At 38.0% G+C, this 51,464-nt stretch overlaps 2 protein-coding genes across 3 annotated transcripts; one reads left to right on the forward strand and one right to left on the reverse strand.

The window, feature by feature from the left end:
• Positions 1–361: 361 nt before the first annotated feature.
• LOC128229198 (uncharacterized) lies at positions 362–20,711 on the reverse strand. Its single transcript, XM_052940939.1, has 3 exons — positions 20,553–20,711; positions 19,089–19,192; positions 362–4,014 (listed from the first exon to the last, which is right to left on the reverse strand). The coding sequence occupies exons 1-3, from the start codon at positions 20,681–20,683 to the stop codon at positions 3,506–3,508; spliced, it is 744 nt and encodes a 247-aa protein (XP_052796899.1). The 5' UTR covers positions 20,684–20,711; the 3' UTR covers positions 362–3,505.
• A 1,040-nt stretch (positions 20,712–21,751) lies between these two features.
• LOC128228643 (uncharacterized) lies at positions 21,752–44,214 on the forward strand. 2 transcript variants are annotated; one of them, XM_052940064.1, is made up of 4 exons: positions 21,752–21,829; positions 42,596–42,802; positions 43,355–43,464; positions 43,831–44,214. In XM_052940064.1, exons 2-4 carry the CDS (start codon positions 42,606–42,608, stop codon positions 44,103–44,105), a joined length of 582 nt encoding a protein of 193 aa, XP_052796024.1. In that variant the 5' UTR covers positions 21,752–21,829; positions 42,596–42,605; the 3' UTR covers positions 44,106–44,214. The 2 variants fall into 2 exon arrangements, with proteins under 2 accessions (XP_052796024.1, XP_052796025.1); XM_052940065.1 differs by having other exon boundaries at positions 21,789–21,829; positions 42,613–42,802.
• Positions 44,215–51,464: the final 7,250 nt, after the last annotated feature.

Below are 51,464 nucleotides of genomic sequence, written 5' to 3' on the forward strand. Positions count from 1 at the left end.
TTTAATCGGACATTGAATTTAATTAATAATAATAATTAACTTATTTTATGTTTTACCTGCTTTTTTTGCTGTGTTTTACCATGTTCCATGCGTTTGTTATCTGATTGCCAAGTATAAATTCTATATAATTATCGTCTGCTTCTGTGTTCATGTCGGGAAGCCCTTACTAAGGGGTCACGTGACACTGTATGCGTAGCCTTATCGTAATCGGCGTGGTGTCAATTGTGAAGGGTAAATCGTGTTAATATTATCTGTAAAAAACGGATTATCCAAACTCAGAATATCGTCAATATGTCTTAAACAGAACAGAACAGAACAGAACAGAATGTTTATTCAACTTAAGCATATACAGCTCATCGTAAAAACACAAACATAAATACGCATATTCAATATTGCATGCATGAAAGAACAAAATGAATAAAGTATTATTGAAGTGATGAACAAGGGCAAGACTTAGATATTTTCTACATGTATTGTGTCTTTAAACTAAACAACTGAATTATCGGGATCATCAAGAAGGATTTCTTTGGTGCGTGTAAAAAGATCCACTAATCTTGGATAAAACCCATTTAGAGGTTTACGCTCTATCCATATTAAAAGAATATACAGCAAAACCTGTCTTTATAATTGTTTTGTAGTGTTATACCTACAAACTAACGCAGCAATCTTTAACAAGAAGGTTCAAGCATTTAGTTTCTGTTTTAGTTCAGTATTTGTCGGCTATATTGTATTCAAATCTCCTGTTTGTAATGACAGGAATTTAGTTTCTAAATTGTTCACCTTTTCGGATAATTGTACGCCTAAATCAACATTAAAATCTATATTTCCATCAATATTTAATACTTTCCCTTTTTAAAGCTTAAACTTCGGCAACAGTTGCAGATGATTCGATTTGATGTAAAATCGGATCTTCTATTTTACACCTTTGTCCACTAACAGTTTTAAGAAGTGTTCTTAATTGCTCTTCATTAGTTGATTCATCAACCTCTTGTTTTTTTAGAATCATTAGCTTTTACTTTGGTGTATTAAGTATTATATTGTAACGACCTACTCAGTCAAGGCAAACTTCCTTAAAGGTCAGGGAAGATGCTGAAACACAACGAACACCGAGTTGAACGTTTAACGGTTTATAGTGTATTCTTATATCCTAGAATCATAAACATCAAACACATGTGTAGTCATCAGACAACAGTTTAAGTTGGATGGGCTCTCGCGTTTTCTATATTCGGTAACAATTATCTTTCGTTAAAACAACTTGTTATTTATGTAAGGTCAAACTACTAGTAAGACCTTATCGAATTTACGTACGGTCAAACTACTAGACCTATCAGATTTACGGGTGTTTCCTAACCTAAACGAGCTATCCAACGTCAATGATCAAGCTCAGACATACGGGTGTAACCTAACCTAATCGAGCTATCTGAACTCAAATTTCGAACTGCTGATCACGAAAGGAACGCTGTTTATATGGAGAACAAGAGATGCCCACGTGATCCAAACTGACCAATGGCGACCGGACCGGTGAAACGTCCGACCAATCACCGGTGAAACGCTGACCAATCACCGAGGATTGGACCGGAGGATCGCCCTGACAGAACAGAAGGACCGGTAGGACGGTACTCACAATGCCCACCGGGCGGTCCGGCAGCCATGACAGTTTGTTTACATTATAAAAAATACAAATTCAAGACATAAAATCAACCAGTAACGAAGTGGCTCAAAATATAAATGATTATTATAGGACAAATATGAACAAATAATGTTTATCTAATTAAGAAGATGATGCAATATACTTATCAGTTCAAATACATTCAACACGTATATGTAAGGTGGGTGGAGAACCCCCTTTGTAAGTGCATAGCAACAGGAATAAAATGATAGGATGGAATTTAAACAGGTATGACCTCAGGTAAGTGCAAATTTATAAAAAAATATCGTAGTCTTAAATTATCTCTCAGTATTGTATATTAGTTCCACAGAAGGATGTCAAGTTAACATCCACGTGAGTTACTGTATAATGACAGGTTCATTACAATATTGAGCATCTAGCTGAGTTTAATCTTGTTTATAACTCATCTGTATCAATTAATTCGTCTGTTATTTGTTGCAGATGTTCTTTTAAAATTCCCATCCAGGTGGTAACTTGTTGTTGTTTTTGTCGTGTTTTTATTTTTAAGTAACTCCCTTTCAGTATCATTGTATGCTTTATCTAACCCTTATAATTAATTGTTTAAACTCATCTGTGCTTTTCGAATTAACAAATCTGTTAAATTGTATATTTGTTGCAAGTTTTTTAATATCATCATTTGTGTGATGTGTTTTAGCCGCAATCCTACCTGGTAACTTAACAATATTATACTATCGAATGTGCATACACACAAAGCTTTTGTTTACGCAATGACATGTTGTTGTTTTTTGATAACCAAGACTTTCTTTTTATTATTATTACTATTATTCATATCAAGATTACTATGTAAAAAAATACTTGGCCTGTTCCCTTGTGAAGAATACTTTTTCTTTTTAAGATAGTGTGAAAGTACAATGTCGTGTCTAAATATATGTCGTCTGCTTGCAGTTGTCTAGTAGTTTTGTAATTTTCCGGAAATGCTATTAAATAACCCCAAAGTTTTATATCATTCCAAAAAACAATAATGTTTAACTAACTTTCTTGATTTGTCTTTATAAAAAGTCATATTTTTTTTAATGCAGAGTTGTAAAGAACGTCTGATTGGTACAAATGCAACACTATTTATTACCTACCCTTGATAAGGTAATCAATAAGGCATTTAGATATACAGTCTTAAATCGATGCATGTCTTTCATAGAATGACCTTACATAACACAATACACAAGGCTTAATCTTAAATGTTGAATAAATGCAACGAAATAAAACAACCTGAACAATGAAAATGCAAAAAGTACAGTGTAAAATGTAAACATTCAAACGATGAATGGGCGGTTAACAAGAAATGCACACACACACACGTCTGGATTTATGGCAACGAATAGACTCCATGCTATGTTAGTTATAACCTATACGATTGTCCGATATTTGGAGATGTTCAAAATGATCATGTCCGTGAAGTTGTTAAGTGTGAAATCATAATAACATGACCATATAGTATACTTTTATTGGATGGCTTTCCGGCCAATAGTTTTTGCTCGAGGGCGGGGAAGGACAAGTGTTGCCCGTAATACGTGTAAACACCAAGTCGTTAACTCCATTGCTATATCCGGCATCTCTCTCTCTATATATATAAGCTCGAACAAATTGTACATAATCTGAAATAATTATACTTGTCCTAATTTATTACAATATATGTGACATCATTATTTAACATTATTATATGGCTTTTTATATAAATCACCGGTCAATAGTGTTAAAAGCGGTAAATAGTTCGGTAGCGGGTAAAGAGTTCCGAGTTTCCTTGTGGCCACACTAGTATGGAACTTTCTAATCGAGTTCTAGTGTGAATACGTTCTAATGTAGGAAACACTGATCTATCTAAGCCTCGCTACCCCAAAGCCCCGCAAGCCCGGGACACTGCATTTCACTACCGGTGTTACCCGAACCCACGTACGGCCAGGGTCGCTCTCCCCCCTGATGCGGTTTACTGGTCTCCTCGTCAGTCATAAACGCGAAATTCACATTAGCAACATCAATGTCGTTAACAGTTGAAGGGCGATTCACTTCCGGAGTGGCAGGAGGGTCCAATCGACCGTTAGATGTATTAACTTTCCCGTCCCCGGGTTGCTCGTGCGAGTCCCTCCCGGCATTTGTATAGTTTGGTATTTCATGTATGGATGGCCCGTTCTGTCGCCGCAATAACCCGAGCGGCTGCATGAGGCGGTTCCCACGCCTATGAACATCAAACAGGTCGTCGTAGGCGGGGCCGGTGGTCCCAGGGAGGGATGTTTGCGCAGTGGCGTGCCTCGCGGGTCGGCTGAATTCATTGGCGGTATGCTGTTCTAGATCGATGGTAATTATACAAAGCCCAGGTACGTGTCCTGCTCCTGAAAAGTAAGTGCCCTCTACGTAGTACTAAGCCTATATGACAAACATATATACGTTTAGTTGTCGATTGTGCTCAAATATGTGTATAGTACTTATAGTGTTTCGTTTGTACGACGGTATTTACAAATGGGCAAATTTACACAGGAGGCAGATATTTGCAAATAAACGCAAATACCCTTCCCTGGCGGGCCAAATCACCGCCATGTCTGGAGATAATCTAACCTCGTGGATATTCAATGTCATACGAGGACAATGATTTGCCCCCGGGGCTATTCTGATTTTGGAAGGGTTTAACAATAAACGATTGACAAATAAAACTATATAACGGAAGAAAATTGTTACTTATACTGCTTTATTTATTATGCTAAACTCTTACGAAATGTCTAGTGGTCTATATTATATTGTGTAAACTATCCACAAACTGAGCCAGCCTCTGTTTGTATCGACCTCTTCACCTGATTAAAATCAATAAGGGCTGACTCCTGATTTATTAAATTCAATGTATTGTTAAACTTGAGAAAAACTGCCTTCACATTGGACAAAATGTAATGTTTACCACTAAGTTTTTGTCTCATAAAATATTTTGTTTTCGAATATGGCAATCTAAAGCTGTCGCACTTCTATTTGAGCGGATAGTTTTGATGTGGACAACTTCAAATAAATCCTTGGTTCCTGGGACCAATAACAAATCCTACTCCCAGTTGGTTCTTATATTTTTAAGAATGAAATGGACATGAATACGCTCAACCTCTCTGGCAGTAGGACAATTTTGTTTATTTGAAATACACAGATTTCTCAATTATTTTCCTGAAACAACTGCAAAATAATATTATAAATCGCAAGTGAATAAGATATAAGGTATTGATACTATACGTTAGTAATATTAGCTTCATCGTGACTTTCCAACACAAACTATTGGCAATATTACGGCACTTATTCGAGACTGGTATATGAGGCAAATTGGGCGAAGTGTAGGGTATTTAGTTACTGAATTCCATTGAAGCTTATTGAAATGGCTTCACGCCAAAATGCCGGTGTAACATTAAATTTTGACCCCGTTGAAAAGTGACCGCATGGGTCTTTTTTCAACGGATTGTTGATCAATTTTCAACGTTAAAAAATGACCATGCCCGTTATTTAATGACCCCAGCCACGCATTAAAAAATGACCCCGTTGAAAACTGATCAGCTGTATGCAAGTCATATTTCAACGTTTAAAACATATCCCAACAAGCTTATGCAATACGCCTTTTACCATACAGTTGTAAGATAAACATGTCCCAATAGGCTTATGCAATACGCCTTTTACCATACAGTTGTAAGATAAACATTCCCAACAAGCTTATGCAATACGCCTTTTACCATACAGTTGTAAGATAAACATGTCCCAATAGGCTTATGCAATACGCCTTTTGCCATACAGTTGTAAGATAAACATGTCCCAATAGGCTTATGCAATACGCCTTTTACCATACAGTTGTAAGATAAACATGTCCCAATAGGCTTATGCAATACGCCTTTTACCATACAGTTGTAAGATAAACATGTCCCAACAAGCTTATGCAATACGCCTTTTACCATACAGTTGTAAGATAAACATGTCCCAATAGGCTTATGCAATACGCCTTTTACTATACAGTTGTAAGATAAACATGCCCCAATAGGCTTATGCAATACGCCTTTTACCATACAGTTGTAAGATAAACATATCCCAACAAGCTTATGCAATACGCCTTTTACCATACAGTTGTAAGATAAACATGCCCCAATAGGCTTATGCAATACGCCTTTTACCATACAGTTGTAAGATAAACATGTCCCAACAAGCTTATGCAATACGCCTTTTACCATACAGTTGTAAGATAAACATGTCCCAATAGGCTTATGCAATACGCCTTTTACCATACAGTTGTAAGATAAACATGTCCCAATAGGCTATTGCAATACGACTATTACCATACAGTTGTAAGATAAACATGTCCCAATAGGCTTATGCAATACGACTATTACCATACAGTTGTAAGATAAACATGTCCCAACAAGCTTATGCAATACGCCTTTTACCATACAGTTGTAAGATAAACATGTCCCAATAGGCTTATGCAATACGCCTTTTACCATACAGTTGTAAGATAAACATGTCCCAACAAGCTTATGCAATACGCCTTTTACCATACAGTTGTAAGATAAACATGTCCCAACAAGCTTATGCAATACGCCTTTTACCATACAGTTGTAAGATAAACATGTCCCAATAGGCTTATGCAATACGCCTTTTACCATACAGTTGTAAGATAAACATGTCCCAACAAGCTTATGCAATACGCCTTTTACCATACAGTTGTAAGATAAACATGTCCCAATAGGCTTATGCAATACGCCTTTTACCATACAGTTGTAAGATAAACATGTCCCAACAAGCTTATGCAATACGCCTTTTACCATACAGTTGTAAGATAAACATGTCCCAACAAGCTTATGCAATACGCCTTTTACCAAACAGTTGTAAGATAAACATGTCCCAACAAGCTTATGCAATACGCCTTTTACCATACAGTTGTAAGATAAACATGTCCCAACAAGCTTATGCAATACGCCTTTTACCATACAGTTGTAAGATAAACATTTCCAACAAGCTTATGCAATACGCCTTTTACCATACAGTTGTAAGATAAACATATCCCAACAAGCTTATGCAATACGCCTTTTACCATACAGTTGTAAGATAAACATGTCCCAATAGGCTTATGCAATACGCCTTTTACCATACAGTTGTAAGATAAACAATCCCAACAAGCTTATGCAATACGCCTTTTACCATACAGTTGTAAGATAAACATGTCCCAATAGGCTTATGCAATACGCCTTTTACCATACAGTTGTAAGATAAACATGTCCCAATAGGCTTATGCAATACGCCTTTTACCATACAGTTGTAAGATAAACATGTCCCAATAGGCTTATGCAATACGCCTTTTACCATACAGTTGTAAGATAAACATGTCCCAACAGGCTTATGCAATACGCCTTTTACCATACAGTTGTAAGATAAACATGCCCCAATAGGCTTATGCAATACGCCTTTTACCATACAGTTGTAAGATAAACATGTCCCAACAAGCTTATGCAATACGACTTTTACCATACAGTTGTAAGATAAACATGTCCCAATAGGCTTATGCAATACGACTATTACCATACAGTTGTAAGATAAACATGTCCCAACAGGCTTATGCAATACGCCTTTTACCATACTTGCATACGCCTTTTACCATACAGTTGTAAGATAAACATGTCCCAACAAGCTTATGCAATACGCCTTTTACCATACAGTTGTAAGATAAACATGTCCCAATAGGCTTATGCAATACGCCTTTTACCATACAGTTGTAAGATAAACATGTCCCAATAGGCTTATGCAATACGCCTTTTACCATACAGTTGTAGGATAAACATGTCCCAACAAGCTTATGCAATACGCCTTTTACCATACAGTTGTAAGATAAACATGTCCCAATAGGCTTATGCAATACGCCTTTTACCATACAGTTGTAAGATAAACATGTCCCAATAGGCTTATGCAATACGCCTTTTACCATACAGTTGTAAGATAAACATGTCCCAACAAGCTTATGCAATACGCCTTTTACCATACAGTTGTAAGATAAACATGTCCCAACAAGCTTATGCAATACGCCTTTTACCATACAGTTGTAAGATAAACATGTCCCAATAGACTTATGCAATACGCCTTTTACCATACAGTTGTAAGATAAACATGTCCCAACAAGCTTATGCAATACGCCTTTTACCATACAGTTGTAAGATAAACATGTCCCAATAGGCTTATGCAATACGCCTTTTACCATACAGTTGTAAGATAAACATGTCCCAACAAGCTTATGCAATACGCCTTTTACCATACAGTTGTAAGATAAACATGTCCCAATAGGCTTATGCAATACGCCTTTTACCATACAGTTGTAAGATAAACAATCCCAACAAGCTTATGCAATACGCCTTTTACCATACAGTTGTAAGATAAACATGTCCCAATAGGCTTATGCAATACGCCTTTTACCATACAGTTGTAAGATAAACATGTCCCAATAGGCTTATGCAATACGCCTTTTACCATACAGTTGTAAGATAAACATGTCCCAATAGGCTTATGCAATACGCCTTTTACCATACAGTTGTAAGATAAACATGTCCCAACAGGCTTATGCAATACGCCTTTTACCATACAGTTGTAAGATAAACATGCCCCAATAGGCTTATGCAATACGCATTTTACCATACAGTTGTAAGATAAACATGTCCCAACAAGCTTATGCAATACGACTTTTACCATACAGTTGTAAGATAAACATGTCCCAATAGGCTTATGCAATACGACTATTACCATACAGTTGTAAGATAAACATGTCCCAACAGGCTTATGCAATACGCCTTTTACCATACTTGCATACGCCTTTTACCATACAGTTGTAAGATAAACATGTCCCAATAGGCTTATGCAATACGCCTTTTACCATACAGTTGTAAGATAAACATGTCCCAATAGGCTTATGCAATACGCCTTTTACCATACAGTTGTAAGATAAACATGTCCCAATAGGCTTATGCAATACGCCTTTTACCATACAGTTGTAGGATAAACATGTCCCAACAAGCTTATGCAATACGCCTTTTACCATACAGTTGTAAGATAAACATGTCCCAACAAGCTTATGCAATACGCCTTTTACCATACAGTTGTAAGATAAACATGTCCCAATAGGCTTATGCAATACGCCTTTTACCATACAGTTGTAAGATAAACATGTCCCAACAAGCTTATGCAATACGCCTTTTACCATACAGTTGTAAGATAAACATGTCCCAACAAGCTTATGCAATACGCCTTTCACCATACAGTTGTAAGATAAACATGTCCCAATAGGCTTATGCAATACGCCTTTTACCATACAGTTGTAAGATAAACATGTTCCAATAGGCTTATGCAATACGCCTTTTACCATACCCTGGTACAGTTGTAAGATAAACATGTCCCAACAAGCTTATGCAATACGCCTTTTACCATACCCTGGTACATTTGTAAGATAAACATGTTTGCATCCTTTTCATATTTTTAAATGATTAAAGGGCTCGTTCACTGATTGCCAAATTGCATTTTTTAAGATTTTTTTTTTATATTATAAATTAACTTATGCAACGCATTAGTTATGTTAAAATATCGTTTGCTTTATGAATTTATTATTTTCATAATATATACATATATATATATATATATATATATATATATATATATATATATATATGTCAAACAGGATCATAAAGGGTAGTTTTATTGGTTAAAACTTAAAAAGAAAGTCAGCGCATGCGCTAAATCGAGCGCGCAACCACGCCGCTTCACTTTTGTCCAGGCAGTCGAACCGAAAGGTCAGTTTTTTAAGGGCTAGGATTGCTATTTAAGAAAAATTCCCTCCCTCCGACCCAATTGCCGCGCCTTTCTGCTTCTTAGCTCTTAATTAGTTGATATTAATGTTCATGAAAAGCGGCATGTGTTGCAGTTGTCTGCGCCCGTTTTGCATATCTGTTTTCAGCAGAGCTAAAACATCCATGGTCGTTTAAAGCCACCACGACGAACTTGCAAAGTCGCTGACCACTACGCAAACACATGTGCACATTCATCGCTCGTGGGACCCAAACCCTCATCGGATGGACAACTCGTGAAGCTCCTATTAAAATCGTGACATTCTGAGTTTGTTAAGTATTGAATGCTTATTAGTTGTGATTAGCTTTCGGCAGCACTTAAATTATGATGTTTTATTAAGCTATTTGAATTATGTAAATACAGACAGTATAAAATGCTAACTTGTGAGTTCCGACCATAGTAAACCTTGACGAAATTCACGTTCATAACTTAAGTTTATTTCATAATCAAACTTGTAAAGCTTATTAGGGGCTATTAAAAACTGCTGCTTTGCCCTTTGGGCGGTCGCCTGTAATACGCCAAGTTGGCAGGTGACCAGTTTGCTTCGTTCGCTGTTCATGCTTGTGAGTTCGTGCTTGTTTAAATAACATGGAGCCACGCCACTAAATCCAAACCTTGAATGTAAATAAAACAAAATAAAATTCTCACAAGTTATTTGTACTGTTGTTTTATAGTCATATAAGAAGGAAGGTTATGGTTATGGTTGAGTTGACCTTCGAGTAAGAGAAGCTAAGAGCTTCAATCGTTTTTGTAAGTTGAGGATTTATCGATAACTTGACGTCTTCTTCACAATTGTAGATACCGTTGGTGTAATTGCAAAATGCGTCTTTCGTTCGCTATGCTTTATTTATGAGTGTCTGTATTTGAATGATGGTGCAAATAAAGATGAAAATATAATTTCGTAATTAACTACGGATTAAGTCGCAACTACTCATAACAAGTCGCAAACACATCATAACGTACAGTACTCGTAAAGGCTAAATTTATCATAATAACTCAAAATATTTGATCGCAATTTGGTCGTAAACAACTCCTTAATATCTCATTAAAGTGGTCAAATCGTATGAATTTCCTGATGAAATAATTCATGGAGGTCATCTTGGGTCTTCAAAATAATGTACCTTCATTTGAAACCCTTCACTTTTCGTACGAGTTTTGTATTAAGATGTATAATTATAATGAAAGATGGTTGGGGGTTCGTTTAGTCATTATCAAGGTCATATCGCAATAGCCAACCGATGGACTGGATAGAAACGTCTCATCGGCCATCACAGTGATCAGCCTTTTCAAAATAAAAAAGTTACTCTTGCTCGAATTTGACCCCTAATCGACTACAGAAGTTGTGTTTCAGAAACCATTTGATAATATAAGTTGAAACATCATTTACAAGTCTTCCTAGACAACTGTTATATATTTAGTTTCCTCTAATAATATTAAATGAGTATATAGAAGAATAAATAGTGTGTGCAGTTTGATAAAATATTTGTTTCGACAACAGGTTTTGATTCATTTTCGAGACTTTCTGTTTTAAGCCAATTTGTGCGAAATCGAATCCACTCCCTTTCATAGCATGGCCTTGGGTGATAACAAGCTTATTTTGTAATTCGAACATGTGGCTTAGCCGTTTAGCATGCACATCAAATGTGTAAACAAGCTTTCCCTTCGATTTTAACAGATGACCTATATTTTTCAATGCTACCATGTTTCGCACAACGCCTATGACGACACATGCATTTTGAAAGTTGGTATCCAATATAATATTTAATAGATTATATATGGCTGCAAAAACCAGAATAGCAAATTCGCTCTTCAATGCGTAGTGACTGAAGAGCCCGTAATGGGATCTGACCAATTACGCCTTAGTCACTTTAAATTTATTATATTATAGTTTTGTTTACAAACACCACACCCCTTTCGTGGAGAACTATTCTTTATGGTCAATGTTTTATCCTGACGCTGTTTGACATAGAAATTATGAAAATTAAAAATGTAAAAAGCAAAAATATAATGCTGGCGGGGTTTGTGAACGAAACCCATTTATGTCGTTAATGAGGAGTTAATGCTGACATATTAAAAATGAAAGTTTCATGACTCTAGATCTTATACTTTTGTAGTTGTGAAGGACACAGATTAAAATGGTCTGGAGGGTAAATTTATATGCCCCTCTTAAGTGAGGAACATTTTATTACTCCTCTCTTATGCATGGAAAAGTACAGAAACGTCACCATGTGCCGTAAATGATGTAGTGGCGAGGGGTCGGGCCCTTGAAATTTGACAAGCCCTTCTTTATATATGTTCATGCCCCCCGCACTCTCAAATTTAAATTGAACCCCTTTCGATATAAAGGTTCCCTTATTGGACGCATTAGAGACCAAACATCCGTGGTAAACATGTTCTCACGTTCGTAAAAGAATAAAGAGACACTTTTGGTTGTCAATATTTCAGGATGAGTTTGACACCCCCCCCCCCGGCATTGTAGTCTGGATCCGCGCATGCTTAACGTTGAATAATGATGTTGTTGTCATAGCTTTTATTGACTTGCGTGAAATATACGAACGCCTCTATGCATACATATACTTTTTTCCACCTGTTAAAAATGACCCCATTTGTGATCAATATTTAACGACTGATCATTTTTCAACGATTTTTCAGTCAAAACTTAACGTTAAATTGTTAGCAGGGTCACTTTTCAACGGGGTCAAAATTTAATGTTACACCGGAGCTGCAATTTTTCCGGTTTGGGAATTTTTACATCATTAAAATTATATAGGCGAGCCGCATCTTATTGCAAATGCCGAATAAATATTCCAATGTGAAAATGGTGTTAGAGCATGTGATCAAAATGTCGAACAATGATTAGACATCTGACAGAGAAACAGAAATGCCAAACTTTCAGATATTGTTACTTCGGCATTTTGTAAAGGAAGTTCAAATGTGTGATCATGTTCCCAAGAAAATAACAAAAACGGTGCTACTGAAAACTTGGGATTTTGTAGCTTCTGTGTTTGGAAGAGAGGACATCGAATTAAAGAGTGTATCATTTCAAAATTTAAAGGTTCATTACTGAACGTTATGACAATTTGACCATGTTAGCACGTTCATCTGGTTGTGAGCAAGCTTGCTTCTCTCTCTTGACACTCGATAAAGCACACGTACTGAACTGGGCGCATTGTTAATAGGCATGTGGTCACCAAAGTGGACTTCCACGTTGTGTGCTCTGCAAGTGGTGGAATACCACATATTGTGCTCTGCAAATAGTGGAATACCACGCTGTGTGCTCTGCAAGTGGTGGAATACCACGTTGTGTGCTCTGCAAGTGGTGGAATATCACGAGTTGTGCTCTGCAAGTGGTTGAGTACCACGTTGTGTGCTCTGCAAGTGGTGGAATACCACGTTGTGTGCTCTGCAAGTGGTGGAATACCACGGTTTGTGCTCTGCAAGTGGTGGAATACCACGTTGTGTGCTCTGCAAGTGGTGGAATACCACGGTTTGTGCTCTGCAAGTGGTGGAATACCACGTTGTGTGCTCTGCAAGTGGTGGAATACCACGGTTTGTGCTCTGCAAGTGGTGGAATACCACTTTGTGTGCTCTGCAAGTGGTGGAATACCACGTTGTGTGCTCTGCAAGTGGTGGAATACCACGTTGTGTGCTCTGCAAGTGGTGGAATATCACGAGTTGTGCTCTGCAAGTGGTGGAATATCACGTTGTGTGCTCTGCAAGTGGTGTAATACCACGTTGTGTGCTTTGCAAGTGGTGGAATATCACGAGTTGTGCTCTGCAAGTGGTGGAATACCACGTTGTGTGCTCTGCAAGTGGTGGAATACCACGTTGTGTGCTTTGCAAGTGGTGGAATATTACGAGTTGTGCTCTGCAAGTGGTGGAATACCACGTTGTGTGCTCTGCAAGTGGTGGAATACCACGTTGTGTGCCCTCAAATGGTGAAATACCACGTTGTGTGCTGTAAAAATGGTGGAGTACCGCGCTGTGTTCTGTGCAAATGGTGGAATATCATGAGTTGTGTGCTGTGCAGTTGGTGGAATACCACGTTGTGTGCTCTGCAAATGGTGGAATATCACGTTGTGTGCTGTGCAAGTGGTGGAATACCACGGTGTGTGCTGTGCAAATGGCGAAATATTGAAATTAACAATGACGTCAAAATACCTTTCGTTATATCTACATAAAGGAGTAGGCAAATATAAATATTTATAAATAGCCAAATATCACACACACACATCTATGGCTATCTCAGCCAACTATCACTAAAAGGCCCCTAGCTCTGTCTATCTAAGGCAGCTATAACTAAAGAGCCTCTAACCCTGTCTATCTTAAGCCAACTATCACTAAAGGGCCTCTAGCCCAGTCTTCAAACCCAACTATCACTAAAGGGCCTCTAGCCCAGTCTTCAAACCCAACTATCACTAAAGGGCCTCTAGCCCAGTCTTCGAACCCAACTATCACTATAGGGCCTCTAGCCCTGTGTCTAAGCCAACTATCACTGAAGGGCCTCTAGCCCTGTGTCTAAGCCAACTATCACTAGAGGGTCTCAAGCCCTGTCTAACTAAGCCAACTATCACTAAAGGGCCTCTAGCTCGGTCTGTCTAAGCCAACTATCACTAAAGGGCCCTAGCCATGGCTTCCTAAGCCAACTATCACTAAAGAGCCTCTAGCTCTGACTGTCTAAGCGAACTATCACTAACGGGCCTCCAGCCCTGTCTATTTTAGCATGCTATCACTAAAGTGCATTCAGCCCTCCTTATCTAGGCCAACTATCAATGATGAGCCTCAAGTCATGTCTATTTAAGCAAACTATCGATAGAGGGCCTCAAACCCTGTATTACTAAGCCAACTATCCCTTAAGGGCATCTAGCACTGTCTAAATAAGCCAACTGTCACTAGAGGGTCTCAAGCCCTGTTTATCTTAGCCAACCTTCAATAAAAGGCCTAAAGCCCTGTCTATTTTAGCCTACTATCACAAGAAAGGCATCTAAATCTGTTTATCTAAGCCAACCAACACTTAAGGGCCTCCAGCCCTGTCTATCTAAGCTAACTATTACTAAAGGGCCTCAAGTCCTGTCTATCTATGCCAACTATCACGTAAGGGCCTCTAGCCCTGTCTATTTAATCCAGCCACCACTTAAAATAATCAGACCCTGTCTACCATAGCCAACTATCACTTGAGAGCCTCATACCTTCGCTTTCTAAGTGAACTATCACTAAAGGGCTTCTAGCCGTCTGCCTGAGCCAACTAACACTTAAGGGCCTTTACCACTGTCTAAAAAAGCCAGGCCTTAGGTATGTTTATCTTAGCCAAGTTTCAATAAAAGGCCTTTAGCCTACTATCACTTGAAATGCATCTAGACCTGTTTATCTAAGCCAACCATAACTTAAGGGCCTCCAGTCATGCCTGTATAAGCCAACTATCACAAAAGGGCCCGTAGCCCTGTCTATCTAAGCCAACTATCACTTAAGTGCCTCTAGCCCTGTCTATCTAAGCCAACTATCACTTAAGGGCATCCAGCCCTGTCTATCTAAGTCAACCACCACTTAAAGACATCAAACCCTATCTATCACAGCCAACTATCACTAGAGACTCTCAAACCTTTGCTTTCTAAGCGAACTATTTCTAATGGGCCTCTAGCAATGGCTACCAATGACAACTATCACTAAAGGGCCTCTAGCCCTTACTGTCTAAGCAAACTATCACTTAAGGGCCTCAAGCCCTGTCTATCTTAGCCAGCTATCACTAAAGGGCCTCTATTTCTGTCTGTTTAAGCCAACTATCACTAGAGGGCCTCAAGCCCTGTCTGTCTAAGCCAACTATCACTAGAGGGCCTCAAGCCCTGTCTGTCTTAGCCAACTATCACTAGAGGGCCTCAAGCCCTGTCTATCTAAGCCAACTATCACTAGAGGGCCTCAAGCCCTGTCTGTCTAAGCCAACTATCACTAGAGGGCCTCAAGCCCTGTCTATCTAAGCCAACTATCACTAGAGGGCCTCAAGCCCTGTCTATCTAAGCCAACTATCACTAGAGGGCCTCAAGCCCTGTCTGTCTAAGCCAACTATCACTAGAGGGCCTCAAGCCCTGTCTATCTAAGCCAACTATCACTAAAGGACCAATCGCACTGTTTAATAAAGCCAGCTGTCACTAAAGGGCCTCTAGTCCTGTCTATCTAAGCCAATTATATCCCTAAAGGGCCTCTAGCCCAGTCCGTCTAAGCCAGCAATCACTAAAAGGCATCCAATCCTGTCTATCTAAGCCAACTTTCACTAAAGGGCCTCTAGCCCTGTCTGTCTTAGTTTCTATCACTAAACGGCCTCTAGCCCTGACTGTTTAAGCCAGCAATCACTAAAGAGCCTATCTAAGGCAGCTATCACTAAAAGGCATCTATATCTGTTTATCTAAGCAAGCTTCCACCTTAGTGCTTCTAGCCATGGCTATCACAGCTTAGTATCACTAGAGAGCCTCAAGCCCTCTCTATCTTAGCCCACTTTCCTTTCAGGGCCTCTAGCTATGGCTATCTAAGCCAACTACCACTAAAGGGTCTCCAGCCCTGTCTATCTAAGCAAACTATCACCAAAGGGCCTCTAGCCCTGTCTATCTAAGCCAACTATCACTAAAGGGCCTCCAGCCCTGTCTATCTAAGCAAACTATCACCAAAGAGCCTCTAGACCTGTTTATCTAAGCATCTAGATCTAGAATCCTGTCTATCTAAGCCTCTAAAGGGCCTCTAGCACTGTCTATTAAAGCCAACTGTCACTAGAGGGCACAAGGTCTGTCTATTTAAGCCAACTATCAATACAGGGCCTCAAACCTGTCTATCTAAGCCAACTATCACTGAAGGGCCTCTAACACTGTCTAATAAAGCCAACTGTCACTAGGTGGCCTCAGGCCCTGATTATCTTAGCCAAAAGTCAATAAAAGGCCTAAAGCCATGTCTATTTTAGCCTACTATCACTAGAAAGGCATCTAGATCTGTTAACTAAACCAACCAAAACTTATATGGGCCTCAAACCCTGTCTATCACAACCAAATATCACTAGAGAGCCTCAAATATTCGCTTTCTAAGCGAACTATCACTAAAGGGCCTCTAGCCATGGCTACCTAAGCCAACTCACACTTAGGGCATCCAACCCTGTCAACCACCACTTTAAGGCATCAACCCCTGTCTATTACAGCCAACTATCACTTGAGAGCCTCAAATATTCGCTTACGGAGCGAACTATCACTAAAGGGCCTCTAGCCATGGCTACCTAAGCCAACTCACACTTAGGGCATCCAACCCTGTCTATCTAAGCCAACCACCACTTTAAGGCATCAACCCCTGTCTATTACAGCCAACTATCACTAGAGAGCCTCAAATATTCGCTTACGGAGCGAACTATCACTAAAGGGCCTCTAGCCATGGCTACCTAAGCCAACTCACACTTAGGGCATCCAACCCTGTCTATCTAAGCCAACCACCACTTTAAGGCATCAACCCCTGTCTATTACAGCCAACTATCACTTGAGAGCCTCAAACCTTCGCTTACGGAGCGAACTATCACTAAAGGGCCTCTAGGCATGGTTACCTAAGCCAACTCACACTTAGGGCATCCAACCCTGTCTATCTAAGCCAACCACCACTTTAAGGCATCGACCCCTGTCTATTACAGCCAACTATCACTTGAGAGCCTCAAACCTTCGCTTACGTGGCGAACTATCACTAAAGGGCCTCTAGCCATGGCTACCTAAGCCAACTCACACTTAGGGCATCCAACCCTGTCTATCTAAGCCAACCACCACTTTAAGGCATCAACCCCTGTCTATTACAGCCAACTATCACTAGAGAGCCTCAAACCTTCGCTTACGGAGCGAACTATCACTAAAGGGCCTCTAGCCATGGCTACCTAAGTCAACTATCACTAGAGGACCTCAAGCCCTGTCTATCTAAGCCAACTATCACTATACGGCCTGAAGCCGTTTCTGTTAAAGCCAATTATCACTATCAGTGCCTCTTGCCCTGTTTATCTAAGCCAGCTTCGACTTAAGTGCCTCTAGCACTGTCTCTTTAAGCCAACTATCACTTGGGGGCCTCAAGGTTTGAAAATGAATATCCTGACATATTTACGTCTTTTTCTTTACACATACATACCGTATTTCCCTTTACAGAAATTATTGCTGCTTTCCGATATTAATTGTGACGTCAAATTGCGTACATGAAACTCGTGCTTTTTTTAATAAACTTCGTGAACTAAAGGACAACCTTGTCCATCCTCGCTGTGTCCGTTTGTATTGTGATAATCTGATAATTAACTAATATTGTTTTTTGAAACAGTAGATGAAAAACTAAAATGTACTAAATTGTTAACTAAATATATTAATGTTGTCGCTGCCAAATATAAACTTCAAATGGCGAACCACGCCTTTAATCTTCTAATTTACCATAGCAAAAAAACGTGCATTCCCGCCAACCGTCTAACTACTGAAGCAGACGACAAATCGTCATTTTTTGAAACGATTTTTTTTTAATTTATCTTTACATTGACACAACACTTATTAAAATCCGCTAATAGATTAAATCATTTTGCGAATAAATTTTTTACAAGCTCGCGAGAAAGAACACTGAAATGACTTCCACATCTCTTTTTCGGCTTGTTTCCATTTCGTCACCCGATGAACCAATGCAATCGCGCGCGCGCTGGGAAGCTACTATTCAAATATCCGAGTGTAAAGGAAGTACATAACCCGCTGATGCCAAGCGTGCGCCGAATAAAATAGCGTATGCAGCTTGAAAACTTTTTTGAAGGTGTCATTTGAAGTGAGAACTGATTTATTTTGATTTTAAATATTGCCACAATACAAGGTTTCCATGTCGTACAACAGACGACGGTTTTCAACAAGGAGTGTAATTGCGTGATGACAATAAAAAGAAGTTGCAGTACTTTTTATCTTTGCCCGCAAGCAAGAAAAGGATTTCAAGCATGGCCAAATATTTGGAATTTCTTATCTGGGTTGGGAGTATAATGCTGTCTGGATAATGATGTTTACATATGAATTTTTGGAGCCAAATTTTAGTCATCAAAATATGATATTTACGGGTCTTGGATTGGCTTGGTTCTTCACTTCTCTCATTTATAGCTACCAGTATCAGGTATGTATGTTTCTATTGCATAATTGATGATTTTTCAAAAGTAGTTCTTAAAGTTGATATAATCACACCTTAGTTTGCAGCTGTTGTTATTTCACTGATATTGTTTCCATAGTTCATCGAAAAGCATGAGGGAAGTTGAAATAACTTGTTTTCATAATCGTTGTACAACAAATAAGTACTGGTAGGTTGCAACGAAGGTAAATGATCACTACAAATTAAAGTTTACAGCAGAAGAACATGTTCAAGTTCAACATATAAATGTCCTTGCGACATATAAAATATAAACATACATAAAACTCATAAACGATTCAAGTGCCATATCATAAATTTGGCATAGATATAGTAAAAGAAACAAGTAAACTACCAGATTAGAACAAGTATATACAGTATCCATGCAAACGATGGATACAAGTCCCCCATTGGCCTTAGTAGAAAAGACACCTACTTCTACGTCTGTTTTTGACGGCCTTGCAGCAGCGACAGATCAGGTAATATATGATGACGAGCGCGATGAAGCCGCCCACCATCGCGCCAAATATCCACATGATCCTTAAAGGATGAACTATAACATTGGAGCACGACATCAGTACATATGTTACAGTAGCAGAATAAAATGTTAATTCATCTTAATTATATGTATTAGCATAATTTTACTTTAGTATTTTCTATGTAATTCTTATAAAATTAAAACCTGTGTGTTACTTTAGAAAGCCATAACAAAATGCATGTATGATATAAATGTATTTTTTTTAATTAAATACTCTTCATTCATTTACCACATTAAGTTAACCAGCTCTTAAAATTATTATTCAGAGGTTTAGACATTATTTTACAAATAGTTGATGCAGTAGTAAGCCTTATTCAGTTATTATAGTCACTAGATAATTTTCTTATAAAGCTGTTTGTAGGGTTTATTCCTGTGGTATGCCCCGATCCAGGCATACCGTATGTTCGGAAATACTATAGGAATAATACACAAACAAAAACTAATTGTTAAGCTTTTTATCATGTTGTGTTTGAAACCTACACAAGTTTATACTCCCGTGATCAATACTTATTATATCTCATGCAATATGCTAATTTAAAACCTTATTCGCGGTGCTGTACCTAAAATGGAAGTTCATGTCTGCTTTATATATTTATAATTATTGAATCCCACTTAATTTTTAAAGTCTGCGTCATTCCTCTGTGACTGTTTAATTATATAGGTCAGACACCACTAAACAATTTTCCTAACTCCGACTCCCACCCCCGAAACCTAATAATAATAATAAAATGCACTCAAATGCAACATTTCGGACTAGAAAATGTATAGAATTCTAGGGGAGGACCTGATTTATACGAAAGGTAGTCAATAGTCTGTGATGGTATAACAAGGCTTTGATTCACTGTCATGTGTTAATTAAAAGAAAAAAGTAGTGTACCAATGAGGAGGCGTGTTCAAATTGGTGTTATTTATCCTACAACACCCCTACACTGTGTCTTATCATGTCTGTTTTATATATATTTGATGACTGTATGTCACTTACTGTTTGTTGTCTGCGTCATTCTCCTCCGACTGGAAAATCCAATCTACTTGAATTATATTAATTGATAGTAAGCCACTTACTTTTTGTTGTCGGTGTCATTCTGCTCCGATTGTTTCTGTGTACAACACTCATGCACTGTGTTGAATCATATCTACTTTATTCATATTAGCTGACTGTTATTTCACTTACTGATTGTTTTCTGCTTCATTCTCCTCCGACTGGAAGATCCATTTTTAACTTAAATTATATTAATTGACAGTAAGCCACTTACTTTTTGTTATCGGCGTCATTCTCCTCCGACTGTTTTTGTGTACAACACTCATGCACTGTGTTGAATCATATCTACTTTATACATATTAGCTGACTGTAATGTCACTTACTGTTTGTATTCTGCTTCATTCTGCTCCGCATGATTCTGTGTACAGCATCCATGCGTACAGCATCCAAACTCGCACTCGGTAGTGTTGATAAAAGTGTATTTGCAGTAAACCATCTTCTTGTTGCCCAGCATAAGTATCGTGATTATATGTCCTTGTTTAACGTTTCCAGATCCATCCCATATTGTTGATTTGCCTTTAACAGAAAACCTTACCATTGATAACGGACTGAATAGATGTTTTGTGTACCTCTTATTAATTACTAGGATCACGATTTCAAAATCGCTAGATAAAATAAGGGGTAAAGACCTCTTTGATAGCGGCTGATAAGCGGAAGAGTTAGGCCTAAAAAGAATATATAATGTTACCGCTCACACGACCGAAAACATTGCTCGAACCTAAATATTCTTATTGCTGATATTTTTTTATATTTTGTACAATACAGCTAGGAACAAAACTACTTTGTTTCAACAACGTATTAGTCTAATTGTTTCACGCTCGCCTGCACAACACCTTTTTAAGTATGATGTAAATAGTCGTGCTTTTCTTCGCCATACAAATAATTAATCTCATGACAATATATCGCATGGTATGACTTGCTTCCTGTTCGTTCTGCTCTCACTCATAAGATAAACCATTTGACTTGATTTGAAGATGTTGTCTGCACTATAGATGTGTCTAGGAAATCAGATTTTAAATTATTTCTATGGCCCTATTTCGATTCTGGTTTTAAGATGAAATCTGCTCGAAATTGAGCAAATTACGTTAAAAATGCTCGTTTTGCTTTATTTTGACATATATATAACAGCAGGGAGATCGTGTTCGTTTATATTTACTTCTAATATCTATCTTTGAACGACAGAATTGCTACAATCGGAAACAAGTTTTGAAACGTTGGTGACGCCGTTCCAGAGCCATAATAATACTTTAACTGTGCAAATGTTTACTACAATTCGAAGCAGTTTTAGTGTTGCATTTCAAGAATAGTCCAGAATGAAATGACATTGAATCATTCTAAGCAGCATTTCTTTTATTCTTCTGAAATAGTCATGACAATTTATGTTTAAAATTAATTCCTAATAAACATTCACATATACATTTTACAATGATAAGTTCTATAAAAATTCTTGAAAATAGAATGATAAAAAAATAGTTATATACTAACCGAGCAAAACAAAATATTTAATGTGTGGCCTTACAAAAAAAAACTCTTTCAAGAGTTTTTCAAAAATCATTTCCCTTAAACATCGATTCTGATTTGGATACAGAATCTTAAAAAGGTTGGTGAACACACAATTATTATTATATTTACAATCATAATAAAGTATTGTAATATTATATCTTCCTATTAAATATCAAACTATAGTCACTCGAATTCTTGAAATAAAATGTTTTTATTGACAAAATTGTGTTGCAACCATGATCGAAGTCATTGTTCATTATTCCATCCAAAACTTAATAATTAAGTATGCAATATAAAGAAGCCTTGTAAAAATACCACGCAATTATTGTAAATAAAACATTTTATTTCGAAAGTTCGAGTTGCTGAAACAAAAACGGTCTACACTGACCTCGACTGACTTAAATGTATTGTGTGAATGTTCGTGAAGTCAGCGGCATGGCGGCAAAGCGGTCTGGGTTCCGTTTTAATAACAGTTCGTAAGTTTTTCGTAAGTTTCCACGTACATTTTCAACTTAAAAGAATACGAACTGCGTACGTGCGTTTTCGTGTAAATATTTGCATAGGGCTTAATAATTCGTTGCTCTCCGATTGGAGGTAACACGCGCGCACCAGTCAAAAAAGTAAACAATCGTCTGCAAACAATTGAGCCGACTGCCAAAACAGAGAAGGAAGGAAAATTTGTCTAGGGCGGAACAATAAACGGTTTAAAAGTGTCCTAGTGGCGAGTAGTTAGTTGCCTAGCGGCGTGAAGATGACGGTCTGGCGGTCTAGCGCTAAAAATTGTTTTCTGTTTCAAAATATTTTCTTTATTCTTCAGCTGTAACAGTAACACGTTAAATTAACGTTCAAAACATAAGTAGATATTGGTCTAACTAATCAGTTTAGAGCAATACACTGTAATAATTGTAAAAATAAGTAATACTCTAAGCTTTGAGTTTTCATAATTTGGAGTTAAGTTTAATATACACCAATTTAAAAACAGATGCATGCGAGCTTCGGAGGCAATTGTGTGGACTAATATTACTCTCTAAGCACCCCTATTCGGCATCATTGCTAGAATGTGTACTGGGAACGAACTCCTGGTCATCAATGAATAATTTGTCGATTTTTTTTCCTCAGATTTGGCCTTTTTGAACACACCCATAATTGGCCTCCTCTTGTCGACGATGTCTTTCGGTAGATGTTGTCTCACACCTACTGCAGTGTTCTTTAACTTCGGACATGCCCGGCGTACTTTTTCTCGGTCTTCGTATTTGTCGAATTTCACGAGAACTGGTCTAGTACTTCCGGCCTTGTACCGCCCCATCCGTTCGGTTTTGAATGACATGTTCTGCTTTGCGCCCTCTATTTGCATAGTTTCCTCTACAATGGTTAAAATGTTATTTGTACAGTCAGTATCTGACTCTGTACTTGAGTCTTCCACCCGAAAAAACAAAAGATTGTTCTTAAGGATGCGTTTTTTTTGTAAACCAACCGTTATATGTAAAGGTATATATAACATGATATATATTCACATGTGTGTATATATATATATATATATATATATATATATATATATATATATATATATATATATATATAGAGAGAGAGAGAGAGAGAGAGAGAGAGAGAGAGAGAGAGAGAGAGAGAGAGAGAGAGAGGATATTTGTTTATTTCAGTGTAAGATTGTATTTTATTTCACGAGTGTCATAGAAAAACATATTTTCACGAGTGGCGAAGCCACGAGTGAAAATGTAGTTTTTTTATGATCACGAGTGAAATAAAATACGATCTTACACTGAAATAAACAAATTTTCTGTTTCTTTTATGCTTTTTTTCGGAGTTTTATTTGTTTTTTTATTTATTTCTGAATTACCCCCTTTTTTGAAAAGGGTGGGCTTTACGCCGCTACCCGTGGTGCGCCCCTCATGCATAGTTATAGCTGTCAACTTTTCTACTTTCGGTTTGCTGAGAAATAGTTCTCTGCTATTCATTCCTATAGCTTAATATTCGCTCGTTTATTATTACAAAGCTTTATGAACAGTAAACAATGAAGTATTATTAGTGCACATATGTTCCAAAAAATAATGAAAACACTTTTTATTTTAAGATGGTCATGAATACAAAACCAAATTACTACGCCGCTATTTAAAGAATGAAAATTTGGAAGGTCAAATGTGTTAGCAAAACAAATGTGGATACTCATTGGATTTTAACCATTCTTCTTAGTTTAAGACTGCATGTACGGTGTTTTTGTAGTAAGTTAATATTCAGTCATCTTACTGTCAGAGACCAGTCTGTTTCGATTTAAAATGTTTGTTTTCCAGATAAAGAGTAAATGCCACGCTAGTTTGTTGACACATTTTGAGGTGTGGGTGGGGTAAAAAATATCGGATCTATCTGTAAATTGTGTGAATTCTCCAGGAAGCTCATTTTACTTACTACAACAGTTAACAGTTCAAAATACATTTGAACGAGGATATAAAATTTTATTTATGTTCGAACAGTTGTTTTTGTCTGTAATTTGTTTGGTATGAAAGCAAATGTTCGAACATTCAGCTTCAAAGATCAGTAAAATGTTTGATAAACGGGATAACCGGTAATAAATGGTAAGTTGTTAATTTCCAATTATATATTTATTTAAATTTATAAAATATTTCTTTCTTTTTTAACATTGTTTTACATAATTTACTGAAGTCCAATGTTCTGTTTTGATCAAGGCAAGTACATGTAACAACAAAGGAATTTAAAAGTAGTTCTGAAAGTTGATATTTTCACTCCTTATTTTGCAGTGAAAATATCAAATTGATATTTTCACTGTTGTTATTTCACTGTTAAAACCCCATATTTCATTGTAAAGCATGAAAGAAATATATATATATACCAAAATTCTGCAACTGCTTCTAAAAATCCGTTGTTGTTTTACATTCGGAACTCCTCGGCCATTTTTATCGAAAACAACCTCGGATGTATGCCGGTACATCAGTTGAAGTAGTTCTTATTTTTTTGATTATATCATTTTTTAAATGTAGTGTTTTAGAGTTGTATTCATTGATCTAAGTTTAAATTGATTGCCAGTGAAGTGAATTGCAAACATATTTAAGATTCCCAAGAGTTAAGTCATAAAGTTTAACTGCTAAATATAATTACTACGCGATCGACTTGCAGCAGACTTAAACGTACCGCTTTTTGAGTATGTAAAACGTCCAAATACATCCTTGTCTGGTACCCAGCGTACTCTGCTCAACAAGAGTACGATAATGAAATGGTAAGGGCAGGTTACCCAGGCTGAATACATCGGAGGTTGTTTTCGATAAAAATGGCCGAGGAGCTCCGAATGTGTTTTTTTCATGAATGTCAAGGCCACGTTTTAACCACAACGAAAACATGTTAAGTACAGTTTACAGAATTACTTGCCCTTAACTAGGATATCAGTTGAACTTTTTTAATACCGTTCGATTATTGAAATAATAATAATAATAATAATAATAATAATAATAATAATAATAATAATAATAATCATAATAATATAATCATATAATTCGTAATTTGAAACGTTCAGATGATGTAAACAGTAGAAAAAATATTATTTAATATATAAATTGGATTTTAAACTGTACTTGTAGTGGCTTCCTCCGCTTATGGTAAACTACCGATATTGAAATAGGAAAGTGAGTTGGTCTACCACACTTGTCACATTGACAGTGCATTTGTGGAAGCCCAATCTGTCATCATGGAGATATTTCACCTCAGGGTCATTTATGCAGGTAAATATTCTGCAATTATTTGGTAACCATATTCATTTCATGGCCTGTTTAGAATTACTGATTCAGTTGGTACTGTTAATACATGTGTAGGTAACATAGAATCAGGTACTTAAAAATCACTGAGCTTGTTGTATCAAATGTTTCGACAGGTTGTTGGTGATTCCACTTGCAGTAACTAGTCAGAGGATAGTATCAAATGTCAGGGACAGTATGGTCGACATATCTAATCAATTCACCATCTCAGAGCCAAGCACACTTGCTCGCTCCCGGACTGACACCGCTTCTGACCGTTATGTCTTACGTTGAATGTCTTGGGCACGCAGCTGTACAATTGATTCATTGATATCAAAACAGTAGCGGCATCGCATTTCTAAGTCATCACTTTTCATGTGGATCGTAAGAAATAATTAAATCCTCTCTTTTTTCTGTTGTTGAGAAAGGAACCAACTGTCTCAGCCATTTTAACGTCGACTGATTATTTAACGTTGACTCTAACGTTGGTCCAGACCAACGTTAGTAGAGTCGTTAAGTTAACGACTACTTTATCGCCGTCAGCCTAAGTGTTAAGTTTGAACAACTCATTTTTGTCAACGTTAAAGTTAACGTTAATTTTAACGTTGACAGCGTAACATTTAACGATGATAGTAAACGTTAAATCCTTAACGAGAGTTTTGAACAACGGGGCCATAGTGTTATATACTTATCTCTCAGCATAACAAAGTTTATGTAAATAATTATCTTAAAAACTGTTTGTTTGTTAGTATATTCTCACCGTATATTAGAACAACAGTTTTTAATAACGTGGTAACCTTAGTAAACACTGTCAGGACGTCCGAAATATCAGCCATTGTGTTCCACTCTTTCTCACTAGGAAAAAGATGTGCATCGCCCTTTTTGCTCTCTTTCCTGTCTAACATGATATCCATCACCACACGCCTCTGCTCGACCAACCGTTCCAGCATCATCTGGGAAGAATTCCATCTGGTGATCGCGTCCTAGATGAGCTCATGATTTGGAAGGTTAAGTGGCCCCTGGCGTTTCCTCATCTCGGCAGTCAATGTTGTCGAGTGCTTGAAATGACGGACTAGTTTGCGAGCTTTGCTTAGAACACTGGCAACGCTAGGTAATTCTAATGCAGGTTTAATGCACAACTGCAGAGTGTGTGCATATCACCCCAAATCTGCCCAGTCACACAAAATACCAGCGCAGTCCATATTCCTTGCATTCGCCTTATTCCAGAAGCCCATAATGCTTTGCGACAAAGATGACTTCCGGTTTATTTCCGCATTCAATTTCCTAGTTATCGATACGAGTGAAAGGAAGAGCATACTTGGTAAAATAGATCGATAGGTGAGTAACACATGTTAGGAACATCAGGTTATACATTCTTCTATAAATATCTACCGTTTTTTGTAAATGTCAATGAAGTTTTTGACGTTTATACCCAACATCAATACACATTTAAGTGGGTGGGGTAAAATAACAAATATAATAAAGACTTTCATAGTAGTTCTCAAAGACTTCAAATACATATTGGTTGTTATAAAGTATGCATTCAATTGTGGTTTGTTGAGTTTGTTATTAAATTAAATGAATGATATGTTGCAATTAGTGTGAAATTGTTAAAATCTGCAACTTCAAAACAGTCAAGTAAATGAAGCTTAATGTGATTAAGAAGGGCATTTAAATACTGACTGCTGTGCTGTATGTAAACAAATATGCAGGTCTTAAAATAACAGCTTATTAATATTGTACTAGTAAATTGTAACTATTTAAATATCTGACTGATATTAAAGCTGCACTCTCACAGATTAAACATTTTGACAACTGTTTTTTTTGTCTTCGACTGCCAATTTATGCAAACGTGCAAGAAAACCAGTGATATAAGACTGCTAACAAAACATGGGATCGCAGATTTTCATTTTTAAGTAAATAAAATAATTTTTAATGCATTTTTCTTAAACCGTTAGTAACGCTTTTAAAACTAGCCATAAAATAATAATTTTTAAATGGAGATATGAAAATCGGTGATCCGTTTTTTTTGTCAGCAGGCTTATATCACTGGTTTGCAGATATTTACGCAGAAATTGCCTCTTTCCAAGACAACAAATAAAAAAAGTTGTCAAAACGGTATATCTGTGAGAGTGCAGCTTTAACAGTTAAGAGTCTTTTATATTTTATTTTTTTCTGGCTAAGTTGGATGATGATAAAACTATTTTATTTCAGAGATGTCCATTCTGGATGTTTGATTCCGCCAAGTTGATGCTCAACAGGAGTAGGCAGTTGATACCACTGATCTGATAGCACCTGCTATATCAGTTTTACAAGAAAACAATTGTGCAAAACACAAGAGACGGAATCGGTTCAAGAACAGAGATAAAATAAATGAAGTGTGTCAATATGAATGAAAACTTTCCTTGACTACAAGGACTAAAGAAATGCACACAAGTGACATAAATTTAAATGTTTGGTACAAAAAGTAGACATTTAGAACTTAAAATTATGACACAGGATGTGAAACAACACTTTATAGCCGATAACAGTCGAACAAGAGATTTTTCAAAAAGAAGCAAGATGTGGTTTTTTAACCTTTGGCAAATGAACCTTTAAAGGGATTATTGCATACCAAGGACAATTTATTGTTATTGAATTATATCATGTTTAATGTTATTATTAAATTGTAAAAAATACCGTTGTTATTAATATGATTGTCTATGATCTTTTTATTCCAATGACTGTGTAAACTCCCATGGTTAATATTAAAAAGACATAAAATCGAGTTAACGTTTGTGGGCAATAACTAGCCACCAGGTTAACTTAGTTTGTAGGAGCACTGTGCTTTTTCTGGCAGCCCTTGGTTCGAGCTTTTTCCTATCACGTTACTTTAGTATTGATATAGTCAATAAGCCTAGGTGTCGTTAGCGCAGTACTGTAGGCCGAATATTTTCTTGGCCCAAATTCAAACAGCCTTGAGATTTAAATGAAACTTGGTACACATGCAAATTTCCAGAAACCATAGGCTCATGTCCAGCAAGATCATACATAATATTTCAAGACTTGAATGATTCAACTCATCTGCTCCTATGTATTTTAATTTTCATAACTAAAATTGTTCATCATTGTAAATACAGTGCTCAAGTTTAAAGCTGCATTCTCAGACTGACCATTTTGACAAAAAAATGTCTGAAAACCAGTGATAAAAGATTGCTGATAGAAGATCAGATAACATTTGTACGTATCTTTGTTTGAAAATGGATATATTTATGGTTAAAAAGCGTTTCTAACGCTTTAAGAAAATGGAGTCTTTTGACAGTGTTTCAAACAACTGAGATCTGTTATTTTGTGAATCATCTTATATGACTGACTGAATTGAAGGCAATGATATCAAAATCAGTTAATCTGTAAGATTGCAGTTTTAAAGGTGCATGTCCCTAAAGGTCAATTGGCAGGAGATCTCATCAAATTTAATGAAGAATCATACATTCAATGATGCAATTCAACTTATTCATTCTGATGAGAATCAGCATTTAAAGAAGTTACCATGAGCTCTGATTTTTTTGCTGTGCTTTTTTTTATGACAAATTTATCATTTCTGTAGAAAATGTCTGACACTATCATACAAATTGTAGCAAAAGAAACAAAAAATGGTTGTACAGAATTAATGTTTATTTAAATATCTATAAAAAGAGTTGTTCATATAATAAAACATTATGATGCGCATTGTAAATGTAAAACATAACTAAAGTACAAGGACATAAAAAAGTATTTAATTTTATATATTTATATGATTTTTGAATAATAATATTTCTTATGATAACAATAATAATAATAAGTGTTGAATACTTTAGCACTTAACATATTATACATGTATGAATATCAATAATAACAGTCAAAAAACAACAGTTTAACCAACAAAAGAGATCCAACAAGTACTAGCAATGGGAATCAAACCAATATGACCCAACAGTGATTCAAATAACACTAGTTGTCTATCACACATTCTGTCCAACAAGCAGTCCAAACAACACTGGTGGTCCAACCAACACTTCCAGTCCAACCATTTATAATTGTTCAACCAACACGTATGGTCCATCCAATATAGCGGCCCAGTAAGCAAGAGATGCCAAAGCAACAATAGCATGTCAGGTACTAGCTGTCCATCACGTTGCTACCAATCTAGCAGCCCAACCAATTGTAGTGATGTTCTTCATTGAAAGTAATGATCTCAGAAGGTAACATCAGCATATTTGAATCATATCTGTAAAGAAAGGAATGGAACATAAAAAGCATATTTTTATAAAAAAGTAAGTTACTCTCAGACTTATTTATGAATGGGTTTTAAGACAATCTGGAACCCGATTTAATTCCAGGCCTGGGGGTATGCGACTAGTCCGGTGGCCATCATAATATTTGAAAATAACAAATCATTCAGAAGACTACACAGGTGACAGCATGACATAATTACTCTAAGTAAAATGTTTATTACATAGTAATAAAATACACACAGCAGTATAAATATCATAATTTATATTGATGATGATTTATTTATGTTCATTCATAAGACTATATTAGTTATACCTGGTAATGTACATACAGATTCCTCATTAGATTGTGACTGTCAGATAGTAAAACAGACTAATGTATTATTTGTGTTAATTTTCAAAACAAATGTTTTAGAATAGATGAGAATTTGTTGTTTATAATACTCCAATAAGAATAGTAACTGCAGTCTTTTCTGAACCATCTACCCCACCCACCAGAACTAACTGTCCAAGTAAACAGTCAAGCGATTTATAGCTCATGACATTCAAATAATATCACAATAATGTAATATAAACTCATTAAAATGACAAATCTAATAAAAAATAAATAAATTATAACAAACCTGGAATGATAATTTGTCCGTATTTATCGCTGTTATTGTACTTCGTCATAACCCGGAAATAAACCGGAAGTCACCATGCCGGAAAGGATTATGGTCTATTGGAAAGTCGAGAATTGTCATGCACGCAACCCTCTATTTTCCCCTCTAATCCAAACTCCGAAACACAGTCAATAAGTTTGGTGGCAATGTTCGACCCAGTGTGTCGCTCTGGCATCGCGCGTGTCATGAGGACATTACTTTTCATTTCCAATGAATTAGTAATGTGGTGCTCGGTGACGGTGATGTATGGATGAGTCGCCGTTGATGTCCAAGTGTCTGTGGTTATTGAAGCTGACGTAACATGGTCCAGGTCGGTAAACAGGGAAGACTTCTGTTCCTCGTACTTCCTTGTAATCCTTGCACGCAAGGTATTCCTGCAAGGCACTTTATAATCCGGGCATGCTGCCTGCATAAGATTACGGAACCCCTGGCCTTCTACAATGCTCAGAGGTCAGACACAACCATGTCTGCAATGGATTGTGTGACCTACTCACCCATGCTAGAAGGAAGCTTCCGTCTCAGAAAGCCAGTCATCTTTTGCTGGGGCTCTTCTGGCTCCTTCTTTGGCGTTGTTTCGGATTCATGCTTCAACCGCAGGTGGTTTTACATGCTTGTAGTTCCACCATTATACGCTAACTCGACACCACACAGCGTGCATTTACACGACTTGCCGTCGGCTGCTCTTTTGAAGTAATTCCACGCTGTGGACTTTGGGGCGGCATTATTAATTGCGCTATATGTTTGTTTACTCTACAAAATATTTTTTTAAAATGATAGTAGATCGTACTGTGTAATTGTTGTTTACCTCATTAATATTCATAATTCTTGATTTAAAATACCAACCAATCAATTGTGATAATCATTGCAAAAATAGTTAAAATACGCCCATTAAGAAATCAATTCTCGTAACGGTCGATACACTTTCGCTCGTTAGCGTCCATTGTTTGGTGAAAGGTCTCTAATTGGTATACAATAGAATTGTGTAGGTGGAAGTACCGCTATCAAAACTTCGCTAATTGACATCCGTGCTAATTTGAAAGGCTACCAGACAAATCGGCCCCTTACCAAATCGGCCCCTAGCTCAAACGGTTACCTTTTCGGCCCCTTACCAAATCGTCCCCATCCCGTAGACGTTTCGGCCCCTGATTACCGAGACGTTTCGGCCCTTATTTTTATTTTATTTTTTATATCTAAATACATTGTTTAAGTAAAAAACATGTAATTTCATTTTTTTTTTAATAGACAAAGCTATATACATGCATACAAAGGTATAGATAAAAATAGATTTAAAGAAAATATCTGTACACTTGAAAACATATTTTTATTTTATTTCTAAATATAAGTAAAAAACATGTAATTTCATTTTTTTTATTTTAAGAGACAAAGCTATATACATGCATACAAAGATGTAGATAAAAATAGATTTAAAGAAAATATCTGTACACTTGAAAACATGTAAAGATTTATTCACGAGATATTTTTATAAGACGAAATAGAGTTGAAGAAGAAATGTTTAAACTTCATTTTTTTTTAAATAATCTTTAAATATTATACATAACTATGTTGCTAATATTATGTATAATGACATGTCCATTGTCTAACATCAGTCTTGACCAAACACCTATCGCCCGCCGTAGATGGCACCAACATTTTTCAGGAACTCCTCGCAGGTGACCTTATGCGAATCGTATGAGTCCCACTCATCCATGATCCCGGCGTTGATGTCCCTGTAACGCTCTCGATATAAGTTATAAATTTTATGAAATTCAGTTATTTATATTCAAATCAGGTATATATAAGGATGAAAAAAAAAACTATTATTAATCTTATATTGAATACGTATGCAAAACCATACTGGCTTAAACGGTGATTTTAGACAGACGGTCTTATGGCGAATTGTCACATTCCACAGAGGTATCAGGCGTTGAAATTGTGACCCTTTGTGTTTACAAGCTTATAAATACGTCTACAAGGTTTGTTCCGACTTTCCCAACAGCTAATTCTCACACTTAAAGATTAATACCAATTATCTCTTCGCACCTCAAACAGAATATTATTTCACTTTTTTTATTACGTATATATTGGTTTACTCTTGTTAAAATGCATTTGAACTATCAAGTTGTATCTACCCATTCGGCGAGCACGCTACGTTTTACAGTATTTCTACAGATTTAATAACATTTAAAACATCTCGTCTTTAATCGTAGCATGGGTGCTTTGGACTGTATAATATAAAAATATGCCTACACAGTATGATTGTATAAATCTCTGGTTAAAAATTCAATATTTAAATAATATCTTAAGTATCTATCACATACGCATTAAAATCAAACACTTCAAATACATCATATACAAACATTTTAGGCTCAGCCTACATTTTAAAAAAGATACAATAGTACCCACTTTTAGAAACGATTTAATATATATACTTACGTTGTTTATATTACTCAAATCTTCTTCAATCAACTCTAAATAACATTAACAAATTAAAGACAATTATTCATTCACACGTCTTTGAATGTCTTTTTCACACCCACAACACTAACAGTTTGCCTTGCAAAAAAGAACGCATGGTTCAAAGACAAATTTTCTTTGAAGTCTTTAATGATCAATTAATAATTAACAGTTATAACAAATAAAATTTCTTAGATTTTCTAACATTTTATATTAAAAATCAGGGTTAATAGTTATTTAGATTTTAATCATATTTTTATATTAGTCATATCAATGTTTTTCATGCATATCTGTCTATTTTTAAATTTAAAGATTTTATTTACAACTTATTTACAGATCTCATTGACATTTATAAGACGACCTACAATGTTTTTCTTTATACTCAAGATAAAAAATAAAATTAAGGGGCCGAAATGTCTCTATTGAAAATCACTAAGGGGCCGAAACGTCTCGAGTCATTTTAATTAAGGGGGCGAAATGGCAGGGCCGAAACGTCTTAGGGGCCGATTTGGTAGTTGGCCGATTTGGTAAGGGGCCGATTTGTCTTGCTCCCATTTGAAATAGGGGTCCTTTGTTGACAGTTTGCAACTAACAGAACAACTGTCAACTAATTGATTGAGGTCAATTGTGCACACAGCGGGGATTAGAGGGACCGTAAATTGTCCTCTTGGCAACTAACCAGATCTGATATTTTGTCTGTAAATCGTGTATTTGGTGATTTTTATAGATTTTTTATTTTCTTTTTCCGAGTACTCGAGTAGTGATTTGGAACTCGAGTACTCGGACGTTCGATCGAGTACTCGGGTACTCGTTGCCATCCCTAGTTTTTATTGATAATATAGTATACTTCTTTTTAAATTCAATTTTGAACCATGTTATCAGTGTACATATTGTTACGACCTAGCCGTGTGGTCCGTCGACGCTATCATGTCAAAATCAACAAAGTCAAGTCTAGAAAAGAAGACACCATGAATGAATAAGGGATAGATAGGCTTCATATATAAACTTAAGGTAAATTATTAGAATTTGTTTGACAAAAATGTCGTACCATCCGTTATAGTTATTTGAAATACTTATAAATTAGTTGATTTCATATTGGCCGAGTTATTTGTCCTCGGTCAGCTGTATTTGCCTTCGCAAATGTTGTATCGCGAGTGCGAGTTTCAGCTGTGGTTTAGTGTTGTCAGACCCTTTATTCCAGGTAGTGTTGTGTCTGGGTGCGAGTTTCAGCTGTGGTTTAGTGTTGTCTGACCCTTTATTCCAGGTGGTGTTGTATCTTCGGTGCGATTTTGAGCTGTGGTATAGTGTTGTCTGTCCCTTTGTTCCAGGTGGTGTTGTATCTTTGGTGCGAGTTTGAGTTGTGGTATAGTGTTGTCTGACCCATTTATTCCAGGTGGTGTTGTGTCTTGGTGTGAGTTTGAGTTGTGGTATAGTGTTGTCTGACCCATTTATTCCAGGTGGTGTTGTGTCTTGGTGTGAGTTTGAATTGTGGTATAGTGTTGTCTGACCCATTTATTCCAGGTGGTGTTGTATCCTGGGTGCGAGTTTGAGCTGTGGTATAGTGTTGTCTGACCCTTTATTCAAGGTGGTATTGTGTCTTGGTGCGAGTTTGAGTTGTGGTATAGTGTTGTCTGATCCATTTATTCCAGGTGGTGTTGGGTCTTGGTGTGAGATTGAGTTGTGGTATAGTGTTGTCTGACCCATTTATTCCCGGTGGTATTGTGTCCTGGTGAGAGTTTGAGTTGTGGGTATAGTGTTGTCTGACCCAATTATTCCAGGTGGTATTGTGTCTTGGTGCGAGTTTGAGTTGTGGTATAGTGTTGTCTGACCCATTTATTCCAGGTGGTGTTGTGTCCTGGTGAGAGTTTGAGTTGTGGTATAGTGTTCTCTGACCCATTTATTCCAGGTGGTATTGTGTCTTGGTGCGAGTTTGAGTTGTGGTATAGTGTTGTCTGACCCTTTATTCCAGGTGGTGTTGTGTCTTGGTGTGAGTTTGAGTTGTGGTATAGTGTTGCCTGACCCATTTATTCCAGGTGGTGTTGTGTCTTGGTGTGAGTTTGAATTGTGGTATAGTGTTGTCGGACCCATTTATTCCAGGTAGTGTTGTATCCTGGATGCGAGTTTGAGTTGTGGTATAGTGTTGTCTGACCCATTTATTCCAGGTGGTATTGTGTCTTGGTGCGAGTTTGATTTGTGGTATAGTGTTGTCTGACCCTTTATTCCAGGTGGTATTGTGTCTTGGTGCGAGTTTGAGTTGTGGTATAGTGTTGTCTGACCCTTTATTCCAGGTGGTGTTGTGTCTTGGTGCGAGTTTGAGTTGTGGTATAGTGTTGTCTGACCCATTTATTCCAGGTGGTATTGTGTCTTGGTGCGAGTTTGAGTTGTGGGTATAGTGTTGTCTTACCCTTTATTCCAGGTGGTGTTGTGTCTTGGTGCGAGTTTGAGTTGTGGTATAGTGTTGTCTGACCCTTTATTCCAGGTGGTGTTGTGTCTTGGTGCGAGTTTGAGTTGTGGTATAGTGTTGTCTGACCCATTTATTTCAGGTGGTGTTGTGTCTTGGTGCGAGTTTGAGTTGTGGTATAGTGTTGTCTGACCCATTTATTCCAGGTGGTGTTGTGTCTTGGTGTGAGTTTGAGTTGTGGTATAGTGTTGTCTGACCCATTTATTCCAGGTGGTGTTGTGTCTTGGTGTGAGTTTGAGTTGTGGTATAGTGTTGTCTGACCCATTTATTCCAGGTGGTGTTGTGTCTTGGTGTGAGTTTGAGTTGTGGTATAGTGTATCTGACCCATTTATTCCAGGTAGTGTTGTATCCTGGGTGCGAGTTTGAGCTGTGGTATAGTGTTGTCTGACCCTTTATTCCAGGTGGTATTGTGTCTTGGTGCGAGTTTGAGTTGTGGTATAGTGTTGTCTGACCCATTTATTCCAGGTGGTATTGTGTCCTGGTGAGAGTTTGATTTGTGGTACAGTGTTGTCTGACCCATTAAATCCAGGTGGTATTGTGTCTTGGTGCGAGTTTGAGTTGTGGTATAGTGTTGTCTGACCCATTTATTCCAGGTGGTGTTGTGTCCTGGTGAGAGTTTGAGTTGTGGTATAGTGTTGTCTGACCCATTTATTCCAGGTGGTATTGTTTCTTGGTGCGAGTTTGAGTTGTGGTATAGTGTTGTCTGACCCTTTATTCCAGGTGGTATTGTGTCTTGGTGCGAGTTTGAGTTGTGGTATAGTGTTGTCTGACCCTTTATTCCAGGTGGTATTGTGTCTTGGTGCGAGTTTGAGTTGTGGTATAGTGTTGTCTGACCCATTTATTCCAGGTGGTATTGTGTCTTGGTGCGAGTTTGAGTTGTGGGTATAGTGTTGTCTGACCCTTTATTCCAGGTGGTATTGTGTCTTGGTGCGAGTTTGAGTTGTGGTATAGTGTTGTCTGACCCTTTATTCCAGGTGGTGTTGTGTCTTGGTGCGAGTTTGAGTTGTGGTATAGTGTTGTCTGACCCATTTATTCCAGGTGGTGTTGTGTCTTGGTGTGAGTTTGAGTTGTGGTATAGTGAATCTGACCCATTTATTCCAGGTGGTGTTGTGTCTTGGTGCGAGTTTGAGTTGTGGTATAGTGTTGTCTGACCCATTTATTCCAGGTGGTGTTGTGTCTTGGTGTAAATTTGAGTTGTGGTATAGTGTTGTCTGATCCATTTATTCCAGGTGGTGTTGTGTCTTGGTGTGAGTTTGAGTTGTGGTATAGTGTTGTCTGACCCATTTATTCCAGGTGGTGTTGTGTCTTGGTGTGAGTTTGAGTTGTGGTATAGTGTTGTCTGACCCATTTATTCCAGGTAGTGTTGTATCCTGGGTGCGAGTTTGAGCTGTGGTATAGTGTTGTCTGACCCTATATTCCAGGTGGTATTGTGTCTTGGTGCGAGTTTGAGTTGTGGTATAGTGTTGTCTGACCCATTTATTCCAGGTGGTATTGTGTCCTGGTGAGAGTTTGAGTTGTGGTATAGTGTTGTCTGACCCATTTATTCCAGGTGGTATTGTGTCTTGGTGCGAGTTTGAGTTGTGGTATAGTGTTGTCTGACCCATTTATTCCAGGTGGTGTTGTGTCCTGGTGAGAGTTTGAGTTGTGGTATAGTGTTGTCCGACCCATTTATTCCAGGTGGTATTGTGTCTTGGTGCGAGTTTGAGTTGTGGTATAGTGTTGTCTGACCCATTTATTCCAGGTGGTATTGTGTCTTGGTGCGAGTTTGAGTTGTGGTATAGTGTTGTCTGACCCATTTATTCCAGGTGGTATTGTGTCTTGGTGCGAGTTTGAGTTGTGGTATAGTGTTGTCTGTCCCTTTATTCCAGGTGGTATTGTGTCTTGGTGTGAGTTTGAGTTGTGGTATAGTGTTGTCTGACCCTTTATTCCAGGTGGTATTGTGTCTTGGTGCGAGTTTGAGTTGTGGTATAGTGTTGTCTGACCCTTTATTCCAGGTGGTATTGTGTCTTGGTGCGAGTTTGAGTTGTGGGTATAGTGTTGTCTGACCCTTTATTCCGGGTGGTATTGTGTCTTGGTGCGAGTTTGAGTTGTGGTATAGTGTTGTCTGACCCTTTATTCCAGGTGGTGTTGTGTCTTGGTGCGAGTTTGAGTTGTGGTATAGTGTTGTCTGACCCTTTATTCCAGGTGGTATTGTGTCTTGGTGCGAGTTTGAGTTGTAGTATAGTGTTGTCTGACCCATTTATTCCAGGTGGTATTGTGTCTTGGTGCGAGTTTGAGTTGTGGGTAGAGTGTTGTCTGACCCTTTATTCCAGGTGGTATTGTGTCTTGGTGCGAGTTTGAGTTGTGGTATAATGTTGTCTGACCCTTTATTCCAGGTGGTGTTGTGTCTTGGTGTGAGTTTGAGTTGTGGTATAGTGTTGTCTGACCCATTTATTCCAGGTGGTGTTGTGTCTTGGTGTGAGTTTGAGTTGTGGTATAGTGTTGTCTGACCCATTTATTCCAGGTGGTATTGTGTCTTGGTGTGAGTTTGAGTTGTGGTATAGTGTTGTCTGACCCATTTATTGCAGGTGGTGTTGTGTCTTGGTGCGAGTTTGAGTTGTGGGTATAGTGTTGTCTGACCCATTTATTCCAGGTGGTGTTGTGTCTTGGTGCGAGTTTGAGTTGTGGTAGTGTTGTCTGACCTACTTATTCCAGGTAGTGTTGTATCCTGGGTGCGAGTTTGAGCTGTGGTATAGTGTTGTCTGACCCTTTATTCCAGGTAGTATTGTGTCTTGGTGCGAGTTTGAGTTGTGGTATAGTGTTGTCCGACCCATTTATTCCAGGTGGTATTGTGTCCTGGTGAGAGTTTGAGTTGTGGTATAGTGTTGTCTGACCCATTTATTCCAGGTGGTATTGTGTCTTGGTGCGAGTTTGAGTTGTGGTATAGTGTTGTCTGACCCTTTATTCCAGGTGGTATTGTGTCTTGGTGCGAGTTTGAGTTGTGGTATAGTGTTGTCTGACCCTTTATTCCAGGTGGTATTGTGTCTTGGTGTGAGTTTGAGTTGTGGTATAGTGTTGTCTGACCCATTTATTCCAGGTGGTGTTGTATCCTTGGTGCGAGTTTGAGTTGTGGGTATAGTGTTGTCTGACCCTTTATTCCAGGTGGTGTTGTGTCTTGGTGCGAGTTTGAGTTGTGGTATAGTGTTTTCTGACCCTTTATTCCAGGTGGTGTTGTGTCTTTGTGCGAGTTTGAGTTGTGGTATAGTGTTGTCTGACCAAATTATTCCAGGTGGTGTTGTGTCTTGGTGTGAGTTTGAGTTGTGGTATAGTGTTGTCTGACCCATTTATTCCAGGTGGTGTTGTGTCTTGGTGTGAGTTTGAGTTGTGGTATAGTGTTGTCTGACCCATTTATTCCAGGTGGTTTTGTGTCTTGGTGTGAGTTTGAGTTGTGGTATAGTGTATCTGACCCATTTATTCCAGGTAGTGTTGTATCCTTGGTGCGAGTTTGAGCTGTGGTATAGTGTTGTCTGACCCTTTATTCCAGGTGGTATTGTGTCTTGGTGCGAGTTTGAGTTGTGGTATAGTGTTGTCTGACCCATTTATTCCAGGTGGTATTGTGTCCTGGTGAGAGTTTGAGTTGTGGTATAGTGTTGTCTGACCCATTTAATCCAGGTGGTATTGTGTCTTGGTGCGAGTTTGAGTTGTGGTATAGTGTTGTCTGACCCATTTATTCCAGGTGGTGTTGTGTCCTGGTGAGAGTTTGAGTTGTGGTATAGTGTTGTCTGACCCATTTATTCCAGGTGGTATTGTGTCTTGGTGCGAGTTTGAGTTGTGGTATAGTGTTGTCTGACCCTTTATTCCAGGTGGTATTGTGTCTTGGTGCGAGTTTGAGTTGTGGTATAGTGTTGTCTGACCCTTCATTCCAGGTGGTATTGTGTCTTGGTGCGAGTTTGAGTTGTGGTATAGCGTTGTCTGACCCATTTATTCCAGGTGGTATTGTGTCTTGGTGCGAGTTTGAGTTGTGGGTATAGTGTTGTCTGACCCTTTATTCCAGGTGGTATTGTGTCTTGGTGCGAGTTTGAGTTGTGGTATAGTGTTGTCTGACCCTTTATTCCAGGTGGTGTTGTGTCTTGGTGCGAGTTTGAGTTGTGGTATAGTGTTGTCTGACCCATTTATTCCAGGTGGTGTTGTGTCTTGGTGTGAGTTTGAGTTGTGGTATAGTGTATCTGACCCATTTATTCCAGGTGGTGTTGTGTCTTGGTGCGAGTTTGAGTTGTGGTATAGTGTTGTCTGACCCTTTATTCCAGGTGGTATTGTGTCTTGGTGCGAGTTTGAGTTGTGGTATAGTGTTGTCTGACCCTTTATTCCGGGTGGTATTGTGTCTTGGTGCGAGTTTGAGTTGTGGTATAGTGTTGTCTGACCCTTTATTCCAGGTGGTGTTGTGTCTTGGTGCGAGTTTGAGTTGTGGTATAGTGTTTTCTGACCCTTTATTCCAGGTGGTATTGTGTCTTGGTGCGAGTTTGAGTTGTAGTATAGTGTTTTCTGACCCTTCATTCCAGGTGGTATTGTGTCTTGGTGCGAGTTTGAGTTGTGGGTATAGTGTTGTCTGACCCTTTATTCCAGGTGGTATTGTGTCTTGGTGCGAGTTTGAGTTGTGGTATAATGTTGTCTGACCCTTTATTCCAGGTGGTGTTGTGTCTTGGTGTGAGTTTGAGTTGTGGTATAGTGTTGTCTGACCCATTTATTCCAGGTGGTGTTGTGTCTTGGTGTGAGTTTGAGTTGTGGTATAGTGTTGTCTGACCCATTTATTCCAGGTGGTATTGTGTCTTGGTGCGAGTTTGAGTTGTGGTAGTGTTGTCTGACCTACTTATTCCAGGTAGTGTTGTATCCTGGGTGCGAGTTTGAGCTGTGGTATAGTGTTGTCTGACCCTTTATTCCAGGTAGTATTGTGTCTTGGTGCGAGTTTGAGTTGTGGTATAGTGTTGTCTGACCCATTTATTCCAGGTGGTATTGTGTCCTGGTGAGAGTTTGAGTTGTGGTATAGTGTTGTCTGACCCATTTATTCCAGGTGGTATTGTGTCTTGGTGCGAGTTTGAGTTGTGGTATAGTGTTGTCTGACCCATTTATTCCAGGTGGTGTTGTGTCTTGGTGCGAGTTTGAGTTGTGGTATAGTGTTGTCTGACCCATTTATTCCAGGTGGTATTGTGTCTTGGTGCGAGTTTGAGTTGTGGTATAGTGTTGTCTGACCCTTTATTCCAGGTGGTGTTGTGTCTTGGTGTGAGTTTGAGTTGTGGTATAGTGTTGTCTGACCCTTTATTCCAGGTGGTATTGTGTCTTGGTGCGAGTTTGAGTTGTGGTAGTGTTGTCTGACCTACTTATTCCAGGTAGTGTTGTATCCTGGGTGCGAGTTTGAGCTGTGGTATAGTGTTGTCTGACCCTTTATTCCAGGTAGTATTGTGTCTTGGTGCGAGTTTGAGTTGTGGTATAGTGTTGTCTGACCCATTTATTCCAGGTGGTATTGTGTCCTGGTGAGAGTTTGAGTTGTGGTATAGTGTTGTCTGACCCATTTATTCCAGGTGGTATTGTGTCTTGGTGCGAGTTTGAGTTGTGGTATAGTGTTGTCTGACCCATTTATTCCAGGTGGTGTTGTGTCTTGGTGCGAGTTTGAGTTGTGGTATAGTGTTGTCTGACCCATTTATTCCAGGTGGTATTGTGTCTTGGTGCGAGTTTGAGTTGTGGTATAGTGTTGTCTGACCCTTTATTCCAGGTGGTGTTGTGTCTTGGTGTGAGTTTGAGTTGTGGTATAGTGTTGTCTGACCCTTTATTCCAGGTGGTGTTGTGTCTTGGTGCGAGTTTGAGTTGTGGTATAGTGTTGTCTGACCCTTTATTCCAGGTGGTATTGTGTCTTGGTGCGAGTTTGAGTTGTGGGTATAGTGTTGTCTGACCCTTTATTCCAGGTGGTATTGTGTCTTGGTGCGAGTTTGAGTTGTGGTATAGTGTTGTCTGACCCTTTATTCCAGGTGGTGTTGTGTCTTGGTGCGAGTTTGAGTTGTGGTATAGTGTTGTCTGACCCTTTATTCCAGGTGGTGTTGTGTCTTGGTGCGAGTTTGAGTTGTGGTATAGTGTTGTCTGACCCATTTATTCCAGGTGGTGTTGTGTCTTGGTGCGAGTTTGAGTTGTGGTATAGTGTTGTCTGACCCATTTATTCCAGGTGGTGTTGTGTCTTGGTGCGAGTTTGTGTTGTGGTTTAGTGTTGTCTGATCCTTTATTCCAGGTAGTGTTGTGTCTTGGTGCGAGTTTGAGTTGTGGTATAGTGTTGTCTGACCCATTTATTCCAGGTGGTATTGTGTCTTGGTGCGAGTTTGAGTTGTGGTATAGTGTTGTCTGACCCATTTATTCCAGGTGGTATTGTGTCTTGGTGCGAGTTTGAGTTGTGGTATAGTGTTGTCTGACCCATTTATTCCAGGTGGTGTTGTGTCTTGGTGCGAGTTTGAGTTGTGGTATAGTGTTGTCTGACCCATTTATTCCAGGTGGTGTTGTGTCTTGGTGCGAGTTTGAGTTGTGGTATAGTGTTGTCTGACCCATTTATTCCAGGTGGTGTTGTGTCTTGGTGCGAGTTTGAGTTGTGGTATAGTGTTGTCTGACCCATTTATTCCAGGTAGTGTTGTATCCTGGGTGCGAGTTTGAGCTGTGGTATAGTATTGTCTGTCCCTTTATTCCAGGTGGTATTGTGTCTTGGTGCGAGTTTGAGTTGTGGTATAGTGTTGTCTGACCCATTTATTCCAGGTAGTGGTGTATCTTGGGTGCGAGTTTGAGCTGTGGTATAGTGTTGTCTGTCCCTTTATTCCAGGTGGTATTGTGTCTTGGTGTGAGTTTGAGTTGTGGTATAGTGTTGTCTGACCCATTTATTCCAGGTGGTGTTGTATCCTTGGTGCGAGTTTGAGTTGTGGGTATAGTGTTGTCTGACCCATTTATTACAGGTAGTGTTGTATCTTTGGTGCGAGTTTGAGTTGTGGTATAGTGTTGTCTGACTCTTTATTCCACGTGGTGTTGTGTCTTTGTGCGACTTTGAGTTGTGGTATAGTGTTGTCTGACCCTTTATTCCAGGTGGTGTGTTGTATCCTGGGTGTGAGTTTGAGCTGTGGTTTAGTGTTGTCTGACCGTTTTTCCAGAGGTGTTGTATTACGAGTACGAGTTTGAGCTGTGGTATAGTGTTATGTGACCCTTTATTTCTGAAGGTGTTGCATCATGGGTGCGGGTTTGAGCTTTGGTAAAGTGTTGTCTGACCCTTTATTCCAGGTTTTGTTGTATGACAGGAGCAGTGCTAGTGATGTCTACGACTAGCTATGTGGAAAGGGAGGACTGGGTTCTCTGCCAGTACTGGAGTGTGTTCGACCTTGAGAACATTCGGTGTCAGGACGCCTGCTGTGAACACGCCGCCTGCTGTGAACACACCGCCTGCTGCACCAAACAGGAGGCTGATGAGATCGCCGCAAAAGGAAATATGTAAGATATCGTTAGATTCGTTTTCAGAGTAAAATACAGCTTTTAAAGTGGCTTAAAGTTAAGGGAACTAAATGGCGTTTCACTAAAGACATTGGTGATTTTTTGTCGTAATTTGAAGTCATCTTAGTGCCGTTGTTTCATTATTTTGCAACTTTCGTTTGAATTAAACTTCAGATAACATTGAAATTGAACACGAAGTTTAGGGAAAACATCGATGTATTGTCATTTGTGATGTTCATATAGATTTAAGCTTATTGGAGTTACGACTAAAAAAATTATTGAACCACACCACCAATGTCGTTGTATTCGGGTTTTATCAGAAAACACCACGATCCTTACTTGAACCATCTTAGGCCATACCAAATTGATTCTATATTTAGCGTCAAGTTCAATGTCCAAAACCTACTATACCAGCACGGCAGGAAGAAACCCAAATGTTGTTAGAAAGAAATATATGCATATTATACTGAATTCAACTTCTTTGAGATATGAACACCCTGTTGCGGAAAAGAGTTGTCTAGTCTTAAACTGTGCATCTTGTTTTGCCTACAGATCTCCCGGACAGATAGCCATGATTTTCGTCATACCTTTGGTGGCTGTCATTCTTCTATTTGCATTTGTCTTATTTGTCAGAAGACGGCGAATTAAGAGAATAAGGAAAGGTAACACAATAACATCCTGAAGTAAAACAATAAGATCAAAGAGCGTTTTGTACGACGCTTGAATAATATGTGGTACTCTGAAATAGTTTTGAATATTTAATTATTAATTCACTGACAATTAAAGACGGGTTTATTTAATACTGTTCGCTCAATTGTCAAACAAAATAACATCCTTACTGAATTCATTGATCTGACAAGACGATTTTATCGTTTGCTCGTTGATAGATGTTATCTTTGAATTTAACTGGCAGATGTTATGTATATGTTTATAAGTTATCCTGGTTAATGTGTACTGTCTGCTGATATGTTGTTATTTAGACGTGGACCTCTATATAGGGTGTACTATAAATATTTTTTTTATTAAAGCTCTGGAGGCGGAATTACTGAGGAAAATAATTGCAGAAGCGTTAGCGAATGCGCGGGTAAACGCACGAATAAATGATTTGGCTGCGGAGCGAAGGGCGCGGGAGAGTCGGGGTCCGCAGTCGCCAGAGGACACCATGCTAGATCCCCCGTATGATGGGTCTCTAGCGGAGTCAGGCCTGCCCACCAGACGGGAGGATCCTTCAGACATAACACAGTCCCACTGTTACCGGAACCCTCTTGATGACTTCGATAAACGCATTGACAACCTTTACTGAACAGTTTCTGTACAGATCGTTCTGACTATTAAACGTAAATGTTAAAATTGTGTGAATAAATCCAACAACAGCCGATAGACTCTCGCCTTGAATACAGAAATTTATTATGTTCGCACAATAAATCTGCAGGCAAAACATAAAGCTTTATATATTTAGCCGTATTCAACCTAGTACAAATCTGCCGTATCCACTTCGCTGGCGTCACTAGAAGTATCACTGCACAGTGTTTAAATGCCGCAATACAACAAAAGAGTGCGTCGCTAAAATTATGTAACATCGTTCCATTTAAACTATAATTTTATATACATTATACAACATTATATCTACTTACCATTTTCAAATTGTTTTGTAAAATGTAGTCTGTCGATCTGGTCCATCCGTGCAACTAGAAATAGCTTAAGGAGAAAAGGCTTTGATTTCGTGTTTACGTATTTTCGCGGCGAAAGGACAAACATGCGACGATTGGAAAATGTGAAAAATTGCGGCATGACCGCCTTTCGGCCAGCCAGTAGGCCACTTTCCCATCGAAGCATCGCGTATTCCCGCCTTTTCGCCAAGCTACTTGGTGCATTTTCTTATTGTGGCACATTTTCGCCCCGCCTCTTTGCACATGTTCGCCCCGCCATTTGACGCACTTTCGCAGTGTTACTTTCGTTTATCCACTTTTCGCCTTCCGGTAGGCATGTACAAAAACGGTACCAAAACAGATCACACCACTGTTTTTTGAAACCTGGATGTGTATCACGGTGATGGTGCATGGCGGATTCTTTCCGTCATCATTCGGCAAATGTGGGTTCTATCCGACGGCGATGCGGAATCTTACCGATAAAATCGTAACTTAGCTGGGTACAGCTCTGCAATTTTTCGATTTCATTCTATTATCATCCTAAGGGTTTTAAGAAAATATCTTTATTTTAATGAAAGGCTAGATTGTTGGTGTCTGTAAAATTAATTGTATTAAAGATATGTCGTTTTACTATCGTATCAAATGAATTTAAGCAATGTCATTTGAAAATCGTAGGGGGCGAGCAGAAACTGTGTGTTTTTCTTTCTCTTTTCAATTATATCTCATTTTAACATGATGTACACACACATGGTAGTTTAATAAGGAAAAGGACTCACAAATGGAAAGTGTGTCATTAAATCAGCTATGAGATTGCTACCTGTTCTCCCAGATGATTTCGAGTTACCTGGAGTATACTTGGAATATAGACTTGTTTTGTCCGATGAGTGCAAGCTCCGTACATATTATTTCAAAATATTTTCAACATCTATTCAATGGTTTGGTATCCGAAATATTAAAGCTACAAACGCTCCCTTCCGATAATGTGGGACTAATTCTAAATCGGTTAGGACTCGCACTGACGTAGAACATGTTTATATTAGGGATAACCTATATTGTTCAAATATTTGGAGATGTTCAAAATGATCATGTCCGTGATGTTGTTAAGTGTGGACCTAATGAATGGCTTGCCGATCAATAGTTAAAATACTTATAACCGCACTTCTATAGAACATACACTAAAACCACCAGGGGTAATATTTGTGACTATCACCCCGCACTATCCCCCTCTGTCGCACTGTTACCCTTTGACGTCATGAAAATGACAATTTTAGCTTTTGTTCGACATAATAAAATCATCCTCGAGTATGAATAAAATAGACATTGACTGCTTTGAGGGTTACAGTATATAAATATCATATGGCAGGATGTGTGACATTGATATTGTCAACCCGAGAGCAGAATGTCACCCGAGGCGTCAGCCGAGGGTGACATTTTGTTTCGAGGGTTGACAATAACAATGTCACACATTCTGCCATATGATATTTATTTTATTATAACGAACAAAATTAAGTACATAAAAGGTTTTAAAATGTTTTTAATTCATTTAATTAAACAAGTTTAACAAGGTAAACAAAATATAAGATAATAAAATAATAATATCTAGAACAAATTTCCACCGTTAATTATGCTAAAATTCCTACAAAAAAAATGACAGTTCCTGTCGTCTGATGTTTTTGTGTACACTTTGAATAGTGACGTCACTGCTGTATGTGTATAAGGGAGGCAATCACGTCATGATTTAGCTAAAATATTGAAGCAGTTATTTGCCCTTATATGACATTCAAAATGTCACTGCGGTCACATGACATGGCAGTGAATTTTCGCTTGGTCACGTGTCAAAAAGGTTGAAAATGTTTTTGACAGTCAAAATATCTCTTATTCGGGTAATGGGATTTTACCATTGTAGACAAAAGTGAGGTATAATAATATATAAATATCATATGGCAGCGTGTGTGACATTGATATTGTCAACCTGAGAACAGAATGTCACCTCGTTGTTTTTATATCGAACAAAATTAAGTACATAAACAAGTTTTAAAATGTTTTTAATTCATTTAATTAAAAAAGTTTAACAAGATAAATAGACTATAACACAATCAAATAAATATCACCGTATCATTATCGTATCATAATCGTAAATACTTGCAAATCGAGGCATATTTACTTGCTGACAGTTCCTGTCGTCTGATGTTTGTGTGTACTGATTGAATAGTGACGTCACTACTGTATGTGTATAAGGGAGGCAATCACGTCATGATTTAGCTAAAATATTGAAGCAGTTATTTGCCCTTATATGACATTCAAAATGTCACTGCGGTCACAAGACCTGACAGTGAATTTGCTTGGTCACGTGTCAAAAAGGTTGAAAATGTTTCTTACAGTCAAAATATCTCTTTTTCGGGTAATGGAATTTTACCATTGCAGACAAAAGTGAGGTATAATAATATGCACTGTCATTCTCAAGTCAGTCAATATATACTCTTTGCTCGAGGACGGGGTAAGACCAGTTTTGTACTGTGATAAGTGTGAATCACGTGGTACAAAAATATGAGACGGTATGTTAAATTTTAATATTTTTCACCCCATTATCACAATTTAAATTCCCCTGCATCGAACATGTTCCATTGCCCAATATCAACTGTAAAGTAGTAACTTCATTATGCCGAATAGTTCTGTAGTTTACAAGGAATGTGTGGCACAAGTTTTGACACGAGGCGAAATGTGCTGCGGAAATCTTTTATAATCTTCATACGGCATCTCTATTTAATCTAGTACACAAGTTTACATAAACTAAAATAATTTAACTGACCCTTTACTTCGTGAACATAACATGGGTCAAAATTGGCTTCTTAGTATTCCTAGTTTATTACAATACCACTGACATCATTATTTAACAATATTACATGGCTTTCTATATAATTCACCGGTCAATAGTTTTATATGACCGGTCAATAATTCGGTAGCCGGTCAAGAGTTCCGAGTTTTCTTGTGGCTAAAATAATGCATGTTTAATGCATGTTTTAAGACAGGCGTCATTTTACATGCTGCCTATAAACAAGGAAAGTCAATCGAAAATATAGTGTACCGTTCTACTTGCCGATGCCTGGTTCAACTTTAGCCGCAACATTATAATAATGTCATGTTATTAAACACTGTCGTTCAAGAGTCAAAACCATATGCCCTCGTACCAGGGTCGGCCTTCTGTTTACTGGTCTCCTCATCTGTGAAAAACACGAATATTACATGACCGGATGCATTCCTTGCCTTGCCGGTGATATTGGCATCTTCATTGTCGTAAACATCTGAAGGGCGAGTCCCTTCCGGAGTGTCAAGAGGGTCAAAACGACCATAAGACTATTTACCTCCCGGCTCGTGCGAGTCCCTCCTGGAATTTGTATCGTCTGGTATTTTGCGGATGGCGAGCGGCTGCATGAGGCGGTTTCCACGTCTTTGCACATCAAACATGTCGTCGAAGGCGGGGTTTTCGATACCAGGACGGGATGTTTGCGCAGTCGCAGGCCTGGCAGGTTGGTTTGCTAAGGGTCGCATTGTCTGTCGGGCGCGTTCGTGTTTGCACTTCACCGTTCTATATTGATCGTAATCATACAACCCCTTGTACTTCACCTTTGATTGGCAGCTGCTGCTGCTGCTGCTGCTGCTGCTGCTGCTGCTGCTGATGCTGCTGTTGAATAACTGGTCCCGCCCCTGATAAATAGATGCCCATTGCGTAAATTAAGTCCTATGTCAAACAACAAATGCTTGGATATCGCTTGCACTAAAACATTCCTATTATACTACTAGTGTTGCGTTTATATTACGACATATTACCAAAAGTATTGGCAAAAGTACATCAGAGGCTGCTAGGTCGCCAGCTTGTCGCTGGGCTGGTAGATCGCCTTTTCGAAAAGACTAATAATAGTTACAGGATGTTAATTTGTGCATAAAATGTTGAACTGTTATTGTTTTCGAAGAAAACTTTTCAAATTTGTTTTGAAATAGAAAGCAATTTTAGACCGCTATATGTTTTCTGGCAGGATTACAATATTAATTGTTTGAAACATATAGATTTATTTTTTATTTTTCTGAAACTACTGCAACATGATATCATAAATCACTTGAAGTGAATAAGAATGGTATTAAAATTGAATATGTGCATATATTGATACCATGCGTAAGCATTATTAGCTTCATCGTTATGTCTTATGTATTTTTCAACGCAAACTATTAGTATTTTAGCAATATTATAAAATTTTCTCAATTGCCATAAAATCTTTAAAAATACCTCAGGGACAAATATGTGCACTTGTGTATCTTTACCCCCGGCAGCAAATTTGCGGCATATAAACACAACATTGAAACAGTAGTAATCAAAGTGATTAACGGACATCATAACGATCGTTAATAATTTGGACGTATTGGAGGTTTGTTGGTAAGCTCGGTAATGGTGATAGACTGGTATGAGCTATATTGGGCCAATTTCTAAGGGTTTTGTAACTGAATTACATTGTAACAAAAAGTGTATCATTTCGAAATGCGATTGTAGCATGAGAGTGTATCATTTCAAAAGACCAAGGCAAGTTACTCAAGGGTATGACAAATTGAAGAAATATGCAACTTTAAGAATGCTATTTGTTATCAGTAGCACGTGTATTAAAAGGAGTATAGTTTCCTTGTGAAATCTTGACAAATGTTAGAATGTCCATTTGGTGGTTAACGCACTCGCTTCGCACCCTTGACACTCGATCAAACACACGTACTCAACCGGTCCGGGCCCTCCCGGGTTCGATTCCCGGCCTGGGCGCATGGTTATTTGGTCTGTATTCACCAAGCTGCACATGTGAGTTGCCTCCGAAAAGCAAATAATAAAATAAAATCAAAATGCACAACCGCAACAAAAGAACAAGTTCAAACATATAAATGTCTATGCCATGAAGTCTCTTCTCCACCGGGAGCTTAGTTGAAGAAATATAGTAAAGGAATGTGTAAAATAGTGTTTACATTACTTTGAAGTATTGTTTTAGTTAGTGTCTGGACAAATGCATCATAAAAATGAACAAGGGGCGTATACTTTGCAATTATGTGTCCAAGTTTTAAATATCGCTAGGTGCACAACTTCATATCAGTAACTATCCATGTTCGAAGATTCAATGATTTCGAATTCCTTCAAGTTGTTTCAAGTGTCTTGACAAAACTGCCTTACTAAAAACAGCGATATAACTCTGCAATAGAGTACTCCAGATATATAATTCTTCACAACTTCTCATTACCCCACATCTATGTCCATAGTTTCCATCAAGTCCGTCAAGCAGTTTTCGAGAAAGTGCCAGAACAAAATGTATATTATAAAACATGAACAAGTGCAGATAACTCTGAAATCAAATGCCCCAGAGGTATTATACTTTCGAGGTAACAACTTGGAATTACTTTCTAGAACTGTGCCAAGTTTCAAACAATTGCTTCAAACAGCTTTTGAGTATGTTACTGGACAAAGTTTGCGAAGACAAGATTGTGTATACAAGTATCGTTAATGGCGTATATTGTGCGTTGATCGTATTATTGGTCATTTTCACCTTTAAAGTAAACTTTCATTACGTATTTTAACAAATAATGATATAAAACGAAAACAAATGTTGTTTCAGCCTTTTAATTTGTTTTATTCGTTTCATTTTATACAAGTATGCACTGCAGAAATGAACAATAATCAGAAGCACAGAATTACAATCAACGAAAATTAATAGCATACATGAAAAAGTGAACGATATTCAATTGTTTACTCTACAAATTGTTTTTTTTAAAATGATAGTTTTTCGTACTGTGTAATTGTTGTTTACCTCATTAATATTCATAATTCTTGATTTTAAATATCAACAAATCAAGTGTAATAATCATTGCAAAAATAGTTAAAATACGCCCATTAAGAAATCAATTCTCGTGAATTTTGGGAAAGGTCTCTAATTGGTATACAATAGAATTGTGTAGGTGAAAGTACCGCTTTCAAAACTTCGCTAATTGACACCAGTGCTAATTTGAAATAGGTGCCCTTTGTTGACAGTTTGCAACTATCACAATAACTGTCAACTAATTGATTGAGGTCAATTGTATACACAGCGAGGATAAGAGGGACAGTAAATTGTCCTATTGGCAACTAACCAGATCTGATATTTTGTCTGTATCGTGTATTTGGTGATTTTTTGATTTTTTTCCGAGTACTCGAGTAGTGATTTGGTACTCGAGTACTCGGACGTTCGATCGAGTACTCGGGTACTCGTTGCCATCCCTAACATATAGTGATCAGGGTAGATAACTTTGCGATTGAATGCCCAATCGTTATAATTCCTGCAAGTTAAACAACTTCACACCGGTATCTTGTGAATCAATTTTGAATCATTTTCTTCAAGTTATTTTAGAATTCTGCTCCGGACAAAATTTTGTTGAAAAAAAAGAATAATACTAAGAAAAAAAGTGTTGCAAAACAGACGTCCTTAAACGGAAGCTCAGTCGAAGAGGGATTATTTTGCAGGAGGGTTTAAAATAGTTTTTGCAATATTATTATTGTTATTGTAATTATTATCTGGACAAATGCAATATAATTGAACAAGAGAAGATAATTATGAAATAATATACCCCTAAGTTATAACTATTGCATGGTGCACAATTTCACATCATTATCATTTATAGATGTTTCAAGCTTCAATACATTCCTCCTTGTAGCTTATGAGAGAGAGAGAGAGAGAGAGAGAGAGAGAGAGAGAGAGAGAGAGTGAGAGAGAGAGAGAGAGAGAGAGAGAGAGAGAGAGAGAGAGAGAGAGAGAGAGTAACTCGGCAATATAGTATCCCAGAGTTAAACAACTCCACATTTCTCTCTATGTTTGGTCCATATAACAATTTATCCCTGCAAGTAGTTTTGGAGTAATTGGTAGGACAGATATTATATTATTATATTACATTATAAAAATATAAACAACGAGAGGAAACTCTGCAATAAATCCATAGCAATAAGTATTGCAGTATGA

Source organism: Mya arenaria, chromosome 3 (genome assembly GCF_026914265.1).
Source record: "Mya arenaria isolate MELC-2E11 chromosome 3, ASM2691426v1".
Taxonomy (NCBI): Eukaryota; Metazoa; Mollusca; class Bivalvia; order Myida; family Myidae; genus Mya; species Mya arenaria.

Bases quoted from the DNA above. Each gene is read 5' to 3' on its own strand.
- LOC128228643 (XM_052940064.1), top strand. From the start codon at position 42,606: ATGACAGGAGCAGTGCTAGTGATGTCTACGACTAGCTATGTGGAAAGG. The intron at 42,803-43,354 runs GTAAGATATCGT...TTTTGCCTACAG, and splicing joins ATCGCCGCAAAAGGAAATAT to ATCTCCCGGACAGATAGCCA. The intron at 43,465-43,830 runs GTAACACAATAA...TTTTTATTAAAG, and splicing joins AATTAAGAGAATAAGGAAAG to CTCTGGAGGCGGAATTACTG.
- LOC128229198 (XM_052940939.1), bottom strand. From the start codon at position 20,683: ATGCTGGGCAACAAGAAGATGGTTTACTGCAAATACACTTTTATCAAC. The intron at 19,193-20,552 runs GTAAGTGACATT...TCATCCTTTAAG, and splicing joins AATGAAGCAGAATACAAACA to GATCATGTGGATATTTGGCG. The intron at 4,015-19,088 runs GTAGGTGTCTTT...CTTACTTTTCAG, and splicing joins CGTCAAAAACAGACGTAGAA to GAGCAGGACACGTACCTGGG.